The sequence below is a fragment of the Pelodiscus sinensis genome, chromosome 1, assembly GCF_052426305.1.
Source record: "Pelodiscus sinensis isolate ZL-2025 chromosome 1, ASM5242630v1, whole genome shotgun sequence".
Classification (NCBI taxonomy): Eukaryota; Metazoa; Chordata; order Testudines; family Trionychidae; genus Pelodiscus; species Pelodiscus sinensis.
The window spans coordinates 77253503-77325591 of NC_143052.1; the positions used below are offsets into that span (position 1 = coordinate 77253503).

The following is a 72089-nucleotide window of genomic DNA, read 5'->3' on the forward strand; positions in this document are numbered from 1 at the left end:
CCCCAGCATGAGCCAGGCAGCCACTGGCAGCCAGCCCTCCACTGCTCCCCAGGACCAGTCTGCCAGCTCCTCTTAGTGTGAAGATCATGGATGTTGAAAGCATCCCCCCAAATCTGAATTAGGTCCCTGATCTCCACACTGGACCAAGCAGGCGTCCACCTTTTCCGGCCCCTGGGAAAGGCTCCTGGGAGCTGGCAGACTGGTCCTGGGGAGTGGTGGAGGGCTGGCTGGCACTGGCTGCCTGGCTCATGCTGGGGTCACTGGGTCAGGTGCAGCGAGTGCTGGCTCTGGGCTAGCAGGCTTGGGGCTGACACAGGCACTGTAGCCAGAGTCTACCCCTTTAAGGGCTCCGGGGAGGGGAGGAGGGAGACGAGTTTTCTTGGTTGTGCCCAGAGTAGTCACCAGGGAACCCTGGAAAGGGCTGGAGGCCCTACACATAAGCGTCTACACGACACTTATTTCAAAATAGCAATTTCAAAATTGGTGCTATTCATCGTAAAATGAGGTTTACCAATTTCAAAATAAGCCCTTCACTATTTCGATTTAATTTTGAAATAGCGATTTGGCTGTGTAGATGCTGGTAAAGTTATTTCAAAATAACGGCTGTTATTTCAAAATTATTTTGCTGTGTAGACATACCCTTGCTGTACAGGAAACCCTCCTTCTGGCTCAGACAGCCTTTTATCAAAAATCCCAACAATATTTAGGTTATTTCCAGTCCCAAAGGGACAGTTACTTATCCCAGGCTGTTTATGTCCTTGCTCTCCCAAACACAATGCATGTAGCCAATACTGTAATAAGCTAACTAAACTTTTATGAACTCAGAACAAAAAAAAAAAAAAAGAGAAGCATTTACAGGATTAAAGCAGCTCCACAGACACACGCAACAGAGCTACTGTCCCAGATTCCAAAAGACAAGATAAACTTCTATAACAAGCAACCGTCATTTGCCTGATTTAGAACCCTACAGGACATAACAGCTGGGGGTGGGTGTTTTTGCTTATGCTTGGTGTTTCTTACCCTTTAGAGTCCAAGGAGTTTAAAAAAAATCCTAGTTTCTCTTAGTCAAGGATTTTCATCCTCTTCTCCCCAGAGCCCAGACTGATGGGGTAAGTTCATGCACAGGTTATCTGTTCCTGAAGGGAATGAGGAGTCTTTGTTCTTTTGACATTTCACAATGGTTCATATGGTTTCAAAGGCCTTCTGGTTGGGCAGGACCTAATATCTTCTGTAGGAAGCCTCCATTTGCATTAGTGAAGGCTTCTTTTCTGTTTGATGAATTATTCCTAGAGGTTTACAGGAAAACATTTGCTGTTTCTTTGCAACATGGGGTACACATGAGAGACTAATACATGAAGCACCCTACAGGCAATTTGTAAGATCTAGTCACCAATACATTCTTACAACTTTAAAACAAACAACACATGGGCAAGCCAAATTGATTTCCAGCTTTACATTTGCAAGTGTTTAGTGAAACCAGGGGCCTTGGTCATCAGCTGGCACCTGGTCTGCCAATGTCACAGATGGGCTTTTAGATTGGTGGGAGTAGTATGTTGGGAGTATGTCAGGGCTCCATTATGTGCCGTTGCTGTTTTAATAACCTTAACAGAGCTGAGCAAGTTAGAGCTGACCCTTAGCTGTCCTGATACAGAAACAGGGATCTGTGGCCCATGCTTGAATTCAGAGAGAAATTGCTGTCTGCTTATATACAAGGTGAATTCCATTCACATACTTTTCCTCCTCCTGTCTAACTAGGAATGTGTTCAACATATAAAATTCAAAACTCAGACCGTGTACATGCTTGAATCTGGATTCTGCTCATTACAGAATTAAAGGAAAGTTGGATCTAGATCTTGGTTTAGATCCCAAACTCCTTATTGCAGGACCCCAAAGTTTAGCAGCATTAAACTAGGTTTTTAAATCAGACCCATTTCTGTGTTAGCCTCTGTCTTTATAAATCTGGAAAGTCCATTGAAATATTTTTTAACTTGTTACTTAAATTTAGCCTTTACCACAGAGTGCTGGGATATTTTAAGTGTATAAATAAAACAGGGCATGATCTCGCACTGGTCCGAATTCTTCATGCTCTGTAAGCTCAAGCTTTCATTTGTGTGCACATATGAAACGCAGAATTGAAATAGTCAGGCAATGTCACAGGGTATACTCACTACTGGAGCATTTTCTTTTGGCTGGCTTTGAGGATTAGTTCCACTAAGGTCTGACATCAAACCAGAGCTCCTGTGTCTTTCTCTGGAACTCTGGGTGGTCCCTTTTCATTGCTCTGCCTTCTGGCCAACTCACTGTACAGTCCTCCTCTTCCAGGGAGACACAGTCCCACTGGATCTGTCCTAGGCAGTCTTCTCTTCCACTGCCCTGTCTGTGCTATTTTCCAGTGGCTGATAGGAGACCAACGACCTCATGCTGTTCCAGGTTCCAGTACAAGGGCCCCATGTCCAGCAGCTATGGTTTTGACGAAACTCCCACCTCTCAGGGCATGATGGCAGATTACTTAATGTGTATCCCTAAACCCACCTCCATTCTTCAAGGAAGTGATGTCAGACTATTTCCTTTGCAGCACCTTTGAGCTCTCATTTTCCTGGCTTAATACCAGCCCAGACTATTTCTCCTCAACTGAGCTCTATCTTCAATCATCCTTTCAATCCTCAGATGCAGCCTATTTGGTTAACCTCACTTAACCTGCTCTGTTTTGGGGAGGATACCTCATCACAGGTTACACCATGCTGAATGCTCACAGAAATTGCAAAGCATATTGTACCATTTAAAAATGGACTCCTGATAGGTGGATTCTTTGCCCTTAAGCTAACATAACTCTCAGGATACAACATACTGTATGGCTCAGTACTATTTTTAATCAAGGTTAGCTTTGTGGAAAGCTTTTTGTCTTAGTTATATCATGTGGCAGTGAGTTTCACTAGTTAATAATGTGCTATGTAATAAATGTTATCTTTTCAGAGTTTGAAATATGCTGGTTTTAGGTATCGTTGTCTCCCTTTTTTCCCTCTTCTAAGAGGTAAATAGGGACATTTTACCAGTTATTTCACAAACAATGTGTTCTCTAATTAGTCCCTTTGTTAACTCTTCAAATTAACACGACTTTGCTGTATTGCATAGCTAAGTGTACTAATGCTCAATTGTTCTCAGCTGGTACCTGGCTTCTTGTAAAGAAAAGGCATCTTTCCCAAGGGTTATTCTTCCATGAATCATGGTGCTCTTGAAAATTCTCAATGGTCTTGTCTGTCCCCTACATGATGTCATGGGAATATACTGTACATCTGCAAAGCAGCAGGGCCACATGAAGCACTGGGAACAATGTTACACACTCAAATTTTGTGTCATTACAAGTTACTATAAGGAAAGTTTCCAAGTGCTACAATCAGTTGCTCCTGTTCTCTGCCAGAGTTCCCTATAGCTAGTAAATTTCTGATTTCTGAGAAAGAAAGATATTTTATTTTTGGTTTTATTTCAATGAATGAGATATCAGTGAATCCAGCTGGCACAGAAGTGTAGAAGCTCTGGGGATCCCAGTAAAGGCAGTCCACATGGAAAAACTGACCTCCAAACACAGACCTGGGAGCCTAGCCTGGCCTGTCTGCAACTAGGATTCTCAAGACTTCCAGGCTATTGTCTAAAGAGTCATGATCGGAGTCCCAGCTAGATACAGGGCTTCCAGGAATGCCAGTCCTATGTCTGTGGCAGGAAGCCCGGAAACCTTAGAAACCTACCCCAGCAGAGCTGCTCCAGTGCCATGGACCCCGGAAGCTTAGGCTCCTATCAATCTGCCAGATTAACTGGGTTTGACTTCCTATGTATCACCGTCCATAGAATTTAGCATGACTAAAGCATACCTGAGAGAAAGGCATCCGGTCTTGACTGGAAGCGGGGGTCTCAAACTCCCAGCCTGCAGACCCTCCATAGCCAGAGCAATTGAGCAATCTTGCTCAGGACTCTCAGTGGACTGGGGACAGTCTGTCCATTACTAGCCCCTGAACCCCACCCCTTCCGCCATTGCCCTGCCCTTGGCCCCCAAAGCAGCCTGTTCCCAAGGACGCAACTTCAATGATCACTGTGGGGGGCCTGGTGTAGGGCGGCAGCAGTGCTCATGTCCCCCACCCTCCAGAAGGCAGCAGGAGCTGCAGGGGAACCAGAGTGAGTATACTCATCCAGTGGGCTCTGCTTCCTATGCAGAGAGTACGGGGGAAGGACTCAACTGCTGTCATTGTGCAGCACCAGGCTCCCCTTCACCGCCCCAGTGATCCCAAAAGCCGTGTCTTTTGGGATAGGGTGGCATGGGGGAGAGGGTAGGGCAATGGTGGGAAGGGGATAACAGACAGCTTCCTGACCTCCATCCCTGGCCTACTGGAAATCCCAGGCCAGATTGAGCAATCACTTGGGCCTGGGATGGTCTGCTGGACAGGAATTTGAGAGCCCTGATTTGAACACTTCAAGAGTTGGAGAGTCCACCACTTCCCTTGACAGTTTGCTCCAACACGTAATCACCAATATTGTTAAAAAATACACTTTACTTCTAATCTGAAGTTGATTCACTTTAACTTTCAGCCATTGGTTCTTGGTATGCTTTTGTCTTCTAGATTGAAGAATTCTTTAGACCTGGTGTTTTCTCCCCATGAATGTTCTTATAAACCATGATCAAGACACCTCTAGGGCTTTTATGATAAGCACAATAGATTTAGCTCCTGAAGTATCTCATTGTAAGGCATTTTTTCAGCTCTTAAGTCATTTTTGAGGCTCTTTTCCCCACTGTCTCCAATTTTTCAACAACTTTTAAAAAATCTGTTCCCCAGATGTGATTGCAGGAGTTCACTCTCAACAATGTCAATTACAAAGGTAAAGTCATCTGCCAGTTACATCAGAACACTGCAGGGGGTATTCTTGCCAATACGCATTATCTTACACATCTCAATGCTCAATTTCAGCAGTCATCATCCTGCGGCCTATTCATTTAGCTTTGTTAAATCTTTCTGAGTCCTTTTGTCTTGAGTAACCGAAATATTGGTTTTATATGCATATTTTGCCACCTCGCTATTCATCTCCGTCCCCATTTGGTACTTAAATGCAGTAATACTGCATCCTTTATTGTTGTCCTTTTATAATTCATTACCCTGCAGTAGTGTTATTATCAGTGTTAGTATCTGATTTGATATCTTGTTTAAAAAAAGAGACGCAAGATATATAAAGTTTGTTGTATAGATCCATTCCAAAGCTATTTGTGTCTTTCAATTGAATATAATAGGCAATAAATCAGGCCCTATAGTTGTTTCCCTTTCCCTCTTGTAGATGAACACATAAACCTTCAATCCTGCACTGCATCTCATTTAGGCAAACTGCTGTTTCTGTGTGGAAGTCTTTTGCCTTCAAGAGAGCTGGGTGGGGTTTTACTGCTGCTATTTGGTTTCTATATTTGTGTTCCCTAAGGGCAAATTCAGCAATCATTCAGAAATCATTTCCATTCATCTAAATAAGACTATTTGCATCAGTAAGAATACTAATATTTAGTCTCATGTGTAGAAATTTGAAACTCAATGGCCTTTATAAACATTTATAAGTAAAACTTCATAAATGTTCCAACACACTAACATCAAAACTGTTGGATGCATAAAGGTACGAATGTAGACAGTTCCCATAATCAGGGGAAGGAGAAAAGGATTTAAAAAGACAAAAGAAGCATTGTCAAGGATTATTCACTTTATAAAAAAAATCCACTAGTGGCCACGAGGTGGTGCTCTGAATTCAAATATCAAAAATAACAAATAGTCTAGCAGCACTTTAAATACTGACAAAACATGTAGGGTATGTCTACACTACCCCCCTAGTTCGAACTAGGGGGGTAATGTATGCATACCGAACTTGCTAATGAAGCCCGGGATTTGAATTTCCCGGGCTTCCTTAGCATAAAGCCGGCTCTGCCATTTTTAAAAGCCGGCTTGTTCGAACCCCGTGCCGCGCGGCTACACGCGGCACGGGGTTCGAACAAGCCGGCTTTTAAAAATGGCGGAGCCGGCTTTATGCTAATGAAGCCCAGGAAATTCAAATCCCGGGCTTCATTAGCAAGTTCGGTATGCATACATTACCCCCCTAGTTCGAACTAGGGGGGTAGTGTAGACATACCCGTAGATGGCATTATGAGCTTTTGTAGGTACAATCCACTTCTTCAGATGACTGAAGTATTGAAAGTCCAGATCCAAGAATAAGTAAGGGAAGGCAGGGGGAGAGGGGGGCGGGGGAAAAGAGAGAAAAATAGTGAATTGGAATACTACTCTTTCTCTCTCTTCCCCCCTCCCCTCAACCTTCCCTTATTTATTCTTGGATCTGGGCTTTCAGTACTCCAGTCATCTGAAGGAGTAGGTTGAATTTAAATATCCCCGGCTTAATTAAAATAAAAATGGCCGCCGTGCTGTACTGGATCAGCTGATTGTTGGTACAATGCGGCAGTCAAGACACGGATTGGTCAACAGGGGAAGCCTTTGTCAACCGCTCCTGTAAACCTCCAAAGTCTTCCCCTGTCGACTGATCCGCATCTTGACTGCTGCACTGTGCTGATGATCAGCACCATTTTTATTTTAATGAAGCTGGGGATATTTAAATCCCGGCTTCATTGACTATGTCAGGTCTGCTGACAGAGGCATGTAACCTAGTCATACCCATGGACAATGTGCTGGTTTTTGCAGATAAACAAACACTCTGAGCGGAACATAGAAGAGATTGCCTTACATTTCATTAGACTTTTCAACAAAATACGAAACCACAATGTTCCTAAAAAACAGAGCAACCTTCTGAAGGGCTCACCAGGCTTCACATCATATAAAAGATACTGAGACCAGTAGAATGACAAACTTCACACTACAGCAAGTAGTGCTCTCTTACTTGATCTTACTTGAAAAAATATAAACATGAGTATCTAAAATTAATATTCTTGCAGATATGTATCTGTAAAGGGATCGGTGAAGTGAGTGAGCAAAATTAAGAGCCCATCCTATTTAGAATCTTCTTCCATTTGTAAAACAGACGGACTCCAAACCAATTTTTTGCAGTCTTTTGTCCTCCCACCACCATTATGTTTCAATTTCTGATATCATTTGCACTCTTTTTAGTAAGATTGGAAGAGTCAAGATATCAGTAAGGCAGCACTTCTTTCATTTTCAGGCCCATCTGAAGCAGAGAGTATAGAAAATTTAAACAAGCCTGGTCTCTGACCAAATTTAGGAGACTCGTGACATTTAGATAGACTGGCTACGTCTACACTGGCCCCTTCTTCAGAATAGCCATGCTAATTTAGAACTTTGGAATAGGGAAATGCGCGGGGGATTTAAATATCCCCCGCGGGAGTTAAATAAACATGGCCGCCACTTTTTTCTGGCTTGGGGAAAAGCTGGAAAAGAGCGTCCAGACTGGTGCGATCCTCCGGAATAAAGCCCTATTCCGGAGGATCTCTTATTCCTACTTGAAAGTAGGAATAAGAGATCCTCTGGAATAGGGCTTTATTCCAGAGGATCACGCCAGTCTGGACGCTCTTTTCCGGCTTTTCCCCAAGCCGGCAAAAAAGCAGTGGCCATGTTTATTTAAATCCCGCGGGGGATACTTAAATCCCCCGCTCATTTCCCTATTCCAAAGTTCTAAATTAGCATGGCTATTCCGAAGAAGGGGCCAGTTTAGACGTAGCCTTTATGTTTAGCATTTGAACCATACCTACTATCACTTTTCAGGTTCATCTATCACTAAGACTGCAGTCCTATAATGAGATCCATGTGGATCGCTCTCCTGCTCTTCCTATTCTTCTACAGTCTCCAAACCTAGCACTTGATCTGCTTTTGCTCCTCAGCATCTTCCTCTTAGCACCAATCCCTCCCTCCAAAACTCTGAACAGAAACAATCCATATATTTTACAATACTAACCAGACATGTTTTACAATACTTTTTTGTCTGAAGCATTGTTGTGGATTGGTGACAATTATGCCCTTATCTCCAGAAATAATGCAAGTGTGTATGTAAGAGGAAACGATTCTATTAATCTTTATGCTTCATCCCTATTTTCTATGTTCTCTGTGGTGTCTTTGTGAATCTACTTGACACTGATCTATGTCATGGTTCTCTGACCTTTCCCAATCTCTCTCCGACCCACACTGGGGCAGGCTATACTTGAAACATCTCTGCTACATCTTTATATTTTTTTAAATTGATTTACTAACCGTTATATGTTTTGTGTCTAGGTCTCTCTGAAGCTGAAATGTCCGTGGCAACTTTATCCTCTCCAGCCTTCATGCTTTCCTCCAGCCTTACAACAGAGGCCTCTAGCCCCATATGTTTAAAGCCTCAAAAGATTTATTCATCTTAGCAAAGAGTAAAGTGAAGCTCTTTCACCACTGTACACAGTTCAGAGTTCTCCTTCATCCTTTAAAATATACAATGGATATGAAAATCTGTCCTGAAAAAAAAGGAAATATCTCAATCCAAGTGAGTCTCAAAATTTTACCTTTACATTCAGATGAATGCATATAAGGATACTCTATGTTTCTTTTATATCCTTGTAAACAAACTTTATTCTTGCTGTTCATTTCAGGTAAGCCCTTTAAAATCATTCTGTGAAACACCCCTTCCAATCTTCTCTGGTGACACTTGGGCCCTATATGTGTATACATCAGCAGACCAAAACAACAAATAATCTCTATTCCTTTCACTATCTAATGACTGAGATCTGGGTTTCATTAGGTTTACTCTAATATAATACCTTGCTTAAAATTAATTTTATTCTCTTACATTTATATTAAAGACCACAACCTGGTATTAGCAACACAGAGGGCAAAGGAACTATGTTCAAAGAGGACTCAAAAAGACAAGGAAGGTTGCTATAGAAACACCGTCCATGTTCTTAACCTTCTACAGATTGTCCCTGAAATACCTGTCTATATTACCACGGACAAAGACCTCCCACACCCCAAATCACAGCCCCATGATTGATATCAAGTCTGGACCATGTATAGGCTGCACCCTGTTCAATCCATTATATCTGTTATGCTGAATCTTGGTGGGCTTTGAGTGCCTGTGGGAACAGCCATTTACTCTGAAGTTAGTTTGGTATATTTAAATAGGAACCTATGTAAGGCTTTGAAAATCTGTTAATACACTAATAGCAAACCTCATAGAAAGTTATTTTTAGCCCTAATTGTTTTTTTCCCCTCATAGGTCTGAAGGCTTGATCACTATTGCATTTTCTTTTGCCCTTTTCAAAGTTTGTGACTCATTCCGTTAAAAAAAAACCCCTCTTTTTTGACATGTGGAAGAACTCCATATCATTTCTTGTTTAGTGCATGCAAATCTTAATTGATGCTTTTGTAAGAGAGACACTGAAATGCATGTAATGAAATTTCAGCTGCAAAAGCTATGTTCCAGATTCTTGGAGTGGCTGGTAAGAATACAGGAAGTGCTGTGAAGGAAATCAAAAGGGAGTTTTCTGCAGGATCACTTTCAAATGTGTTTTGCTAAACTAAGGAGGCAGAACCTCAGCTGGTGCAAATTGTCAGCGCTCCGCACTGTGACTAATTACAGCAGCTGAGCAGCTGCCTCAGACTACATACAGTATATGAGTACATTTCTCCTCATGGCAATGTGAAGGTACGTGGAGATTTCACTGTCAGTTAAAATGTAAAACATCTAATCCCTATTTAGAAACTTTTCATGGCCATGAGATTAGACCCAGATGTAAAATTACCAAATGCTAGAAAAGCCAACAACAACAAAAAACCCTAATACCCAAATTGGGAAGCAGTAGGATCCCAGGAGTTCTGGGCTCAATACCTGGCTCTACTATAGGCTTACTATGTTATCTTGGATAAGTTACCTTGAGTCTTCATCTCTGTGCCTCAGTTCCTTCCTAATGAGGATCAAACTCTTCTTTCCTTCTTTTCACTGTATATTTGTATAGCTGCTAGCAAAATGGGACCCTAATCTTTCTTGGGGGCTACTAGATATTAGTGCAATACAAATAATAATAGGGCTAGCCTTATATTTAAATTTTCATAAAAGCAAAGGACATGGTTTTTTTAGGTTTAACTGGAATTTTACATTTTTTTTAAACTATGCTAAATTCAGCACATTTCTTTAGAGGGTTGCCTTAAAACATCAGTGACATGTCATGCTTGCAAAGTGTAATTTATTTATTTCATAGATTCTAGCACTACTGCATTGAGTATTTGTGATATTTACCTGGATAGCCTTTAGGATAGTACTGCAGACTTACCTGGTGTTGCCTGGGTCTTTCAGAGCAAGGGTTGGTGGTATTAGGGGTGCAGGAGTCAGGGCAGGGCCTTGGAGATGGGCAGGGACAGTGCATGTGGTAGGGGGATGAATGAATGTGGGTTGGGGGTAGTGGAGGGGCTCAGGGTGAGGCGTCCCATCTGGCACAGGCCTTTTCTCTCTCCCTTGACCTCTCCCCCTGGCCACCAGGGGTGTTTTCTCCCCCTGCCCCCACCAGCTGCCCTAGCTGCCAGGGGTGTTTTATGTTCCCTAGCTGCCAGGGGGCTTTTCTCTCTCCTTCCCCAGCAGTATGGCCAAGCACTGGGGGGGAGGGGGAGGAGGGAAGGGTTTGGGACAGAAGGCTGGCAGGCAAGATACCAGTGTGCTGGCAGGCAAGATGGCAGAGCCCCAGCATTGCTGGCTGTTGCCAGCAAGAGCAAGTCTCAGGTCTGACACTGGGTTCTCAAAGTACAAAGACACACTACACAGGTATCTGTCAAAAACAAGCCCCTTAACTAAAAGAACATCATGATAGGAAAAGCGGCATTCTTACATCCCTTCTGCTAGCTGGGGAACCCCATTTCAGCAGCAGATTAAGTGGGAGACTGTCTCAGCTTCTGAGGCGCTAGTACCCAAAGTCCATCGGTGAGGTCCAAATTGCTGTGGTCTGGTGCAGCTTTAAATATAATGTCTCTGCCTTGTTATGCGGTTTTGAAGTTTCCAGGGGTTACTCATCACTTGTTAGTATGGCTCAGCTGTACTGCTTGTCCTTTGACTTTGTTTACATGATCAGTAAATTTAGGTAAACAAGATTGTTATATTTCCTCCCTTATCTACAATTTGTTCTTGCTACAATGGCATATGTTTCAAGAGGCTTGCTTCTGGCTCATCAGTAGTAGGGAAGGGGGAGAGATGGGAAAGGGGGGGGGGGAAATGCAGGCCTTACCACCCCTATACTTCACAGGTACAGAGTACTTCCACAATTGACCCCTACACTAGCCACTCCCTTGGTGATATGGCTGCCCCAGTGGACACTGCAGGATAGCTCTCCCCTGTGGTCTAATTGCCCCTCTCAGTACTGCAGCTCTCCAAAAAGTCCAGCTGCAGTCCCTTTCCCTTTTCATGTTATAGAAAACAGTCCCATTCCTAGGGCTTTCAGTTGTCCTGGAATGACCAAACCCTGACCTTGCTTTACGTTAGCAGAAGAGGAAGTCTCATATCAAATTGCGGCCTAGCAATTGGTAGTCCTAGCTCTTACCGTTTAGGAGGAGATCTTGAACAAACAGACACACAGACAGACCCAAACCTCTAATTATATATGTATAGATAGATATATAGATAGATAGATAATGCCAGTAAGAGCTATATAGATCCCTTTCTGAGCAAATCTAACTTACATGAGATTTCAGAGAAGAAGTGCCTCTTATCAGAGGTCAAATAATAGAGATTCAATCATTTTGAATAGAATTTCATTTGGAGCACATTCATAATGTAAGTTATATTATTTGCTTGTAATGTTTTGTTTGCATACCTGCTCAACAAAAATCTTACCTGTATCTGAAATCAGGTTTAGGATTAAACAAAACTGGCAAATTAGGGCCTGATCCAAAATCCACTGAAGTGAAAGTCTAGACTCCCAGGCTGCATCTAGACAGTGGTGCTATTTTGGGATACTTCCGATATCCCGAAATAGTGTTTTCTGCATCTCGACAGCAAATCCTTCATTTCAAAATAGCTTTTGAAATAGTGGGCACGCTATTCCAATATCCCTGTAAACCTCATTCTATGAGGATTAAGGGACATTTCAGAATAGCATTCTATTTCAAAATTAACTCAAAATAAGCTATGCAATTTGCTCTTCTGAGAGTATATTTATACTGCACTCCAACCACAGGTTCTGATTCAGGTGTGAACCCAAATCCCTCTTCCAGCCAGTTCCACTTACAAATCAGTTTGACTTAGGTCATCAAGCATTTAGGACCCTGCTAAGAAGGGAGGGAGGGTCACAGCCCAAATCCCGCTGAGACTCTGGTCTCATCCCCATCATTTTGCATTGTGGATGCAGGTAAAATTGCATACCTGAGTCAGAAGGTCTGCATAGCTCAGAATGGGCATGTTAGCATCGCTATGAGACCTAGGTCCAGCAATTATAAATCTAGGTTTACATTGCAATGTGAATGCTTAAGTCTGGGCTTGGAAACACTGTCTGGCCTGTGCCATTTGACTCAGACTTTCAGGGATCTGGCATAGGAGCTATTTAATTGTGGTGTCCATACTCAAGTTTGGTCTGTAACCCAGAGAATCATGGGGCTTGGGCTCCAGCCAAATCCAAGCATCTCCCCAACATATAAATGGCTTCATAGCCTGCAAGCCCAAGTCATTGATATGGCCCAACTATGGGGTTTTAACTTCCATGTAGGCATACCCACTGAGGGCGTGTCTACACTACAGCGCTAATTCGAACTAACTTAGTTAGAATTAGTTAATTTGAACTAAGCTAATTCGAACTAACGCATCCAGACTAAAAAACTAGTTCGAATTAGCATTTTGCTAATTCGAACTAGCATGTCCACATTAAGTGGACCCTGAAGCGGGCTTAAGGATGGCCGGAAGCAGTGCCGGCAGGGCATCAGATGAGGACTTAGAGAGTGGAGCTGCTGCCTCAGGCTAGCCGAGGGCTGTGCTTAAAGGGACCCGACCCCCACCCCGGACAGACAGTTCTCATGGGTGCCCCGCTTGCAAAGCAGTCCTGGCTTGGAGTGCCCGGACTACCCCCACTGGGCACATCACAGCACTCGGCCATAAGACCGGCTGCACTTGCCACAGGCTGCCATCTAGAGAGAGGGGGCAATTGAGGGGCTGCAGGAGAGGTTCCACCCCCAGAAGCCCGCAGAGCCAGCCCAGTCCTCCCCATCGGGGGCTCGTACCCCATTCCTCCCTCACCTCCTTCCATTTACCCCTCCCTAGCCCCCGTTCCTGATGTACAAAATAAAGAAAACGTGTGGTCAAAAATAGAATCTCTCTTTATTGAACAAAACTCGGGGAGACTGGGAAAAGGAGGTGGGAGAGGGGAAGAGAGAGGGTGGGAGAGGGTAGGGCAACTAAAATGATCAGAGGTTTGGAACAGGTCCCATATGAAGAGAGGCTAAAGAGACTGGGACTTTTCAGTTTAGAAAAGAGGAGACTGAGGGGGGACAGGATAGAGGACTCTAAAAGCATGAGTGGGATGGAGAGGGTGCATCAAGAAAAGTTCTTCATTAGTTCCCATAATAGAAGTACTAGAGGACACCAAAGGAAAGGAATAGGTAGCAGGCTTCAAACTAGTAACAGAAAGTTGTTCTTCACAAAGCAAAGAGTCAACCTGTGGAACTCCTTGCTGCAGGAGGCTGTGAAGGCTAGAACTAGAACAGAGTTTAAAGAGAAGTGGGATCTAGTCATGGAGGTTGGGTCCATGGAGTGGTATTAGCCAGGGGGTAGGAGTGGTGTCCCTGCCCAAAGTTTGTGGAAGGCTGGAGAGGGATGGCATGAGACAAATGGCTTGGTCGCTGTCTTCGGTCCATCCCCTCCAGGGTCCCTAGGGTTGGCCGCTGTTGGCAGACAGACTACTGGGCTAGATGGACCTTTGGTCTGACCCAGTACGGCCATTGTAAGCTCAGGGCTCAGATTCGGGGGTCTCAGTGGACCACCTTGATATTCATGCACACCTGCTCCTGGGTGACCAGGCTGGCAGCTCTCCTTCCCTAGACGGCCGTTTTCCTGTGCCTAGGGCGGAGGTCGTGGACGAGGTCCATGATGTCCACACTAGACCAGGCGGGTGCCCGCCTCTTGCGGTCCCGGGCAAGCTCCCGGGAGCCGCCAGCCTGGTCCCGGGAAGAGGGGGAGGGCTGGGGGCATCGGGTGGCTGGCTCGAGCTGTGCCAGGTGCAGGGTCTGCTAGCTGGGTGCTGGCAGGCTTGCACCTGGCGCGGGCACTGTTGCCAGCCCGTGCCCCTTTAAGGGGTCCGGGGCCGGGAGGAGGGCAATAGAGTTTCCCTGGTGTTGGCCAGAGTGGCCACCAGGGAAATCTGGGGAGGGCTAGCCTCCCACTAGTTCGAATTAAGGGGCTACACACCCCTTAATTCGAACTAGTAAGTTCGAACTAGGCTTAGTCCTCGTTCAATGAGGTTTACCTAGTTCGAACTAAGCGCTCCGCTAGTTCGAATTAAGTTCGAACTAGCGGAGCGCTAGTGTAGCGCCTATCAAAGTTAATTCGAACTAACGTCCGTTAGTTCGAATTAACTTTGTAGTGTAGACATACCCTGAGTCGGCAAGCCTAGGTTCCACTGATCTAGGCTTTGTGTGCTGAGTAGACCTAACCTTTGCGTCATTGCCACTGCTTCTCCGAAAGCTGATTTCTCTTAGCAGTGATTGTGTTCTCTTGGGCATAAGAGCTGCTGCCTAATAGTCTCCCCTTGATACAAGGAACCTGAGAAGATGGAGGGAATAGGTGGAACAATTATCATCCCTCTCTTTACTCTGTCTAGATGTGGACAGGGAGGCATATTACATCAAACTAAAGGATGAACAAGGATGTGGAGCAACTGTCCTGCTCACTAAGGAATTGAAAAGAGCAACCCTCGCCCCAGTGGCCTTACTAAGACTATTCAGCTCTGACCCCATTCAACATGGGGCAGTTATTAACTGCCACAAAGTGTTTCTGAACAAGTGTGATAAGCAGTTGATAGGAAAATGAGCATACAAACTGTTTGTTATCAGTAGGTCAAGCTCAGCTCAATAGATTGACTGGAAATACAAGATTTCCCCCCTTGTGGGCCTCCAGCACAGCTAAATAAGAAATAGGAGTACAAAAGATGGTGATTGCTTGTGACACGACAAAGTACTAAAAGGGATTGGAAAAATAAACAAACAAGCAACAAAACTAAAACAAAACGTGGTCTATTAGCACTTAGGAAGTTGCTGCAAATAGCAATCTATGCCAGAACTCTGCTCTGAAATGCCATATGGGAGAACAGAGCTATTTTCCAACAAAAGAGATAAAACGTGTAAAGTTCTCCTGAAAGCTATAAACACTTTTACTAATTGATTATTTGTGTGTCTATGTGTGAGAATACTTTTGACCCAGTTCACTGAAACAACAGACACACACCCAGGAGACAGTAATTTCTTTGTCCTGAGTTTTATACTCAGCTTGCATCACATCACCAAAGGTTTGTCTGCAGCACCATAAAAAACTCCACAGCATCAAGTTTCAGAGTCCAGGTAATGGGCCTTAGGTTGCAGGACTGTACAACTTCCATGTAGATATTTTGGGTTCTTGCTGGAGAGTGGGGTCTGAGACCCTCCCCTCCTTCCAGAGCCCAGTCTGCAGCCAAAGCCCAATTTTATAGCCATATAGACTGGGACCCACAAGCCCAAGTCAACTGAATTTGCCCAGCCACAGCTGTACAGTAGTTCTCTTACTGCAATGTAGATGTACCCTGGGGCAAAAATCACAGGAATAAAGCAAACAAGATTTAATCACATGAAAGGATGTTTTGGAAGCTTATTTATTCTTAGTGCACAAGAATAATGTTCAGAGTGTGTAGCATGGCCTATGAGCCATGGTAAATGTTTAAATTAGGAGCAAAATCCTAGCCCCATTAAAATCAACAGGAATTTTGTCATTGTGAAGTCAAGATTTCACCCTAAAATACGTAGTAATTTTCAGAACACAAAGTAGGATTCAATGCGTATGTGTAGGGGAGGAAGATCATTTGGACCTCAGCTTTCCAAGATTTGCTGTTGTGAATTTTTTTTCGTAAATAGAAGAAGACCTGGTCTCCTGTCTCAATGTGTCTTCAGTATTTTTAGCTAGTACTGAATTAAATCTATCAGGGATGGTCTAGATGGTACTGGGTCCTGGCATGAGGGCAGGGGACTGGACTTGATGACCTTCAATGTCCCTTCCAGTTCTAGTGTTCTATGAATTACACATGTGTTGCTGTTTCCATTATAAGACACTAGCAGGTGAGGCCCGTCGTTTATCGAGCAAAGTCATCTTGCATAGATTACACTTATAGGAAAGTTCAAGAAATTAAATCTATGTAACAGAATTTTTTTTATTAATGGAAAAGTAAAGTGAAAGCATGGTTTTAAATGTGTCGGATTTCAACTTCAAATATTATTCATGTTATTGAATAATTACCATACATAGTAAAATTGAATCAGAAACTCATAAAGCTTCCATTACTCTTTCCATAACTAATCTGAATTATTTTGTGATTTGTAACAGTAACAAATTTTCTTTGCACTGAAATGACAGTTGAATAGGCAAGTCAATTTTCATTTTGTTAGCAAACTTTTTTAAGAACTCTAATAATAATAGTCATGACTTTTTCCCGATGAAAAACAAAATAATTATTTAAACTTTACACCCAGAATATTCTGTTGTAAAAAGTAGTGCAGAACAGAGGGCTTTTTGTAGTGTAGGTATAACTCCTTCTACGAGGAATAACTCCTTTTTGCGCTACAGCTCTTGGGCAAAAAGGTGTGTGTGGACACTCCGCAGAGGTTTCTTGAACAAAAAAAGCCTATCAGAAAACACACAGGTGATCTGATGGCCATTCTGTTAATGGCCATCAGAGTTTTCTTGTGCAAGAGCTTCCATTCAGTGTGGACACTCTCTTGCTTCAATTCATGGCAAGTTGAAAATGGCTCAGCTATAGGAGAGAATTCACTACTGGAAGTGAGCTATCACACCTATTTTCACACCAAAAATATTTTTCTCATTGATAATCCTCCCAAACTTATTCCTCCCATGCCCCTCTATCATTCCAAAAAGCACTGCCCTGAAAGGGGTAATTCTAGAAATAAGGGCAAGAAAGGTGCTTTTGGGGGTAGGAGATAGTGCAGTGGAAAACCAAGAAAAAAGGAAGTAATAGTAAGTCTAGAAGATTTTAAACTGATATAACATGCATGCCAATGAAGCTAGGAGAAGATATAAGCTACAGCAATTTTGGCCCAAACCCCTGATTTCAATTAGACTGTTTAACATTAAACATGTACATAAGTGCATAACCCAGGTCAGGGATTTTTATACATCTAAAAAATGTTTTTTTAGGGCCAGAGTTTTTATACATCTAAAATCAATTGAAATCAGTTGAAGTTAGGTACCTAGATGCTTTTGCAAACCCATAAAGTGATCATCCACATCTTTAGATAAAAGTACTTTTAAAAATCAGACCCTTAGCCTTTCTCTAGATTCATTAAGATTTGACAGAACTTAACCTTATCCTCTCCAGAAAGATGTTTTCCTTTGGAGTTTGATATTATCTAACATGCAGACCACAGACAGAAAATGTCTTCCAAAGAAAGATGGGCTGGATCCTAAGTACACTGAAAGCAGTACCTTACTCCACCAGTAGCTCTATTATGGTGGGACTTCTGATGGTGTGAGGTACTATTTGTAGCAAGTAAAATATCACAGTCCTAAAATAAAATAGGAGAAAGACAGGGAAAGTTAATAGGAAGAGTCAGGGACGGCTCTAGGTTTTTTGCTGCCCCAAGCAAAACATTTTTTGGCTGCCCCCCCCCCCCTTTTTTGTTGGCTTTTACACATTTGCACTTCACAATTTTTTTTGTTTTGTTTTGGTGACAGAGACAAGATTTTCAGCTCACACAAAGCTCTTTTTCAAGAGTGGGAAATGTACCTTAAATCTCTACTTTATTGTTCTTATAGAAATAGGCTACTTTTTAACTGTGGTTTGAATGCTTGAAAAACTATTAAAACAAATAGTTTATAATTCCTTAACTAAGTACCAAAAATAGAAGGGAGAACTTGTGCCATATCTAAAACTTGAGTAGTTTAAGGCTATACTTAATCTTCAAACCAATTACAATCAGCTAACAATACCACTCTGTTTAAACATACTTGTCAATCAATTATGATAACTATAGCACATAAGACATCTAAAATACTTCAATAAATAGTTGTATTTTTAAACTAGATTTGTTTTGGAATGCAGTGGCTCCTTATGTGGCTCTAACATCTATGTTATCAGATAAACTGAGATCAGTGGGTGGCATGTGCACTTTATTTTTGTGTGTCCATCATTTTAGTAGCCATTATATATTCAAGTTTATGAGGTGTTAGAGGGAATGGAGAGTTGTATGTGCCCAATACAACTATATATGGAATGAAGCTTGCCTTAGAGACATGAAACACAAAAGTTTACCCAGATCAATGAAGTTTAATTCTTTAAAGAAATATCTATGAAACAGCATGTGTGGTTCTTTGAAGAGTATAGAACAGTTAATATTCTCTGTGTGTGTATGTATGTGTGCTGGATCCTTGTTTGGTTCTACTTCTACTACAAACAAGAACAGGAGAAATATACTAGGAACAGACTTCAAAGGGTTTGTGGGGCTGAGGCTGACGAGGCCTGGGAGGCAGAGACCGGGGACTGAGCCAGCGGGCTGAGTGTTTGTAGGTTTGACAGGTGTCCAGTATTTTTAGATTTTTTAACTGGACAGGAAGCGAAAATACTGGACACATGGCAACCCTAGGCAGAAAGGGGGCATCTTACCTGGGATTTCCATATGATGTAGGCGGAGGGGTGGCTGATGGCTTGGAGTGGAGAGGCTCGCGGAGGAGGTAGCGACTGCCAGGGAGGAGCAGGACTCAGAACTAGGAGACCGGGGAAGCCAGCAGGCTCAGGGGCCAGGCGCACATGGTGCCAATGATGCCTGCACAGCTGTGGCATTTCCCATGGCCCTTTAAATCGGCAGGGTGGGGCGTTGCCTGGGGCGGGGAGGAGTAGGGGAGGAGACGGGGGCAGCCAGCAGGCTCTGGGGTGCATTGGGCCACGGCCCTTTAAATCAGCGGGGCGGGGCGGAGCAGGACTAGGCATTGACGGGGGAGGAGAGGAGCAGGAGAGAAGACAGGGGCAGCCAGCAGGCTCTAGGGCACATTGGTGCTGCCAGCTGGCTGCGTGCAGCCATGGCATTTCCCGGTGTTTCCCAGACACGGCCCTTTAAATAGGCGGGACGGGGCTAGGTGTTGCCAGAGCAGCACCGGCTGCTTACTTGAATTGCCGCCCCTGGCAAATTGCCTCCCCAAGCACTTGCCTGATTTGCTGGTACCTAGAGCCGGCCCTGGGAAGAGTTAGTTCTATTGACTCTGACAGACTTTGGATCAAACTCAGAGAGAGGAGAAGGAAACAAGAAATACTCCATTGATGGGAATCATCACTGGGAATATGGCTTAGTAGGCTTGCTGTATTGCAACAATCAATGGAGTATATTTTCCATTGCTACTTTTATCAGGGAAATAACTAAGGGCTAGACTCTGATACCTTTACTCATATTGAGCAGTACCTTACTCCACAAGTAGTTCCATTATGGTGGGACTTCTCATGGTGTGAGGTATTGGTGGTAGTGTGGGTATCATAGTCCTAAAATAAAATAGGAGAAAAATAGGGAAAGGAGAGCTTCATCCAAACTTGTTTTTTTCTTAAATAATTTTGACTATATTGTGACATCTGTGAGATTTTAATTCAACTGTGGCTTTAGGATCCTGGTAAGGAATCTTTCAAAATCTTGCAAATTATCATATAATTTTGTGAAAATTCAAAAACACATTACCAGAACAATCTGCATGCCAGTTCATTGTGTACAAACACAGCCCCCACTTCCTTCTTTAATTCATTGATGATGATAATGGATCAGGTCTTCAGCAGTTGTAAATTGAGGTAACTTTATTCAAATAAACAGAATTGTACTGATTTATACTTTCTCGGGATTGGTCCAATATAGCTGAGTAGAAGGAAGCATGTAATACAAGGAGACTTAGTTTCTCAAAGCAAAGTTGTAGGGATGTGTGGTTATGCTAAAGGCAAAAACTAATGCAAGTACCAGGGAGGAAGACATTTTTTTTCCCACCAATTTAGCTTTACTTTGCAGAAATATTTACATCGTCCTGGAGCAAGGATGATATAACTCTTTTTAGCAACATGAAAAGTTTAAATATAGATATTCTGGATTAACATCTGTCCTGTCAACATCATATTTGGGAGAATCTATCTTGAAATAAGACTTGAACTGGGTCTTCTAAACTATATGCTTGTGCTAAAGCTATTATATGGCATTAAATTAATCCCTCAGTACAAATATTTAGAAAGTTTTGCAAGTATAGCATGTCAAGAAAAAGTTAACTCTTATTTACAGGTAAGCTATATATACTAATTATAATGCAACTGATATTCAGAAGAAGGGCTCTCTGTTTACAAAAGACATGCAACATGTTGGCAAGAGGCATTACCCAGGAGGCTATGTTCTCTGGAATGTGACTAAATGTCAAAAGAAAGAGCTATTCACTGTGGAAAAACCAATGCACAAATTATTTTTGATGCTTTGGTTTGATTAAAAAAGGGTCTCTTTCTTTAACCAAAGTGTCTGGAACTCAGAGTCTTTGAAAAAGGAGGAATCAGTAGCTTTGGGGATTCTTTTAAATCTATTTACTTCTTCCAGTGCTTTTTCTCCCTCAAACACTCTCAGGAATTTTAGACTTTTGAGGCATTCAAGCAAACATCTTATCTCCTTTGGGGAATATATTTTGAGTTCTACTTCAAATCCTCCTTAAAAAAATAAATCTTTAGAGGAAGAAATATGCTGGTGTGAACTTTGTCAGCTGCTCACAAAGTTGAAGACTCTATAGGAAAATAAAAGCTGCCTGATTCCAGAAGAAAATAATAGCTTGTGTATGGGGCAGTAGGGTGAGATAATACCTCATGGAGGCTCTCAGATATAGGATTTTTTGAATGAAAAATCCCCAAGAAGTTTTCATTGCTGGAAAGATGCTGGAAAGATGCATTTTTGATAGTAGTTACATAAACCACAATGTGTGGTATATACAGTTAAAAGAACACTGCATAAACACTACCTTCAAGATGAAAGATGTTAGCACAAAAAAGGTCTTTTCATATCATTTCATTTATTTTAAAATACATTACAAGTACTATAGCAATTTCCTCATGTCTGCCACAACTCTACCCATACTATACGTAGAGAAGATTATTCTACTGCTGAACCACACTGACCTGAGTATATTGCTAATATTATCCTTTCTGGGCCACATCGCTGAGCATGCCTAGGTCAATCTTTTTTAAAGATGAACAAATTATTTTCATTGAAGCAGTGAGAGCAGAACAGGGCTGAGGTCATGTCAATGTCTTTCTGTAAAAGGATTAATACCATACACAGATAGGAAAGAGTATTCTAGTCCTCTGCCCTCAAACAAGTTTAAAGGCTTAAGTGGAATTTTACAAAAGAAATATACTTGTTTGATCCAGTTGCCCAGCAACACATGGTTTCTTCTTCAGACTAAGTATATTTAGTTCTTTTATTCAGTTTTTTTTCTTGTTACCATGGCATTGTGTGTAAATGTCATCTCTTCAAACTGCTCACAAGAGAAACCACAAAGAAAGTTTGGATCCTAGTTTTACAAATGAAACACCAACACGTTTAAAAATATATCTGTTTATACTTAGAAAATAAACTCAATTGAGAAAAAATAATAATAAAAAAAATCCCAAAACAAAATCAAAAGCATATAATTATTCAGGAAATGTGTCCTAATAACAGTCTGTGTGTTGGGGAACAGACAACAAAACTGAACTTGATGCTGTGAAGCTTGTTTGCCAAGGATAGTAAGAAACTGGATCATTTCATTCAGAGATAGGTGAAATACAGCAATTCAGAGACAACCAGAATTCAGAGTGCTAGCTTAAGAACACTGCTGTTCCAGGAGTCCTGATTTTCTAAAGTGCTAGGAAGAAAAAAGAAAATATGGCTGAATAAAGGGAAATTGGAAGGACAGAAGACACAGCTATATCTAACAAGGTGAACAGAGGAAATAAATGTTGCTTTGATATTCAGACACATTAATTGAAGGTGAAATTAATGCACACACACTTGCATGTAGAGCAGCACAAGACTTTATTAACCATTTCAATCCCAGGGTATGTCTACACTACAAAGTTAATTCGAACTAACAGATGTTAGTTCGAATTAACTTTCATAGGCGCTACACTAGCGCTCTGCTAGTTCGAACTAGGTAAACCTCATTTTACGAGGACTAAGCCTAGTTCGAACTTACTAGTTCGAATTCAGGGGTGTGTAGTCCCTTAATTCGAACTAGTGGGAGGCTAGCCCTCCCCAGATTTCCCTGGTGGCCACTCTGGCCAACACCAGGGAAACTCTACTGCCCCCCTCCCGGCCCCGGACCCCTTAAAGGGGCACGGCCTGGCTATGGTGCCCGTGCCAGGTGCAAGCCTGCCAGCACCCAGCTAGCAGACCCTGCACCTGGCACAGCTCGAGCCAGCCACCCGATGCCCCCAGCCCTCCCCCTCTTCCCGGGACCAGGCTGGCGGCTCCCGGGAGCTTGCCCGGGACCGCAAGAGGCGGGCACCCGCCTGGTCTAGTGTGGACATCATGGACCTCGTCCACGACCTCCGCCCTAGGCACAGGAAAACGGCCGTCTAGGGAAGAAGAGCTGCCAGCCTGGTCACCCAGGAGCAGGTGTGCATGAATATCAAGGTGGTCCACTGAGACCCCCGAATCTGAGCCCTGAGCTTACAATGGCCGTACTGGGTCAGACCAAAGGTCCATCTAGCCCAGTAGTCTGTCTGCCAACAGCGGCCAACCCTAGGGACCCTGGAGGGGATGGACCGAAGACAGCGACCAAGCCATTTGTCTCATGCCATCCCTCTCCAGCCTTCCACAAACTTTGGGCAGGGACACCACTCCTACCCCCTGGCTAATACCACTCCATGGACCCAACCTCCATGACTAGATCCCACTTCTCTTTAAACTCTGTTCTAGTTCTAGCCTTCACAGCCTCCTGCAGCAAGGAGTTCCACAGGTTGACTCTTTGCTTTGTGAAGAACAACTTTCTGTTACTAGTTTGAAGCCTGCTACCCATTCCTTTCCTTTGGTGTCCTCTAGTACTTCTATTATGGGAACTAATGAAGAACTTTTCTTGATGCACCCTCTCCATCCCACTAATGCTTTTAGAGACCTCTATCCTATCCCCCCTCAGTCTCCTCTTTTTAAACTGAAAAGTCCCAGTCTCTTTAGCCTCTCTTCATATGGGACCTCTTCCAAACCTCTGATCATTGTAGTTGACCTTCCCTCTCCCACTCTCTCTCTTCCCCTCTCCCACCTCCTTTTACCAGTCTCCCCGAGTTTTGTTCAATAAAGAGAGGTTCTATTTTTGACCACACGTTTTCTTTATTTTGTACATCAGGAAGGGGGGCTAGGGAAGGGTAAGTGGAAGGAGGTGAGGGAGGAATGGGGTACGAGCCCCCGATGGGGAGGACTGGGCTGGCTCTGCGGGCTTCTGGGGGTGAAAGCTCTCCTGCAGCCCCCCAATTGCTCCCTCTCCCCAGATGGCAGCCTGCGGCAAGTGCAGCTAGTCTGATGGCCGAATGCTGTGATGTGCCCAGTGTGGGCACTCAGGGCACTCCAAGCCAGGACTGCTTTGCAAGCGGGGCACCCCCGAGAACTGTCTGTCTGGGGTGGGGGTTGGGTCCCTTTAAACACAGCCCTCGGCTAGCCTGAGACAGTAGCTCCACGCTCTAAGTCCTCATCTGATGCCCTGCCGGCACTGATTCCGGCCATCCTTAACCCCGGTTCAGGGTCCACTTAATGTGGACATGCTAGTTCGAATTAGCAAAATGCTAATTAGAACTAGTTTTTTAGTCTGGATCCGTTAGTTTGAATTAGCTTAGTTCGAATTAACTAATTCGAACTAAGGGTATATCGACACTATCCCCCTAGTTCGAACTATGGGGGGGGGGGGTAATGTAGTCATACGGAGTTGCAAATGAAACCCGGGATTTGAATTTCCCGGGCTTCATTTGCATAAATCCGGCCGGCGCGATTTTTAAATGCCGGCTAGGTCGGATCCCGTGCTGCGCGGCTACACGTGGCATGGACTAGCTAGTTCGGATTTGGCTTCCTAATCCAAACTAGCTGTACACCTCGTTCCATAAAAATGGCGCTGGCCGGCTTTATGCAAATGAAGCCCAGGAAATTCAAATCCCGGGCTTCATTTGCAACTCCGTAGACATACCCTAAGTTAGTTCGAATTAGCTCTGTAGTGTAGACATACCCCCACTTACTTATTTTCTAGGCTTACCTAGAATATAAATGATTCATAGTCATTTTGCTGCCACTGTGTAAATGGATGAATTTCACCCTGGCCCTTTGTAGGCAGTTTGACAATCAGCAAATATCTAATAATAAATAAAAACTGTTTTGAGTTTCTTTAAGTTTTATAGTAGTGATCCACAAGCATGATGAGTACTTTCTCATCTCAACCTTCATTTTTGGCAGTACCAATCCTTTCTCTATCCACAGCATTGTTTTCAGAAGTACTACCCCCAACTGGCACTTGAGAAATAGTAGTATAGATCAAGATACACTGGAATTGATTCACTGTTTAAAACTCCTAGAAGAATCAGCCACTGGAGGCAAGCATGCTGGGAATGATGTTGCACTGCAGTACAGCTATGGAAAAATAAGGACCATAGATTTATTATTATTATTTTTTAGTTCTGCATAAATAGTTTCTTTATGGACCTTTAAAGCACACCTCCAAATGTGACTATTTCATAGGCTGAATACTAATCCCATAGAGGTCAAAGGAAAACTTGTAATTCACTTCAGTGAGATGAAGCTCAAACTCTTTATTTTACTGTACATTAGAAAGCTGACACAGTGGTTTTGATGGAAGGTATTTAATTTGTTTTTTGGAATCGGACAGAAAAAGGAATCATAGACTTAAAGAATTATAGAACTGGAAGGCACCAGTGAGAGGTAATCTAATTCAGTTCCATGCACTTATGGCAAAAATAAATATTATCTACACTATCCCTAGTAGGTGTTTGTCTAACCTGCTCTTAAAAGTGTTAGTTTTGGAGATTTCATAATCTCCATGGGGAATTTATTCCAGTGTTTATCCACCCTCACAGTAAGTTTTTCCTAATGTCCAACCTAAACCGCCATTGCTACAATTTAAGATCATTGTTTCTTGTCCTGTCCCCAGAGGTTAAAGACAATTTTTTTTCTCCCTCCTCCTTGTAACAATCTGTTATCTACTTGAAAAATCTTAAGTCCCCTCTCAGTCTTCTCTTATTTGGACTAAACAAACCCAATATTTTCAGTCTTACCTCATAGGTCATGTTTTCTAGATCTTTGATTGTTTTTGTTATTTTTCTCTGGACTTTTTCCCAATTTTCCACATTTTTTTAAAATGTGGCACCCAGAATTAGACACAACCAGTGGCAGCCCATCAATACAGGTGAACTAGGTGGTCACCTGGGGCACCAAGATAAACGGCCATTGAGAGCTTTGTAGGCAGGGGTGCCAATCGCGCATTTCACCTAGGGTGCCAATTGCTGGCAGCTCATCTAGGGCTGCTTCTGGACACAACACTCTACTTCAGGCCTAATCATCACAGAGTAGAGTGGAAGAAATACTTATGTCTTGCTGATAACATTCCTGCTAGTACATTCCCGGTTGTTGTTTGTTTTGTTTTGAGGTTTTGTGTGTGTGTGTACAAATGTGTTATTCTGTTGACTCATAATTAGCTTGTGGTCCAATAATGACCCTCAGATGCCTTTCTGACTATCTTCCTAGGTAGTCATTTCCTATTTAGTAGGTGTGCAACTGATTGTACCTTCCTAAGTGGAGTATTTTGCATTTGTCCTTATTTAATTTCATCCTATTTACATCCCATTCTTCCAGTTTGTCCAAATCATTTGATATTTTAATCCTATCTTCCAAAGCATTTGTAACCTCTCCCAGCTGAATATCATCCACAAATATTTTAAAGGTACTCTCTATGCCATTATCATAATTACTTTCAGTGGAATCCCCTCGTATATCCCAACTGGTTGTTGTGAAGTACTGCTGTGGTCCCATATGAAAAAGTGCCATTTTACATCACCTCATTTTACATAGCACGGGTCACTGCTCTTAACTTCTAACTCATTCAAACATGCAGAACTCACAAACATAAATGTCAGTTGCAATCAGTCAGTGATGGCAATTCCACCAGGACTGGTAAAACATTTCAAAATGAAGGCCGGTTGTATCTGCAGATAAAAAGATATCTGTGTTCCTTTTCAGAGTTTTCCAAGGTGAAGGACTTTAATTTTGATTTCCTTTTTAATCCAGCTAAGAACAGGATCTTCATTTGCTTTCTTAAAAAAACAAAACAAAACAAAACATTATCTGTGCCTAACACAACAGAAAACTGGCTAAACTCTAAAACAGATCATATGAGATCAGACTGACATAAAAACAATACATTCTTATAGCACCTTAGTAAAGTCTCATAATTAAAGTATATACAGTACAAGGAATAAAGAATGACATGGTATAACCAGCCAACCTCTTGGGTTTGTAGAATAAACTTCAGTAAATTAAGGTTAGTTTTTTTCCTCCCTTACTCACATTAACTACTGCTTTCCTCCTCAACCAGTCACCAAAGGGATTGTCCACCTTGAATAAGGATGGAAACATAACTCTTATTAAAGAAAAAAACCCCACGGGCTTTACATTCTAAGAAGTATTTTCCTCTTTGACACACATTTGCAACTCCAGGTAATGCCAGTGGATTATACATATATGCTCAGTGGAAAATAACTCTATTAATAAGCGAAGTACAGTATCATATTTTAAATGGTTCTACATTTCCATTTCATTACAAGCAAACTGGACATTTGATCCACAAATTCGCATAAGAAACACACAATAATAAAAACATAGGTACATCTGTACTCACCAGTGAATAGAGCTATGTGAAAATACCAATTATTTGCTTCATCAGAAGTCGCTGGTGAAAACAAGAAAATCCAGTATTTTGGGGAATGCTGGTGAGAATTCACCAATTTCAGTCAATATTATCCTTTTTGCTAAGAAACAGCTTTTCACAGCATGGATGGCAAAATTCTAAACTTGGCAAAACTTGTACATTTTTTCCAGAGGGAAAAGTCATCATATTCATAGCAGAAATATATTCTTTCACGTGTAAAATTTGTCAGTCATGTTCACAAACATGAAGTTCATCCTGATGCAAAGGAATAAAATTAGTCCCACATAAGCAGTGAAAATAGGGTTTGAAGTGGGATTTAAGTGATGGGAGGGCATTTGTGCTATTCTTCTATACCAGGATATATTTCAACCGCCCAAAATTGTTGCCATAACTGTGAAATAGTTTGTTTTTCAATAAACACAGCAACATGTGCTTTCCCCCAGCTTTTTTAATGGCAAGATTCATGGTGAGCACAGCTCTATACGTGGTTTTAAAAATATTTACTATTTATGCTTTAAAATACTAAATAAATTATTTCACATTTGTGCAGAGAACATTTAACTATTCTAAAAGATTCAAATTGAATGGGCATCTTAAACCTTGGGATTGTATGTATTATCTGTCCTAATTCAGTATGTATTTGTTTTGGAAACAGCATGTTTATATATATAACCAGGAAGCTAGTTTCTCCATCAGCTTTGAGGTATTCAGTGCTCCTTATTGAAATTTGTCACTAATGGTAAATTACCAATGAAGCAAAAGAAGAAATTATTGTATATTTAAAGGGGTATTAGGGTTGACCATAAAATTAGCTGGTTACCATGGGAAAAAATTAAAATATAAGTCTTTCATGTATATTTAGATAAGTATTGGCTTAAGCTTAGTGGGTATTTTTAATTGAGCTAAACTGCAGTGGTGTCTGACATTGAACAGCCACACTATTTAAAATGTCTTATTTTCACAGAGATTAGGCTTCTAGATAGGTATTAAGAAACAAGAAAAACAAAGACTCTTCTCTTTGGGAAGGGGACACTTTTGTGAGCTTCGTAAAAGTATTTAAGAAGACCATCCACTTTAAAGTACATTGCTGTTATAAGTAGGGATTTGCCAAACCTGTATCTGAATTTAGCAGGATTTATGAATCAGGAAAAGCAATTAGATTGCTGCTTCTTGTAGACCTGTGAATAATCTGGCCTTTTGAAATAGCCCTGCCAGGTTTGCTGGTAGGCAGAGTACAATATTTAGTTCACTTCTACTTGGAGTTTTTGGTCAGTACAGGCATTCTTGAAATTTAATCTTTACCTCCCAGATTCAGCTGAAACCAGGACATGTGATTTATTGATTACCGCAATATTCATGAGACTAGTAATACAGTGTTCATCTGTGTGGCTACTGATATACTCCTGTAACTTCCAGTACTTTTAAAAAAAGTTTCTGGAATGCCTTAAGAATGACAAGATTTCCTATTTTATTTGATAATCCAGATGTGCTTATATAGCATGTATTGTGTACATATGGGGTCTGAGTTTGTGAAGTGTTAAAGCTCACAACACCCACTGAAGTCAGTAGGAATGGAGTTCCTGTGAATAGGTGCTCAGTACCTCAAAGGAACAGGCCTAGATAGTATATACATATACAGGTTATACATCCCTTAACTGGGACTCCCTGGTCCGGCAACATCTGTGATCCATACCAGACCACAGATATTTCTGAACCATAGAGCCCAGGAAAAGGGAGGTCTGGCAGTGGGGCAGGAATATGTTAGGGGCACCAGCAACCCAGTGTGTGTGTGTGTGTGGTGGGAGGAAGGAATGGGAGGCAAAGTAGGGAGTGCTGTCCCCAACAGTGGCCAGGGGGCCCTGTCCCCACCCATAGAGCTCTGGCCTCGGCCCTCTGCCCCAGCCCTGGCTGCACAACTCCAGGCCTGGTCGTGGAGTCAGGTGGCTGCGAAGCTCCTCTGCCCCAGATGTGAAGCCCTGGGCTATGTCTAGACTGCAGGCTTCTTTCGAAAGAGGCTCTTTCGAAAGTATCTTCGAAAGAGCCTCTTTCGAAAGAGAGCGTCTAGACTGCACGCGGAACTTTCGAAAAAGCGGCTTGCTTTTTTGAAAGAAAGCACCCAGTGAGTCTGGATGCTCTCTTTCGAAGAAGCCCTATTTACATTCAAGAACGCCTTCTTTCGAAAGAGGAACTTTCGAAAGAAGGCGTTCTTCCTCGTGCAATGAGGTTTACCGCCGTCGAAAGAAAAGCCGCGTTCTTTCGATTTAATTTCGAAAGAACGCGGCTGCAGTCTAGACGCAGGTGAAGTTTTTTCGAAAAAAGGCTACTTTTTTCGAAAAAACCCCTGAGTCTGGACACAGCCCTGGTTGCAGAGCTCCAGCCATGGTGCTCCGTCCCAGCAGCAGCAGAGTCAGCAGCATTTAGATAGTCCTGGGGGGCTGTGGAAGCAGCGGAGGCAAGCTGGAACCCTAACCCAGTGGCAGCACAGACTAGTAGGGGAAGGACCCTCAGCAAATCCCCTCATTCGGGAGCAGTCAGGTCCCGAGGGTGCCGGATCAGAGAGGTCCAACCTGTAGTACCAACACATCATCTGTGAAAAGATGACTCCTAAGCAAATTTATTCTGCACTGAAAAATCTGAAAAAATTCAAAACTAACTTGACAAATTATTTACTTCCCACATATTCAGCAAAATCAGTATTCTTGTTTTTGCAAATGGCATGAAATGTTTCTCACAGCTCTATTGCATAGACATCAAGCAGGGAGGATCATTTATCACCTTAAGCCTCTACTGCAGAACCTTAGAGATCTTTAATTTGCATCAGACAAGAGATGGACATCTAAACACTGAGTACAAATTTTTTCTCCCAGACTGTACAGTAGCGTTCAGCTTTGTGCAGGTCCCCCCACTGACATCACTGGGAATGCTGAATGTACTGGAAGAAAAGAATATTAAAGATAAAAACTACAATCAGACAAATCCAAGAGGATAATTTTATCCTTAAAGCTCAGGGGCTGATCCTGCAGTTGTTATTCAACCAAAACTCCCTTTGACTGTGTAAGTGCTTGAACTAGGATTGCAGAGTTGTGTCCCAACTGACAGAAAATACAACTAGTGACCCACTTCAATGCCAGGACTCTGGGAGAAGAACAAAGCATATTTTCTGAGACAGGATAGTGGATGCAGTTATCTATTTTTACAGTATTATTATGTCAGATTTATAATTGTACATGTATTTTCATTTAAAATAAGTCGCAATGTTTAACCACACTGTTTTCTTACAGTGCTCAAATGAAATTGCAAGCTCCATTAACAAACTTTCATTATCACAAGTGTCTTTCAAACAAATACAGCACCAACTATTGTACAAACATGTACTACCATCTGATTATTAATTTATATGTGGATACGATAGAGTCAAATTTCATTTGACAACATACTAGTCAAAGCCTACGAAACTTCTGAATAATGGAAAAAGCATTGGCTTTGTTTAGTACAGCACTTCTTCCCAAAGGAGAAATGAAAATAAAAGAATAAGGTATCTGAATCTTAAGAGATGGATGAGAACTTGTTTACATTTCCTATAAAATTCAAACATTCCAACAAACTAGTGTTTGTATATTGCCTGGTGGACGAGTAAAAAATAAATTGCTTTTGCTTGTTTTTTATAATAGTCCCAGATTTCCAGTGTCAGTAGTAAGTAATTGGAAGTCAGCCAGTCAGTCTGTTTAGGGAATGACACCAGTTAGGACCCAACCGATGGCATTCACTCTACTATGAAAGAAGGAGGACATCAGTAATTTTGTCTCATTGATTTGATTGCTGAGATGTCCAAATGCTAATGCTCCTAATGATCAGCCATTCCTTTTGACTTTTGGTAACAAGTATTCTCATGCAGTTAATATCAAAGAGAACTTTGTGCTCCACATCTGTCATTTCAAAATTTCCATTTTTGAACTCCCCTAGTCTCAAATAAGTAGTACACTGCCTCCCTTTTTTGCTCCCTACAATTTTTTCCCCTACTTCCAGGGCTCCGTGATGTAGGATGTCATTCTGTCGGTCTTCTGTTCCAGTGATAACTTTAATTTTAGTGATTTTAATAGGCTTTTCAAATACAATCACATAGAGATCTCCAGTAGAAGGAGCTTTGCCCCAGAAGTACTCATCAATGCTGCTGTAAGCCTTGCTTGCTTCATAGCTTTCAAATACATTCATGTTTGTATGAAGATTTGCAGGTGGGTTGTCAGGGATATCAAATGAATCCTCTTCAAAGTCATCATCTTTTAGCTTGTTCTCAGCTCCTTTGTAGGATGAATAGTATCCCATGTGCTGGAACAGGGATGGTTTAAAACGGATTACATCCTTCTGAGCTAACAACCCACGGAAATGGATCAGCAGCCAATCACAAGGCATTTCCTGGTAAAACATGAGCAAAAAATGAGCCAGGCGTGGAAGGTCATGGGAATGGTACAGCTTTCCAATATAGCCCAGTTTGGAAAACTCTAGAGTCACCCAATAGGAACCTTCTCGCGAGGTAATTACTTTCTTAACGGCAGACAAGAAGTTTTTAGAACATCGAACATCATCTTCTAGCATGACATAATAATCAGAAAGATTAGCACAAAAGTTAAGCAAAAAAGCATAATCTACATTTTGTTTGGATCGGAACTTCACGCGGTCTTCTGGGTCATTATAATTTCTCTTAAGGCCATCTAGTACTGGATAGTATTCCTCAGGGGCATGGATAACCATTAACCTGCCAGCAATGATGTGATGGGCAAATTTCTGTGAAATATCCTTGACCATCCCTTCACACCAGGATGAGTCAAAATCTGCTAGGTGAACCACCACCGTAATTTCCTTCAGTTCCTCATAACTTGACTGCTCAAATATGGACTTGATCGTCTCGAGCAAATAATTCCCCTTTTTCCGTTTGACTGAGGCTAGTCCAATTGTAAGATACCCTGTGTAAAAGAAAATTCAGACACAAAGATTAACTGAAAGTGAATCAGACTTGGAAAATCATATTGCAAGAAAGTTAACCTCCAGACCTCCAGTATATTAAATAAACCTTCTGAATTATGAAGTCTGAGATGTTTGATATATAAATGTATTAAGCTGTACGAAAAAAAAGAAGATTGTTCTCTGCTTTTTCACGAAAGAAGGATTGTGTGGCAAGCAATTTGACATATGGAGACTATTGAATTAAACATTAGTTTGTTAACTGCAAGAAGTGTTGTGAAATGGAATAAAGCCAAAGTGATGTATGCATATATCCCTATTAGAAAAAAAGAAATACATATAGACAATGTCAATTCTATAAAGAAATGGGACTGAAAAGCTATGGCTCACAAATTGTTCTTTAGCTCAAGCCACTATGAAAATAGCACAAAAGTAGGAGTTAAAGATTAATTGCCTTGCTTTTACTTTTTAATGGTAACAAGCTTAATTACATTTATACATAGTTTTACGGACTTCTAAACTCTTCATGGATGATTTCTTCTAGTTTTTTCAGTTTTAAAATGTTTCCCAATTCTCTCATTTTTCCTATTTACAAAATTCCTTTATTTTCTTGAGAAATAGAAGTACTAGATTTGAGACAAGTAAGTCAGATTCTGCTTAAAATATAATAGAATTTACCATTGAAAATTTGTGGTTCTATAAATAATTTTTAGTCCATTTAAAATCTTTGGGGTGAGATTTGACTTTCAAGTGTATGACCTTCTACGGTATTTGGAAATAGCACTTCCCGTGCATACAGCATGGGCCTAATTCTTTCTAATATTCGTGAAAAAGTATTCCGAATCTATTATTAGAATCTAGATGGTTGGATGGAATGCAATCTCTGTTGGACTTGTGAGCCACTTTTAAAAAATTCAGTTTGTCCTTCCCTGTTTTATGTAAAAATGAGACCATGTTAAAGCTAAAGTGCTTCATTTCCACTCTAGCTGACCAAAACTCTTTGTCAATATTTTGACTTGCAAAATGCTGCAAAAAATGTGAACATGGGCGAAATATTGTAATCATGTTCCAACGTGGTGGTCTGTGGCTTTCTGCTAGGCTGTCTACTCCAAATGGAGTTGTAGTACAAACACCCCCATTGTCAGCACTGCCTTTCTAACCCCTAACTTCTCAAACTTTATTTAAATTAAAATTTACATTGCAACCCAGACCCAGGACATGAGGTGGGTGAGGCAATATTTTTCATTGGATCATTTGCATAAAGCAAGAATAATCAGACTAATTGAAACAGTCCTACCTGAGTGCAGGAAAATCAACCACCTTTGTAGGCTATAGTGCTGGGGTTGCATCCCTCTATGTCCCAGCTTATGGAATGACCTGCATGCCCTATTCATGTTTGTTCTCAGCAACAGGATCCACACAAGTGAGGGCCCAAAGGTTCTAAGCATTTCAATCCATGGAGACCCAAGTGTGTACTTTCATTGTTACCCTATATCATCCCAGTGCAAAAGTACCATGGGAATTCTATGGAACAGGCAGCATTGTGAATTTCACCATGGGTTAATAGACTTTTCAGAAAAGTTCTAAAATGAAATAACTCATGATTTCAAATGATTTCAGCCATTTCTGAAGAAAACATCTGAGGTAACATTTTACTTCATTTAATTAAATGAAGATTCTGGTTACTTACTTTTCCTTTGCAAAGGTGTGCCAGCTAAGTAGCGATAGGAAACATTTATAGATCCTGAGAAATTTGACAAGTCTTTAAAAGTGTGAACGTAGCGTTCTGAATTAAGCTGGTGTGTGGCTGTTTCTCTGATTAATTGCTTGTCCCCTTCCTAGTAAGATGAAAGGAGAAAGAAAGGAAGAGCGAGCATAGGAGCAAGAATACATGGAGAGAAATAAATTCATGAATGCCAGCCAAAGAGACAAGAGGGTCAGACACATTTCAAAGAATAATCTTTGTCATAGTTTTCTGGAAAAAAAAACATTTAAATCTCACCTTATTTTTAAAATCCATTATCTGAATATTATATGTTGTTGGTTACAAGAAATGTGTCCTATAGTTTCAGATTGAGAGTAATGGGGAAAGAGAGGAAAAAAACATTGAAGATCTATCTGTCTAGAAGAATTGAGAGTACTATAGTATCATCAGAAAAATGCTGCTATATTCAAAGTAAGACTTACTCCCCCTAGACAGTACAGTGGGGAAATTTTTAACACATTTTTGAGAGATTAAAAAACTGCTGCAGGTGAAACATGAAATAATATTCTCAGAGCTAAAGCAAGACTCACTTTGGCACTTTCCTGAATATGGCCCACTCCTCCTCTGATCCTTGATGTGCAGGGGAAGCACACATGCTGTACTATGGTGAAGGATGCTGGTGCTTTCATCCACTGTGTTTCTCTGCGTCAGTCTGCTTTTTTGGCAGGGTAAGGTAAGATTATGGCCGTACCTTCTTCCCATCCCTCCCGTTTCTCTTTGAGCGGAGGCTCTCCATACCACCATGGCATACACTGTGCCCCACACGCACCAACTGTCTCTTCTTAATGTTTAAGCAAAGAAGAAAATTTTCCATTAAAGCTGTGGTGCCATGGAGATGATGTTACAGTTAGGAATCTTAGTTCGATCACATTCAGTGATGTAAAGTATCAGAGGGGAAACCGTGTTAGTCTGAATCTGCAAAAGTGACAAGGCGTCCTGTGGTACCAAGTGGGTCTTTTCCCATGAAAGCTTATCTCCAATAAATCTGTTAGCCTATAAGGTGCCACAGGACTCCTTGTCACTTATTCAGTGATGTAGGACCTGAGAGGAGTAAGAAAATTACTTGGCAGTTTCACATGTGTGCTGTGATACATTCCATTAATGCATCACAAGTGATCTGAGCTTTGACTAAAAGAGAGCACTATGCAATACACAATAATACTGCTATCAAGAGTGGAAAGGACAAAAAGAAACATGTATTTTGATGTTATAAAGGTTCAAAATTGGGGATGTATAAAGTCTTTTCTTTTATAACAGTAAGAAACACTTCCAGAAACCTATTTTAGGTTCATGTTAAGTTCTCTATTTTTCTTTTATAGAAGAAATAAATAATCCATTTATTAGTTGATTCAAGTTCTATTGGCTAAAATCCAGATGCAGCTACCTGAACTGCTATGCTCTCTTGTTCTGCAAGGTCTCCCGGGGTAATTTCTTTCTAATGCTGCTTGGCTACCTTGCATTTACTGATAAGTTATGAAACAAAGCTTTATGCTTATCATTTTTCCAGTTGAGAATGTAAGTCAATGGACTCATGGATACTCATACAGCTGATCCACTAGCCCCTCTGGTTACTCAGTTTCCTGATTTTCTGAGATGGCTCTTGTATTTTGTCATTAAGTATTTACCCAGAGAAGAAAGTAAGTGTAGGGGGAAGAAGCAGGCAATCAGGCAGGCAGGAACATACACATTTTGTGCTACATTTGTTTGACCTTGTGAGATTCCCGTACCATTTCTGGAAACTGAGGGGGTTAATTACCTCTCAAGAGACACTTTGCTCCTCAGAGGATCCATCCCCATATGCAATATTGCTGTTACTTTCATAGTGCCCCAAAGGGTACTCACATTTACTATAGAAATCGAAAGATACAGTCCCTTCTCCCTAGCACTTGCAACCTATAGTAAATGCTTAAAGTCAGCACTGAGCCATGCACATTCTGAAATCCAGCTAAGGTGAATTCAGTGTTCATGGAAGTTTCTGGGACCCATTGATCAGCATCAGGGCACATGGAGCAATTTCAGCATCCCCACATTCCCCTGCCAATGTGCATCAGCACTGCACATCACATACGCGAACTGCCATCGTACCACTCAGGCTGCTTTTAGCAAAGTTGTCTTTGCTGCACTATTCCCCAGTGGGCTCCCGTGATGAAATGGAGATTTCAGTGCCCACTCCAACAATCACAGGACAGTCAACACTTTTGTGCAGCGGTAGTGAGTGGATGCTACTGAAGACATACAAGAGATTCCAAACCAAATTGGTAAAGCTCCAATATCCATATTTTTCACACTTAAAAAAAACTGTCTAGGTAAGTCACTGGTTTGTCTTTAGCCTACGGGGACACAATGCCATTCCAAGCTTCTCTTCTTAAGCATGGCTTTGTTTTGCAAACACTAACACAGACCCAGCTTTTCCATTGGCTCACAAACTCCAAGGTGATATTCCCCTTTGCCTCTTTCAGTCCTTCCTGCAGGGTTCTTTCTTGCTTTATTTAGTTGAATACCGCTCCTCCCCTCCAGGCTTTCTCCCCAGCAGTTTCCCACTATTTCCCATCCCAGGGGACTCCCTACTCCTCCTGCTCCTCCTTTCTTATTAACTGTCTAGCACTTTATAGCCCCAGGTACTGTCCTACACTCTTAACTACAATTAAACACCCCTGTCTGTGTCTAAACTGCAATTAAACATCCCTGCCTGTATTACCTGACTGGGCTCCGGGTGCAGAACACTACAACTGCAATATAGATGTTCGGGCTCAGGCTGGAGCGCCAGTTCTGGGATCCTTGCCCCTCATGGGTCTCCTGAACATCTATGCTGCAATCTTTTTACAATCCTTCAGCCAGAGTCCTGTGAATGTGGGTCCAGTGACATAGACCAGACATGTATGTTTAATTGCAGAGTAGACACACCCATTGGGACTAACTGTTCTGGCACTTAAATGTGTAAGCCATCTTTTCACAATCCAAGTAAAGGAAAAATGCTAAGAACTTCACACTGGATGTGGGGAGGAGGAAGGGGAATTACAGCTTTATTCCTATACTGGACTGGATATCTGAGAAAGGTGAGTGGGGAATGATTGATGGGACTTTCCAGAGGCAATGGCTAGCAGAAAAGCTTCAGTAAGTGCTACTCCACACATATGGACTCGGGATGAGCCTTGCTGTGAGTTTCCAGTTCCCTACATGTCTTTTTTTCCCTTGCAAATAGGCTCTTCGAGATATTATTTCTAATCTTCTCACATTTATACTGCTGATCTTCTTCCTTAGCTTTGAAAACATTAGTTGGACTAGAGGAGCTGTCAAACTTGATCAGAGATCAAGAAAAGAAAAGAAAAGAAAAGAAAAGAAAAGAAAAGAAAAGAAAAGAAAAGAAAAGAAAAGAAAAGAAAAGAAAAGAAAAGAAAAGAAAAGAAAAGAAAAGAGCCAACAGCCTTACACATTTGAAAAATGTTTGATGGACCATAAAGGTATCAGGAGATATGGAAAAACTGTCAGCAGAATGTAAAAGACTTGGCTGGGAGCTACATGAGCTGAGACATGTCAGATTTGTGATGTGAGAAACAATGAAAGAAAGTAAATGTTTCTTTAAAAAAAAGACAAATTAAGAATAAGACATCAAGAGAGTCAGCGAACTAGACAGAAAAGGATTTAAAAAACAAACCAAAAAAGAAGCAGGTTCAGCAACAATACAAAAGCACTTTCAGAAGCATCTGGGGGGAATCTGAAGCAATTAGCAGAAGCATGAGAGGCATCAAGGAGAGTGCCAGTGGGAGAAAATATGCTAGAAGCCAGGTCAAATTTTATCACAACCAGGAGATGATGAATAAATCAGATACTGAACAAAACCTCAGTGCAAACAATGTCACTAGAGGAAGTGATATATCAGAAGTGAAGTGGTAAAGCAGAAAACATGGATTCTCTTTTGGATTACTTGAAAAAGGCTTGGCTAGCCCTGATAATATAACAATACTACCTGTTAACTTTTTTTAAAATCATTATTTCAATTTAGCGTACATTTGACATTGTATGGCTCATTATCACTAGTTTAGTGATTGAAGCAGCTAACTCAGGTGCTTTAAAAAATCCACCCATAAATCATATGTTTACAATAGGTACCATGAAAATTTTGAGCTTCCAATCATACCTTTTCACGTGCCAAAGCCCAAACATAGGACACATGGCAAGACAGACACTTAGAATTAGACAGAAAAATAAATATTCATGAAAGAAAATTAAGATGATGTGGGATTAATTCCTGTTGAGTCTTCTGTCATATTAATTGTAATGCCACGTGCCTGGGTGTGTCATTGTCAGCAAGGACTGAGCCTGGGGTTTTTAGCTCACATGATTATCTCAGAAGTAAACAATTTTCAGTAATCAAAATGAGGGGAATCAAATTACATGCAAAATGGGGATAATTGTGTAACTAAAATGGAGAATATTCAAGAAGTATGGCTCCACAGTGTGCTAGATACCTTACTTGATAACTTACTAAATACCTGACTTTAACAGGGCTCAAAGAAGAACTAGATAAATTCATTGAGGTTAGGTCCATCGATGGCTATTAGCCAGAATGGGTAGGAATGGTATCCCTAGTCTCTGTTTGTCAGAGTCTGGAAATAGATGACAGGAGAGGGATCACATGATGATTACCTGTTCTGTTTGCTACCTCTGGGGCATCAGGCATTCACAACTGTCGGAAGACAGGATACTGGGTTAGATGGACCTTTGGTCTGACCCAGTATGGCTGTTCTTATGTTATAATATCTGCAGTGTTCCTTAAGCCTATATTGGGACATACTGTGATATGTTACTTCTATAGGAAGAAAACCTCAAGATTTTAATGCACCTTCTCATATGTATATAATATGAAACATTTTGAGGAGACTCTACTATGAACAGCTCACTAAACCAAGAGAGTTGCAGCTGTCATTTTGACTTCCAGCAGTTTCTAACTTGCCTAAGTACTTGTGGTACCATGTACTCTACGCTTGTTCCATGACCCCTTCCCCTCCACCTAAGGAACTTACCAAGACATAACCATCTTCAATGTATAAGTTCATGAACAGCAGGCAAATGACAAGCACTCCTAAGAATGATACTGCTGATCGTTTCCTCAAGCATCTCATTTTATCCAAATATTTCAAATTGAGCCTCATGTGAAGAAAAATATACAGTGTCTCCTAGGAGAGAAAAAAACCACAATGTTACCACATTTTTTGAATATGCATAGAACACAATCACTTAGGGCTTGTCTACGTCACAGAGAAGATAAAAGCTACCACAGTCGATCTTCCAGAGTGTGAATTAGCAGGTCTAGTGAAGACACTCTAATTCAAACTAAGAGGGAACTCCCGTCAGCAACGGTCGTCCTGGTCCGATGAGGAGTAAAGGAAGTCAAAGGGAGAGTTTGCTCCCATTGTCATACTGCTGTGTGGATGGTGCCAAAATGTGATTTAAGCTAATTAATGTAGCTGGAATTGCGTATCTTAATTCAAACTTATCCCATAGTGTAGATCTAGCTTTAGAGACTGAATCACAGCTGTTAGTATGTGCAATACTTAATGTATTTGAATTAGAGATGGTCACGAACTGGAAAACAAACTTCTAATCGAAATAGCCCTAAATTTTGAGGGATTCTGAACCTGAAAACAGATTATTTTTTGTGGCTCATATTCATGTCAAGATTAAATCAGAAAGACCATTTTTCTTTAAGATACTGTCCATTACATTTTGTTAATTATTTTATCAAGTGTCACTCACTGACCTGATAATGAATGTACTGCATGGGACTATATTTTCATAAATTGAGCTATAGAATGGTTTATGAAATTATTAAACTACACATATAAAATAAATATTGACATGCCAATAAACATCCAAGATGACAGAAAACTGATCTAAACATATGTGGATATTTTTCAAAGATTTTGCACAATCATTTTGAGAACTTTCAGGATAAATAACATTAAAATCCCCTGGAAGTGAAAATTGCAATCCATATTTGCTCTGATAAATTGATTAAACATATCAAACATTTTGAAGAATTACTCCACCAGATTCTAAATAACAGTGAAGCATACTCACCATATTAATAATAGCAAATGGCTCACTAGATACAGATCAAAGATAAGATGTGGAATAAGGAAGTTATGTGTATACTTTTTAACTCTTATTAGAATATAAACAACATGATAATATAAAACAAATAAGGAAATAAAAATGAGTGAATGGTAATTACATTTACAGTTACAATTAATAAGCCACATTCACCACTCAAATCCTAAGTATGTGGGAAATCAGATTAACCAAGTATGGAAGGAATAGGGGATATGGTAGAGAAACACAGAGAATGGCTAGGCTGATCCTATACTTTGTTGATCCTGAGCAGCTCAAATGGCCTAATGAGACTATATTTAGAGCATCACATTGTCCACCTCCCCCCCCCCCCCCCGCTTCCAAGCCTAATTATGTATGAAAACAAATATCAGGACTCTTATCACATTTTTTCCCTAGAAAGTTACATGAAAACAGCCATATTTGTAATACCAATAATTTGTTTTCCAGTGAAATATACTGGAAAAGAAATGGATCTTTGATAATCATGGAGTATATCTTACTTTTCCCTTTAGCAAGGAAAATGTTGCATTCTAACCTGGCTTTCTGATGACTTTAATTATTGATTTTGTATTAAAAGCTGATAATATTCTGCAGGATTGTTTGTTCATTGCGGAGCAGGCCAATATTTTGAAGATAAAAAAATCTACAAACTATTTTGTTACAAATTTGAAATTTAGTTAAGAAAATGATGTTGCAAGTATATCTTTATAGTGTATTGCATGTTAATATCCTACCACCTGCTGAAAATATATCTTTCTGTATTATAAATAGTTTCATTTCTATGGCTTGGTAGATTGCTTACTTTTATTCTGTAAGAAATTACAAAGAAATAAGTTACAAAAGGAATAATTCTCATATCACTGACCAAGGACGGAAAAAAAAGTGTGGTATGTGTGTTGGAGAAATGATGCAAAGTGATAAAGCAATAAAAAAGGTCTTTTTTTATTTCTGCTTTTTCTTTTATAAGAAATGCTAGCGCTATAAACGGAACACAAGTAGTAAGAAAATCCTACCTGAATATGAAGTGATACTAAATTGTTAATTAAATTATTGTATTGCCCTGCATACAATTGGCAACTAGAATGTGTGCTATGATATGGGTTGTGGGTTGTTTCAGTTACATGAGGATCCCCTAGCAATTTGGATGGTAATGACTGAAGCTCCACCACGATTTTGCTCCTTTTACTAATAGTATGTAATGATGTCACAATAATACACGTAAGAAGTTAAAAAACACTTATAGATATTAAAGGGGGTACACTGACCCTTTCTCTAAAGTGGTTGTTGTCAAAGGATGGGATGGGAATTAGAAGGCAGGTTGTGTTCAATCTCAGGCAAGGGCTAGCCTGATTTACAAAAGATCAAGTATGTTTGCATACTTGGATGTTAGCAACATTGGCAACTTTGGGGTTAACATTCCAGATGGGGCAATGAACTTTCAAGAAGAAAAGAGATGTTTTCCTCTGAAAATTTACTGTAACCATGGCACCTTCTTACACCCTAGATTACTCTGTATGTGTACGCAGAGTCATATTTGCTGATCTGAGTTACAGTTTTAAATCTGAAGCTTCAGGGTGTAGCCGAGTTAGTCTGTACAGGAAAAAACAACAAATGGCCTGGTAGCACTTTATAGACTAACAAAACATGTAGATGGTATCATGAGCTTTCGTGTGCATAGCCCACTTCTTAAGATGACCTGAGTTTTGAGTGTAGGATGTGCACATCCTACATTCAAAACTCCGGTCAGCTGAAAAAGTGCACTGTGCTCACAAAAGCTCTTGATACCATCTACATGTTTTGTTAGTCTATAAAGAGCTACTGGTATTAAATATAGAATCATAGAATCATAGGACTGGAAGGGACCTCGAGAGGTCATCGAGTCCAGCCCCCCGCCCTCAAGGCAGGACCAAGCTCCGTCTACACCATCCCTGACAGATGTCTATCTAACCTGTTCTTAAATATCTCCAGAGAGGGAGATTCCACCACCTCCCTTGGCAATTTATTCCAATATTTGACCACCCTGACAGTTAGGAATTTTTTCCTAATGTCCAATCTAAACCTCCCTTGCTACACTTTAAGCCCATTACTCCTTGTCCTGTCCTCAGAAACCAAGAGGAACAAATTTTCTCCTTCCTCCTTGTGACACCCTTTTAGATATTTGAAAACCGCTATCATGTCCCCCCTTAATCTTCTTTTTTCCAAACTAAACAAGCCCAGTTCATGAAGCCTGGCTTCATAGGTCATGTTCTCTAGACCTTTAATCATTCTTGTCGCTCTTCTCTGTACCCTTTCCAATTTCTCCACATGTTTCTTGAAATGTGGCGCCCAGAACTGGACATAGTATTCCAGCTGAGGCCTAACTAGTGCAGAGTAGAGTGGCAGAATGACTTCACGAGTTTTGCTTACAACACACCTCTTGATACAACCTAGAATCATATTTGCTTTTTTTGCAACAGCATCACACTGTTGACTCATATTCAACTTGTGGTCCACTATGACCCCTAGATCCCTTTCCGCCATGCTCCTTCCTAGACAGTCGCTTCCCATCTTGTATGTATGGAACTGATTGTTCCTTCCTAAGTGGAGCACTTTGCATTTCTCTTTATTAAACTTCAACCTGTTTACCTCTGACCATTTCTCTAACTTGCTAAGGTCATTTTGAATTATGTCCCTATCCTCCAAAGAAGTTGCAACCCCACCCAGTTTGGTATCATCTGCAAACTTAATAAGCGTACTCTCTATCCCAATATTTATATCATTGATGAAGATATTGAACAGTATGGGTCCCAAAACAGACCCTTGCGGAACTCCACTTGTTATCCCTTTCCAGCAGGATTTAGCACCGTTAACAACAACTCTCTGACTACGGTTATCCAGCCAATTATGCACCCACCTTATCGGGGCCCTATCTAAGTTATATTTGCCTAGTTTATCAATAAGAATATCATACGAGACCGTATCAAATGCCTTACTAAAGTCTAGGTATATGACATCCACCGCTTCTCCCTTATCCACAAGGCTCGTTATCCTATCAAAGAAAGCTATCAGATTAGTTTGGCATGACTTGTTCTTCACAAACCCATTCTGGCTATTCCCTGTCACTTTATTACCTTCCAAGTATTTGCATATGATTTCCTTAATTACCTGCTCCATTATCTTCCCTGGGACAGACATTAAACTGACTGGTCTGTAGTTTCCTGGGTTGTTCTTATTCCCCTTTTTATAGATGAGCACAATATTTGCCCTTTTCCAGTCTTCTGGAATCTCCCCTGTCTTCCATGATTTTTCAAAGATCATAGCTAAAGGCTCAGATACCTCCTCTATGAGCTCCTTGAGTATCCTGGGATGCATTTCATCAGGACCTGGTGACTTGCTGACATCTAACTTTCCTAAGTGATTTTTAACTTGTTCTTTGTGTATCCTATCTTCTAAACTTACCCTCTCTCTGCTTGTATTCACTATGTTAGGCACACCTCCAGACTTCTCGGTGAAGACCGAAACAAAGAAGTCATTGAGCATCTCCGCCATTTCCAAGTTTCCTGTTACTGCTTCTCCCTCCTCACTAAGCAGTGGGCCTACCCTGTCCTTGGTCTTCCTCTTGCTTTTAATGTATTTATAAAAGGTCTTCTTGTTTCCCTTTATGCCTGTAGCTAGTTTGATCTCATTTTGTGCCTTTGCCTTTCTAATCTTGCCCCTGCATTCCCGTGTTGCTTGCCTATATTCATCCTTTGTTATTTGTCCTAGTTTCCATTTTTTATATGACTCCCTTTTTATTTTGAGATCATGCAAGATCTCCTTGTTAAGCCAAGCTGGTCTTTTGCCATATTTTCTATCTTTCCTACACAGCGGAATGGTTTGCTTTTGGGCCCTTAACAACGTCCCTTTGAAATACTTCCAACTCTCCTCAGTTGTTTTTCCCTTCAGGTTGCTTCCCATGGGACCTTACCTACAAGTTCTCTGAGCTTATCAAAATCTGCCTTCCTGAAATCCATTACCTCAATTGTGCTGGTCTCCCTTCTACCTTTCATTAAGATCATGAACTCTATTATTTCATGATCACTGTCCCCCATACTTTCTTCCACTTTCAAGTTCTCAACTAGTTCCTCCCTATTTGTTAAAATCAAATCCAGAACAGCTTCTCCTCAGGTAGCTTTTTCAACCTTCTGAAACAGAAAGTTGTCTCCAATGCAGTCCAGAAACTTATTGGATAGCCTGTGCCCCGCTGTGTTAGTTTCCCAATATATGTCTGGATAGTTGAAGTCCCCCATCACCACCAAATCTTGGGCTTTGGATAGTTTTGTTAATTGTTTAAAAAAGGCCTCATCCCCCTCTTCCACCTGGCTAGGTGGCCTGTAGTAGACTCCTAGCATGACATCACCCTCATTTTTTACCCCTTTTAGCTTAACCCATAGACTCTCTACACAGCTATCTCCTACGTTCATCTCCACTTCAGTCCAAGTGTGTACATTTTTAATATACAAGGCAACCCCTCCTCCCTTTTTTCCCTGTCTGTCCTTCCTGAGCAAGCCGTATCCTTCCATACCAACATTCCAATCATGCGTCCCATCCCACCAGGTTTCTGTAATAGCAATGATATCATAGTTGTATTTATTTGTTAGCAATTCTATTTCTTCCTGCTTATTACCCATACTTCTCACATTTGTATATAGGCAGCTAAGATACTGATTTGATCTTGCCTCCCTGTTGTGCCCTGACCCTCCTTTCTCCTTGCCATTATAGGCCGTAGTCCCCCCCATTTCCAACCCATCTCCCAGTCCCGCACATTCAGCACTTACCTGTGGGCTTTGCTCACCTGTCCCCGTCGAACCTAGTTTAAAGCCCTCCTCACAAGGTTAGCCAGTCTGTATCCAAACAAGGCCTTCCCGCTCTTGGAAAGGTGAACTCCATCTCTGCCAAGCAGTCCTTCCTGGAAGAGCACCCCGTGGTCAAGCACCCCGTGGTCAACATGTATGTCTTTAATCTGTATTACTTTATATTGTGCATCATAGACATGGTTATGTCAAGGCAGACAATGTACTGGCACTGGCTCTTACAAACACTAGATGGCACAGTGTACACACATTTTCTATCATATCAGCGTGCTCTGTAATAGGTATTTCTTCCAATCAGCTTATTATTAATGCATTGCTTTTCTTTAGCATACTTACAGTATGTGCTTTTAGGAAACATTCCTTGCATTTTCCCAGAACTGCTGCTTTGTTATAGTTCAATTTTCAGCTTCTAACATTGAATAATGAAAGTGAAATTTGTCAGAAGAAAACTTAATATTTATTCCCTGAATCTGCAAATTCAGTCAGCCTCTTTCGAGAAAAAAAAATTCCTTGGCTTTTTTCATAGTGGTGTGACATCATTCTTTATGATATTTTAACATAAATATTTACAAATGCTAAAATCATAAAAGCTAACACTCTGATTTAAAAGAGGGCCTGAACTCAGCATCCAATGTCACACCCTCTATTTTGCATGTATATATTATATTACCTTTGTGTTTCATTCTCTCATTTTTATATGGAATTAAATAGACATCTAAGCAATATAAATATAGCTGCTTTTCAAAACCTGCCCTGAATGATTTCATATTAATTAATGAAATGAATTTGAGAATTTTCTTTGCTATTCTAAAGAGGACTTGTACTTTCCTGATTATTTTTTTTCTAGCGCCTGCTAATGTTTATATCTGAAATTTTTCTTGACTTTAGAGGTTCAGGCAGCATGAACAGGTTTCTTTTGATAATTTTGGTTCATTCTCTTTTTAGCTCTTTTGAGATACACAATCTCATGAAGTTACAATAATGAAAAACTGTTCTTTATTGGATCTGTAACTCTGGGAAACTTGTGCAATAATACAGAGGTCAAGATCGATTTTCACATTCCATCACTGCACTTTCTCTTGCAGATAAATAATCTCTTCTTTATGAGCCAAGTCCCACTCCCACTGATGTCTCTAAAAATCTCAAACATTTGGAGACCACTCTACAACCTGCTCCGAAAGTCTAAATTAGGTCTTTGCTTAAGGCCTCAAGCATTGTTCTCCCTAATTTTTCCATCCATGTGCAGAATAAATTTTGTTATGTGCATCAATGCATATGCAAATGTGCACCACCAGTAGGAACCCATGCAGGTGGCTGTGGGTGCTCTGCTAGTAAGCTGGGTGGTACCTGAATCTCTCCTGGGTGCTGCCCAAGCACTCATTTTATAGGGAACACTGGCCCCAACTATGGATTTCTGCATCAACGTTGCAACCCAGGGAAAGCCTGGAGAAGAAACCCAATCAGAGTAAGAATAACTTCCCTGCCTTTCTCTTGTATAACAAGTTCCAATGGATGCACACTGAAGCTAAACAAAATCAAACTAGAAATAAAATGTACATTTTTAACAGTTAGTGTAATGTATCGGTGACACTCTGTAACTCAGGTGAGGGCCCTGTAATCCCAATATTCCTCATTTATACAGAATTGTGATATTGCTTATGAAGAATGCCATGTGAGGTATCAAAAGAAAGGTTATGATCTGTTGAAAGTCACTGTTCCATTTAAATATGTATCTCCTTAGTGTGTATGAAGTTATGAGATTGTATTGTATAGTCGACACTAAAGCGTGCTGTAACTTGGGGAACTGACCATATATTAGTTCTGCAGAGATAACAGCAAGGATAGTAACCAATGCATGGGCAGGTGTCAACTATCAACAGCCATTGTCTGTAAAGAGAGTTATAATTCAATGACGCACCTGCATAAGGCCACATCAGGGAAATTGCTTAACCTTGCCTCAGGACTCAGCAATGCCCACCAAACATGCCTGGCCTTGTGGTCTCCAAGCACATGGACCTAAGGTTATAAGACAGTGGCCCCAAGCTCAGTCTTCTCCTTCCTCCACTCATGCCGCAAGGAAATCAAGACAAAGTTTTTTTCTAAAATATATGTGCTAGTTCAAACAGTGATTTATTCAAGGAAGTCCCAGGGCCTGTATCAGACAGAAGGTTAGCTAGATGATCACAGAAGGCCTTCCTGGTTTTAGAATCTGTGAATTATTTCAGAAGACATTTATTTTTACTAGCTCTTTACCAGCTGCACATTACTCCTTTTACATATACATTCACACATCCACTAGTGGACAAAACCAAGGGGGATGGAGTGAAGCCTCTACCCACTCTTCACCCGATCTAACCACCCTTTTCAGCACATATGCAAGGAGGACAGGACAGGAATGAAGAGATTTTAAACTTAACCCCTATCATCCCTTTGTACGGTCACATTACAGCCAGCTATGATCTAGCCTCTGCTAATCAATTCAGCAAACATTTTACCCACAGATGGCCGGGACAATGAGGTAGCAGGGTTCCATGTTTTGGCACCTGTAATACAGCCACGCCAAGCCCATGGGCAAGGGGGTGGTGGTGGATCCGTGCTCCTGAAAGGAACGGGGCCTCAGGTGGTAGGGGTGGGGCTGGGCTCCCCAGTGCTACATGAAGTATGCCTCATGGCACTTCTGCCTCTCCAGGCACCCCTAACAACCTTCCAGTGAGTGCCATGCCCTTTAAATCATTGGGCCCAAGGGCTTTCCACCCCCAGCAATGGTGGGCCTGGAACACTTCTTGTGTACTTGAGTGCTAAATCTCACCAACTTTTCATAAGAAAAGTTGCTTATTGGCAGAGGAACTGATAATCGTCAGAAATGTCAATTGAATCATTTTTATATAGTAATAACATTTCCAAGTGAGCCATTGAGCTTTGTTTATAACCACAAAGTCTCCATTTTTAGAAGTACAGTTTAACCTATCCATTGCCATATTTACAATAATTGCAAAACACACAAAAAAGCATGTTTGAATTTTTAAATCCCTCGTGAACTTTATTACAATCCCTGATTTGACTAAGACTCTCTGAAGCAGGATCCTTATATGCCAGCCTTCTGACATACTGTTCTGCCATTTGTGTTGCTGCTTTGCTTTGCTTGTATTTCTTAGTGCTTGTCCAATTTGGTTTTCTGCTTTTCTTTTTGGAAGGCTGCAATTGAAGCCCCAAGGACTGTGTTCAGTCCTCTTTGTGAAGTGAGCGATCTGCATGGAACAAAACGATTCCCGACGGAAAAATCTAGCCAAATATGTAAAGAATTTTTTACACGGTTAATATTAAACTGTACATGAGGGTCTGCAATACTTGTGTTAGTGTGTGTCATGTTTTTTTCCACACAAGATGTAAAAAAAGAGCACCAAAGTAATTGTATACAATTGAAGATATGATTGGTAGTGAACTGGAAAGCTTGTAATGGATAGACTATTCCATAGGGCTCAGATACACTTCCAACAAGATTCACTGTCTTTCTTACTGATAGCTTGGAAGCACATCTAAAATGTTTGAAGCTGACAGGCAGGAGGTTTGCTGGCAGCAAAAACGTAAAATTGATGTTAGAGAAGGGAAGATAGAGTGTGTTAATTCAGATGAGAGTAGCAAATCTAACTGGGGTGGGGGCTGTTACATAGGATTGCACAATCTCTTTGCACTGGGTGTTACTTCTATAGCACCACATGGGAGGAAACATGTAGTTTAAAGCACTTCACATTAAGGGAACTTACAATCTAGATACTGCATTGTACTGAAAATTAAAGAAAGAGACATGTATGTGGGCAGAGACAGAATCATAATTCGTGGCGAAGGAAAGCTAGGTAAAGTAGGCTTGAAGAAGAGCTTAGAATGTGGAGAGGGCTGCTTGGGAAGATGGAGATGGTTTCAAAGTTAGATGCTGCTTGAAAAAAAAAAGAATTGGAGAAGGGAACAGAATTCACTAGGAAAAAAAAGACAGACTGAAGTATTTAAGTATTCATCCCTAGCAATTCATTGCGGCCTGGGACTCCTGGCTGTGACCGCAGCAGTGAAAGGAGCCCCAGTCCCTTTAAATTGCAACCAGAGTGCCATGCTGTGAGCTCCAGGCATCTCAGAAGGCCGGGAGAGGGAGGAGAATTGAGGGTGTCCCACATTCCAGGATGCCTGCCCCTTCCAACCGCGGCCCTACTTCTTCTGGAAGCATTGAGCCAGCCCCACACCTTGTCCAGGGATCCGCATAGGCTGTTGGCTCTCCTGCCTGAAAGCCAGTGGAGCCGCAGTAACTTCAGTGGGGCTCTTCATGTGTCTTTGCTAGCAAATCTAGCATCCACCGAGATAAAGAAGGCAGTTGTTTGATGTGGCTAGTATTTACTGTATTACTTCTGGTAAATATATTTTAGTTTTAAAAGCCCATAGCAATATATTTTGAGTGTATGACAGTATACTGAGTTTAATGCATGAAGTATTAAGAAACTAAGCAAGTATTATGAAACTAAGAATCAGCACTTTCTAAAGATTTTTTTTCTTTTCATTTTATAGTTGTGTATTCATCAAAACTGCCTGCCAACTGGTTTTCTTACAAGAATAAACTAATTTTTAAAACTATGTATAGTAATTTAGCACAAACTGCCAGTTCCCTGTACATTGCTTTCTAAGGCTTTTTTTGGAATGAATTCTTTTATTGATCAGGAAGGCAGTGTCGGAGAGCTCAATGGGAAGTCTTAATGAAAAACTCATTTTAGAAAAAGATTAATAATAGGGCCAGTGAAAACCAATTTTCTCACGTTTAATCTCCTAATCTATTTTACATTATTTCCCAGGGGGACCCTGGACTTCACAGATACAAGGCCCTGTGCAAATAATCAATTTGAAAGAATCCCATGAATCTAGTAGTTGTTTTATGTCAATCTGCCAGGTTTCTAAATAGATTTTTTTCCCTACTCTAAAACATTTATACATACTTTAACCAGTGGTTAGAAACCTAGAAATGCTGTTTGTAAAATTAAACAGAAGTTTTGGGAATTTACCACATAGAAAGTTATTATCCTAACAGCCTGCTACACATAAACTCTAACTAACAAATTATATTAAACTGAAGTAAGGACTTGATAAATTGAGAAAGGAGCGTTTAAACTACAGCCCAAACTATATGCTCAAGTCACTTCCCCATGTGTAGGCATTAGAAATAAGACACAGTTTGCAATCTCTAACAATGGACATCATCTACTTCATGACAAATACCCAGAAATCAACTACTTCAAGAGAGGCCCAACAAGGAAAATAATGGAACACCACTGGTCATCACCTCCAGCCCCCAGCTTAAACCCCTACAGTGCATCATTGACAATCAACAACCTATCCTGGAAAATGATCCCTCACTCTCGCAGGCCTTGGGAGACAGGCTGATCCTTGCCCATAGACAACCCTCGCACCAGAAGCAAATCCTTTCCAGCAGCCACACATCACACCTCAGATACACCCATCCAGGAATCTACCCCTGCAATAAACCACATTGCCAACTCTGTCCACACATCTATATTAGCGATAGAGATGTAGCCGTGTTAGTCTGGTGTAGCTGAAACAAAATACAGGAATATGTAGCACTTTAAAGACTTTAAAGTGTCTTTAAAGTGCTATATAGTCCTGTATTTTGTTTCATCTATATTAGCGACACCATCCTAGGACCTAACCACATAAGCCACAACATCAGGAACTCATACAACTGCAAATCCTCTAATATGATAAATGCCATCAAGCGCCAGCAATGTCCCCTGCCATGTACATTATCCAGACTGGACAGTCTCTGTGACAAAGGATAAATAGACACAAATCAGACAGAAGAAACGGTAATATACCCGTAAGGGAACATTTCAATCTGCCTGGCTACTCAATCATGGATTTAAAGGTAGCTATTCTTCTACAAAGGAATTCACTAACCCATTACAGAGTTTGCAGAACTGGAATTTATCTACAAATTTGACACCGTTACCCTGCCCATGAAAGCTCATGATTCTATATATTTTGGTTAATCTTTGAGGTGCCACAGGGCAACTCATTATCACCTACTTTAGTGATTATACTGGCAAGACTAAACCTTAAAAGTGAATTCTGATTTTGTGTTAAAGTCAATTTATTTTTTCACTTAAGATGATGTAAATTATTTATTTGAAATTAGTCATTCATTCTTTGCACTTCAGTCTCTTTTCCATAATAATTCAGCTCAGAACAAGATCACTGTGGTGTTGTTACCAAGTCTGTTGAATGTAAGCAAAATTGCTATTTCAGTTTTAGTGAATGTGCCAGTGACAGCAAGCCAAAGTGCCATCTATAAGTGTAATACATAGAAAGGAAGTTTAACCATGGTCATGTGGACAAGAACCATAAAACACAAACTCTGAATAGAAGCTAATTTTTATCACCCAACGTTGTAGCACTTACACTACAATTAGCATGGTATTTGGGGGAAAAAGAAATCCTATAGCAAGGTAAAGGTCCCAGACCATGGAAAGGGGAAAATAGGGTAGCCACAAAAACAGCAAAGTAAAGGAACTATCCACTGAAAAGAATCAAATTTCACTGAAACTTCACATTTTGTTTCCATAGGCTAGACTTTACTAAGTTAAGGCATTAGTTGGACTTGTGTACTGAGGTACAGATAGTGAAGAAATGTATGACATTTTCCATAGCCAGAGAACAACAGATGTTTATTTTAGATTAAGAAAAAAAAATAAACAAAGCCTGCCTAAGAGAGAATACAGAGACTGCCTATTACCCTCTAAACGCTATCATTTTGATTCCTCTCATAGTCCTATCCTGGGAATAATTCCTGAGAGAGATAATCGTATAGCTAATAGATTTCTTACATTTTCACATGCACTACATACACACAAAGATTCACAGCTACATATACCATATGTGTTGTATTGATGGTGGATTGAGTGTATCATGAGCTCAGAAGTAAGCGCAGTAGTACTAAGTCTCTAACATCCACATATTCCTGATTAAACCTTAAGCATTTGGCTTATATTCTAGCAAAAGGGAAAGGTGAAAATGGTTAGGTCAAATGGATTTTTAGTCAGTTTTAATGCAAGATAGGCACCATAATCTCTAATGTCTCATAAGCATCGGTACAATAGATAGATAGAAGGGTAACCTTGCTCTGTAGGGCAGAGAGGCATAATATCTAGGATGCCCCTTCTAGACCATCTCTCTGTATGGAACTATATGTCCTACTGACCCAAGTTCAGTCCCATTTGCATGGGGGTCCATCTGCATTGCCCTGTAGGGATTGCCTCGCATATGCTTCCCCATGGGTGACAATTAGACTGCAAGCCCCATTCCCCAATTCCCCTATATGAATGACCTTTCTAAGCACAACAGATTGTGCCACCATCAGCTAAGAGAGCTACCCATTTTCTGGGGAAGACTGACCTTTCTGGTTATGATTTCTTGAACTTGAACTCTCTCTCTTGATAGAAACAATAGAAATCTTAGTACAATCTATCCAAAGACAGTACCTCAGAAAACCCCAGGAGCAATAATCTCCGCTTCAGCAGAAGTAATTTGATCTGTCATAGACTTTTTATTTTGATAGATTTTATGTATTTCTTTTATTTTCTTCAATCTCTCAGCATTTGGTAAAACCCCTTTTCAAAATGTATTAAAACATATTTTCAGGTTATCCATCTCCTATCTTAGAGCTAGGGGACTCTTGGTTTCACTGACCATCATCCATAGCTGTCAGAATAAATTGTGGATATAATGCAGCTCAAAACAATCTCTTCAGATATGGGATTATTGTCATATCTTATTTCCTTTGGGACACTAGAGAGATCATATACATACTAAGGAGGAAAGAAGACATCTACATCAAGGTTCTGAGTTAACTGCAGGTTGATCCCTTTGTGACTTTCTCGCTGGTTTCTAGATGTTACCTCTCTCAGGATAAGAACCAACATATCTTTCCCCCTAGGCTGGGGATTTAGGCTGTAATTTCTCTACAGTTCACTGTGTTTATCCCAGCATGTGTGCATGTGCACTTGTAGCCATCTGAGGTGTCACCATGTGGGATACTGTTAGGTCTGTACATACCAACTTTTAGCGTATATAACCCGCAGGTTATGCAAGGTTTTACAATCCCCGCCCTCCCTCCTGCAGCGTGCTATACTCGTCCGCGTGTTATACAAGATTTTTTTTACTGAAATTACAGGAAGACAAGACAGGGGTCTCTCGTTGTGGGACTGGGAGCCGGGAGCCAGCTCCTTCCATTCATAGCTACGTGAGGAGATGAGCCTGAAAAGCTGGTGGGGCTGCTTCCGGCTGGGGTGTGTGTGTGCCAGCCTGGCCAGGGACTGGGCGCGTTGTCACAGTGGGATGTTCCCAGCCCATTGAGAGCCCAGCGCATCTGTTGCCCCACTCCAGTTCCCTCTGGCAGCCCCAGCCTGAGACTCCTCGTCCCCCCCAGCTGGGTCTGACACAGCCTTGTGCCAGCTCTCCTCTCAGCCTCTGGTGGCCAGGGCTCTTACCGTATCGTACAGCTGGGTACACACACGGCAGCTTCACGGTGGAACAGAACTTGAACCCCCAGCACAGCATGACTCCTGACTCATTCATTACAGGTGCTGTTCACTAACAGTACCCGAGGTTCATCTCCCACAGGCTATACATGTGCTCAGGTTATCTAAGACTTTTTTTACACAATCAGGAAAAACCGCAGGTTATGCATGGGTGTAGGTAATGCACATGCACAGGTTACATATGCTAATTTACGGTAAATCTGTCAGGTCTTTATTCTGGAGTGTGTTTTTGCAGAAAGCTCAGGCTGAGTCCTTTTATAGTTCTCTGTTCTTTGTCCCTCCCTCCCCTTGAACCTAACCAAAACTAGTACATGCAGTACGGAAATGCTACTTCTGCAGACTTGTTTACCTACCTTAATCCCTCCTCCCTTTCATGATTCCAGGTTCCACAAGAAACCCACCCAGTGAACCTATAGTACCTATAGTACTTGTTCATATCATAGTCCCTGAATAGCCTGTGTACAAACGTCTCTTTACTATAGTATGTTGAAGTTTGCAGAGTTCCAAGCCTTTATGTCTAATACATTATAAACAAAACCCACAAGGCCATTGACACTAGTTGCTGCTGTCACACTTATAGTAACAATAGATGTTTTCACACCAAATCTAGGTCTTTACTTCCACAAAGTTTGGACTATGGAGGTGTGACTAGTCGTGCCTACTAAAGTGCCATCTAGATGGTGGGGGCACAAACTAAAAGCTGACTTCTCACATTAATGTAATCCTGCTTGAAGTGGATTACACAAATGCTTACTAGGAACGTTTTAGTCTGTGCCTACTGCAACGACATGGGGGAGTTATGGAGTGGCACTTTGTTACATTCTGCAGTTCACACCCATGTAATCTGAATTTGGGCACTGTAGACAAGATTTTAGTAAGAATATAGATACATTAGCACTGAATGCCTTCAACATCTTTCATCTCTTCAGGTCACTTTGCAGCTTTATTTTAGATCACAGCTGAATTAACACCAAAGAAACAACCAAAAAAACACATGAAGCAGTCACATATTGTGCAGAGTGTTTTCTTTGTTCATTTTGAATTTTAGTTGCTCAAAAAGACTTCAGAAAAATGTGAAAGTGGCCCAGACTAGCCTACAACTAGCAGAAAGTCACTTATTTGAACTTGGGAGATGCTTCACAAATCTGAGAGAAGCAGAAGTGTTCCACAGTCTACTGGTCTAAACAGTAAATCATAATTTGACAACTACTGTGATTAATAGTGTGATTTACACAAGTAACCATGTAACCAATGGCTATACTAGGTGTGCTGAAAAAGGAGATATTAAAATTATGCTAGGGCCTTCAGGAGGAACAACAGTCTTAAAGTATGTCTACACTTAAAACACTAAAGCAGCACTACCGTGGCCCTACAATGAAGATGGCAGCTATGCCTATAGGAGGGCTTCTGTCAGCACTGGTACTCTGCTTTTCCAAGATACAGTAGCTAAATGGACCTAGTGCTGTTTACACTGAGGATTGGGTTGCTTTCATTGTATCACTCCGGAATGGATTTTTCAAACCCCGGAGCAATATAGTGAAAGTGACCTAAGGCCTGGTGTATATTAGGAGATCAGGAAACCTAAAGGAGATTTTACTTGGAAAAATGCAGACAGGCATTCTAAGTCTCCAATGCCTTTCTGAAATAATTTACAAGTGTTCCAAGTGGGTATAAGTGCAAATAACGGTAGTGTTTTAAACTCACATTGCACAGGACTGCGCAGGTTGGTAGGCAATGGAGAATCAGACTCAAAATGTAGAAAATAAACGCAGAAGAATCTGCATGTTTTGCAAAGATGGATCTCTCTAAATCAAGAAGGGTTCTAATAGAGCATTATCTTGTGTCAACATCAGCTGAAGGTTATAAATATGCCTGGGCCTTGTACAAAACAGAGTCTTCTGCTTGGTCTCATGGTTTTACAATCAGGGGCGGCCCGGGCCTATAGGTAAACTCAGAAGCAACCTAGGGCGCCAAGTTAAATGGGGCAACAAATTCCCTGCCACTTCCCCTTCCCGTAATGCCTGGTGTTGGCCCCGGAGGAGGAGCGCGGTGGCTTTCCTGTGCCGCGGGAGGGGTGAGTCATCCCCGGAGGAGGAGCGCGGGGAGTTGGCCCCGGGGAAGTCACACACTGGCTTCCCCTGTGCCACAGGAGGGGGGATTGGCTCCAGGAGAGGCTGCGGGAGAGGGGAGGTCAGCCCCGGGGAAGGCGGCACTTGGGGGTTCCCCATGCCGTGGGAGTGAAGGGGGGGGTCAGCTTCCCCTGTGCCACAGGAGGGGAAGGGCTCGGTCCTGGGAGAGACGCGTGCAAGGGTTCCCCCGCATCGCGGGAGAGAGGAGTCGGCCCCGGGGGAGGTGGCATGCAGGGGTTTCCCCATGCTGCAGGAGGGGGGGTCAGCCCCTGGGGAGGTGGCATGCGGGGGTTTCCCCACGCCGCAAGGGGGGTGGTGTCGGTCCTGGGAAAGGCATGTGCTGGCCCCGGGGGAGGCACGTACTGGCTTCCCCTGAGCCACGGGAGGGGGAGAGGTACACGCGAGGGTTCCCTGTGCCACAGAAGGGGGGGGGGATTTGGCCCTGGGAGAGGCGCATGCTGGCTTCCCTCTGGGGAGGGGAGAATCATGGGAGGAGGCAGGTGCAGGGGACTCTCTCCCCCCACTGTCGCCCTGTTCTGTCTCCCCTCTCCCCACTCTACTGTCCCCAGCCACAGAACTCCATCCCCAGCCCCGCTCTCCTCAGCGATGTGGCGGTAATGGCAGTTAAAGCAGGATAGGGTAATGGACTATTTTGGATTTGTAATAATAAAAATTATAATTAACATTTGTAATGCATTTTTATTTGAAATCATACTGAAATATCATCTAGCTGTCGTGTACAAATCTATTCTGAAAATTTCGTGTCTCTATTTTAATCTGATCTCAGAAACATTGATTGGACGGACAAACCGAATAATTATGCCTGTTTAAATAAATATGCTTAAAAAACATGAAATGGAAAATAGGGGCAAAATGTTTCCCAGTTTACCAAAAACCTCAGCCTATATCTGCCCTTGGAGCTTGGGGGGAGGGGGAGCCCTGATTGCATGGTTTGCCTAGGGCGCCAGTTGCTGGCAGCTAGTCTTGGGCTGCTCCTGGAGAAACAGATCCACCATCAATAAGGATGGGCTGTAGAAACCAAGGCAGATTCACTATTGAGATCCAGCCCTTTCAAGCCACACAGGAAGTGCAGGGGTCTGGGAAATGGCAGCAAATAGCCAGCAGAGAATTGCTGGTCAGAGAAGAATTCACTGCTCATGCAAATCTGTCCAGGCCATGAGGCAGCTGCTCTTCCTTTGAGGCATAGGGAATGATACGTTGTATGCAGGGAGTCATGGGACATGGGTATGGTGCAATGATGGGAGTGAATTTGAACTAGAGATTGTGGATGGCACTTCCACTGGCCTATAGGGCCTATACTAGACTTATGTCAATAACACAATGTCCAGCTGTCCAGCAGCAACTCCAAGTCACACTGGGGCAGGTAGGACCTTCAGAACCAGGGACTTGGAACCAGATCCTTGTTTCCCCACATTCCCATTTTCCAGCCTGTGCCAAGCCCATCATGCTAATTTAACAAAATGAATATATGCCAAGTACTGGTATTTAGTATTTAATGCAGTCCTTAAATACATCTGCACAGATGCTGCTGAGTCTATATTATTATAGTTCATGCTCAGTGCTTATGCAAAATCATCTGCTGAGATGTGCTTGTGTGTCCAATGAGAGGAGTGAGCCGACAGGGAATTCTGAATGCATTAGAAGAATAATACTTTTTGTGCATAACCAACTCAAGCTCTAAGAAGATTAATTACACATAAAGATAAATTCTCTCACATGTAAATGAGAAATTCCACTTTCACTTAACATTATTTTATGATCCAAATGTGAGACACTAGACATTTTTCATGCATAGCAATCCTCATATAGACTCGGCCCATTTTGTAAGCAGATTTTTCAGGGACAAACTGAAACTATGTAAAAAATAATCTACATACAATAGGCACATTGTGATTGTGATCTGTTACAATAGCCAGTAATTGGCATAATAATGTAACCCAATATGATTTGTGGATGAAGATAAGTCTTTTATATGAGTACTATCTGATTTGGAGGCCATTTTAAAAACTTTTTGATGGTAAACTTTTTGTAACAAATTTCAGTAAAAGTTGATAAGTCTTACAAGAATATTGTAAGGATTTGGGAAGATACAACCTACTGCAGTAGCTACCCAATTTTGAAAACCAATTTAACTTGTATATGTGTCATTTCCTCTACCATACTCTGATGAATTATAGTAGCTTGTCTTAAAAGAAAATGGTACAGTACCTCACAGTTTGAAAACTCTTCACATGAAAGAACAGATGTAATGGAAGAGATTTTTTGTTCCTTTTTTTGGCTCTTGTTTAAAATCTTACATCTTAGACTTCATATAAAAACCATAGTCAGATCATTTAGTGGGGATTAGTAAGATGTCTACACCTGTTTCAAACAGATAACATTTGTGAACTAAACAGACTCCAACATCAAATTACAGAATATCACCTTACCAAAGCAGCAGTTTCCAGAATAAATACATTTTCCAGAGATACTGTACTATTATTTTTCAAGCTTGGTTGTGCATTCTGGGTCTGATCTAACCCCACTGTGTTTATGTCCTTGTGTGGTAGATCAGGTCCTCTGTTTATTAACAGTTGGCATTTATTTACTGTGCAGAGATGAAACAGGTTATTTCTACTTTATCAGGATCTTTTAAACAACTCAGCTAGAAACTATTGTACAGTAGAACTGCCAGTTTCTATTTTAACTAATCCCAAGTATTAGGGCTATGTAGAATTTGTAAAGGCTTATTTCTTAATCAAATAAAGCTTTGCTGATGTGTTTGACGGTATATCTATTTATTTTGCTCAAGTTTCATTTGCAACTTTTTACACAAACTTATGAAAATCAAGCCTCACATCCAAACAACGCTGCACATCACATTTTGATTGCTGCTGACTGTCTATGTAGTAAATGTTGGAAAGATTCCCACCCTCTTCCCTGCAGAGGATGAATGTGGTGAGGTACTGATAATGGGTGCAGTAGTGAGAACAAGTCTGGAAGTTATCAAGCTATAAACGGTGTTCTATACACATCACCCAACAACAGAGTGGAGCTCCAAAGCTAGCCTTGTCCATTGCTAAATTTCCAAATAACTGACCAAAGGCCAAGACCAGTTCACTGGTACATATCTGCAGCTCCCTCCAAAGACCCAATGGACACCAAATGTTACAGTCTGTTTCTACAATATGGAGGTAGGGTATGTTCTGGTTAGAATTCATCGTGGGTGAATGGTTCCATGGCAGTATATCTGCAGTAAGGAAGACAGAAGTCCTATAAGATTTACAGCATACAATAGGGATTTGATTCAGGTAGGCCCACTCTCCCTCCACAAGCAGCTTCAGCCAATGCTGTGGTACAATGACAGATGGAAAAAATCTTTGATACCTGTCCATACCCTTCATCTCCATGTGGTTTGTGACAAACTGCCCATTGTTTCTATATGGAGGCGTTTCCGATGTGCTCCCAAAGAAACGTTCTTCCATAAAGAGTTTATTATTTTTCCAATAATCTATAATAATTCTACAACCTATGACTAAAACATAGACATCAAATTTAGAAGTTTCAAAAACTCTAAAAAAAAAAAAGTAAAAAATACAGATTGTGTTGTGCGTGTGAATGGACTTAAACAAAAAGCATGAATCTTTTTAGTCTTGTCTCAAAAGCCCATCACTTGTTTTCTCCTGACTGCAATAAGCCAGTCCCATTGCCATCTTCAAGCAAACTGATCAAAACCTGAAAACTCATAGGCAAATCCAGGAGGTTAATGAAAAATTGCAGTTTCACATTGAGTTTTGCCTGCAATACTTTGAGGTTGAATAAGCACAAAACTCAAGGGATTGCAAAAACCTCACATGTCCATTCACTGGAACTCGTGTGAACCAAACCCAGCAGACCTGAAATGTGATCAACATTTCATTCCACAAAATAAACAGACATTTGAAAATGGAATAACAATGGTTGATTGTACAGACTTTTCTGTTTTCATGGTCTGAATGTCATATTTTTATATGCTCTCTCCAAACAACTCTGAATGAATTACCATACTCCCAGTATCTCATAGGAATCTATGTTAGAATGGGAGAGGTGGCAGTGGTGGTGTCTTGAATTAATGTGCCTATAGAGACCAAGAGGAAGCATAATGCCTCAAGGACACAACAAAAAGCATATTTAGCAGCAGCCATACTTCACTGTCACAGGAGAAGTATAGCAGTTATTGCTCCCATCATAGCCCATAAGCCCATGGCCATGACTTCACCAAATCCCAACACATCTCTTTGGTGCTGTATGGATTGACAGCAGTGTGCGTGGGCACTGTTTGCACACAAGAAGTGCTAGCAATCAAATCATAAATGATTTTAGTGCCATAATGCTAGTACTGAGAAGCTGGGAATAAGAGATAGACCATAAGAAGTCCCACTACTGCAGCTACAATGAGGCAACCACAATTTGGCTCCCACAGTCTATATAAAATACATACCGGCCATACTGGAGATCGGGCATATAATTGAAAAAAGGTAGGGAAGGATGAAAAAGCAAATTACCAATAAAGGCTCTACTATTTTTTCCTTCATGCTTCCTTAATTTAATGAGTTTTCCTGTTGTAGACAGTGACTAGTGTGACAGATATAACACCCTCCTCCATAATTTATTTCCAGTTTTCAGTGTTTGAATGAAACCAGTGCAGTCACTGTTGGTATGTTCATTTGGGAAGGAATAAAAATTCTATTTTCAATCTTTGCCTGTGGGGTTTTTGTTTGTTTTCTTATTGGGGCACATCTACATTGGGAAACTATTTCAAAATAACTAAATTTGACTTAACTCCCAATTTTACAAAATCAAAATAGCTTGTTCCCACTACAGGGAAGCCTCAAAATTAGTCTCTTAATGTGGACACGCTACCTCAATTTAGAGCCTCAGGAAGCAGTAGGGAGTAATTAGTTCAAATTACCCTGGGAGTAGTTATTTCAAAATAGTGGCATTGGAGCATCCACACTAATGCCTTTTCGAAATAACTATTTTGAAATTAGTGTTATTCCCTGAGAAAAGCATGACTACAGATTTCAAAATAAGCAGCCAAATAACAGATTTGGTAGTGTGGACACTCCACTTATAAATTCGACCTAAGGGGGGTTATTTCGAAATAAAGTCCTAGTGTAGAACAGAGCTTGCTTTGCAGTGAGAACTTGGAGATGGGCCCTCCTTACATGACTAAGAAATGGTCTACGGAAAAAAAGCTTGCTCTGCCCGTGAGGCTTCCTGCTCTAGTGTTCAGATCAATGTCTCTACACTGGTTTCTCGTGAAGAACTAAATTAAAGTAAAAGTCACTATTGTGCTTTTGTGGGCACAATAACTTCCAAAGTGACAGAGTGGGATTATCGATTGCTGGGGATAAATGTAAGCCTTTGTTTCCTGGAACATACCTCTGCTTGGGAGGGGAGGATGCCATTCCTTTTCATTCCACTGACTGGATAGGTTTTTACTGTCCATTCCTAAGACTATGACATATAAATATATACCATCACATGGGAAACTGTGGGCATGTCTATACTACAATGTTATTTTGAAATAACTCTCATTATTTTGAAATAACAAGGTGAGCATCCACGCAGCAAGCCCGTTATTTTGAAATATTTTGAAATAATGGGCTTCTTATTTCAAAATAATAAACCCTCATTTCATAAGAAATAATGCTTATTTTGAAATTGCTATTTTGAAATAGTGGTAGTGTGGATGCTGCACGGCTGCTATTTCAAAATAACTCTTCCCGAGGGCCATTCAAAGTAATTACTCCCCAGTGTTTCCTGGGGCTCCAAATCAAGGTAGCACATCCACATTAGGGGAGCCTGCCTCAGACTAATTGCAAGACTTCCCTGTAATTTGGACATGCTATTTTGAAATAATTATTTCAGGAGTTAGTAATCCAAAATAACTTATTTCAAAATACCCTTGTAGTGTTGACATACTGTGATAGGGCATACTTTCCCCTCATTGAACAAGGGGGGTTAACTCCATCTTAAGAGCAGAGGAGGCCACATCCCCTTTACCCTACTGGGCATGCTCAGACTGCACTGCTATAAAAGAGAGCAGCTCTGCTCAGTTAGGTCTGGCAGCTGAAGGGAGAGGACATGCCTGGCCAGCTCCCTGCAAACCCCAGCAATGGTCCAAATGCCAAGATGCTACCATGCAAGTTGGAGACCCAATGCTAGAGACCACACAGGATTCAGAAGCAGGTGGGCGTAACCAGATCCCAGATGAAAGAGGGGAGACAGAGATCCACCATTGCACAGAGACATTGGAAGCAGCCCAGGGACAGCAATGGGTGAATGAGCCGCCATCGGAGAGTCAGCATGTTGTGGCAGGAATTTCCCCACTGACTCAGTGGTTAGAGCCAGCCACTGACAGGGCTCTGGGGTGGGGTCCAGTGGAGAGGTAGGCCTAGACCCCCCTGCCAGGGGATATAAAGCTTTCCCCTATTTATTACCCCTTAGCACAGATTGGACTATTGGGTTGTATTAGAACTATGGACTTACACTGCTTTGCTAATAGTGGCAAATTGCATACCTTGGACATTGGGTCCTATTGAGACTATTGAACTGGTTGCCTTGCTGATTGGGGCAATTTACAGATTTTGACCATTGGGTGGTATTAGATCTATGGACTTGTGCTGTCATGCTATTGGGGCAAAGTATAGACTTTGACCATTGGGTCGTATTGCCAATAAGAGTGAGATATAGATTGGGACCCAGGGGTTGAAGGACAGGAGTAATCCGACTTGAGCGTGTGAGATTGGAGGCACTGGCTGGGGGAGAAAAGGGGCAAATGCAGGCATAACAGGGGCAAGGCAGACACCCACAGCACACTCAGGATGAGGTCCTCACCTCAGCCATGTAACACATACCCTCTGAAATTATCAGCATAGAGGTCTTCTGTATTATCATTGTCTATTGTGTGTGATTTTCATTAACACTAATGTGACCTATCCACCTGCATCAATGGGAGAAGAGAGCTTCTTGTGGTTAATTTTATGCATTTTGATAGAGTATTTTGAAGTGTTCCTTGAGAGAATACGTAATTTGTTCCCTAAAGGCATTAGAGTACATTCTCAAAAGTTTACGGTGTAATAAGCAGGTTATTTTTCATTGCCATGTCAAAAGAAAAGACAGCTGCTTAAAAATTAGTGACAAGATTGTTCACAATCTGTACTTTTGTATTCACCATGAATACTTCAAATGATTTGATCTTGTTACCTGTGTTTGATTATTTGAGGGATATCATGTATTGTCCCGTAATGTGCAGAGATATAAGGTGATTGTGACCGCAACCCTCTCAGCTAATACACTGGCATTGAATCCAGGGATATCCAGAGCTAAAAACATAAGCTGCTATAGTTTGAGCTAAAGAGCTAGGGGCTATAACAAATCACATCTTCTGTAGACTGACATAGCTGGAAATCTATAACACACACACACACATGGATTATACAATTATTTGTGAAGAAAACCTAAGAAATACTAAATATTTTAAGAGTTATAGTCTTCTACTTCATAGAGATCTGTAACTTTATGCATCCAAAACTTTTTTTTTTGGGGGGGGGGTGTAGGAAATAGGCAAGGGTGAGAGAAGAAGGGTGTTAGAGAAGCCAGTTTAATAAGATAAAGAAATAGTAAAATTGCCAGCAATATTATTGACTTCAATACTATAAACTATTCTGATGCATGCTGCTATTGTGAATTTTGGTTGCCTGATTAAGATGACAGACAAAACAACAATTGGTTATAGATAAAATTATACTGGAGACGGGTAGTAGGGCAAAAAGAAAAGTGTTGTTCATCGGATTCTGAAAGATATCAACATGTTTACTAGTTTCTCATATTTAAGGTATAAGAATAAAGTGCACCTTACAGTACCTATAAAGGGATTGGAGATATATTCAAAATGTTTCCCCCCTCCCCCAAATTGTGAAAAAATCATCTCTCCAATAACACTAATTTCATCTCTTCAAAAAGGAATCACTTTCTCTTAGGAAGGGAACTTATCTTGGAATATAATGGGATTGCTAGTAACAGAAGGTTACATGACCAACTGAGATGTAAAAATTTAGAATGAATGACAAGGAATTAGCACAGTAAAGGTATTATATTGATAACATGTTCTTAAATGCATCTATAAAGGTGCAGTTAAAATAATATTTTTTCTCAAAAATAGGAAATGAAATACAAGATCTGTGGGACACATCCTCTGTTGGTTCCATATTAATCTGTTCTAAAATCATGACAATTGTCAATGTGTTTATTTCTGAGACAAGAGAGTGGCACTCAACAATCCTCTGTTGGTGTCAGTATACACCCACTGAGTTCGTTAGAATACCACTTTATGCCAGTGGGGAATCTTGATCTACAATTGTACAACTTGCCACTTTAAAGGAAAAATGAAGAAGTTACAATTGAACATAATCTCCACCCATTGTGTGCATCCATTGTGGTAACTGATAATTATATCACCACATTTAACAAACAGTAGTAGTTTGTCTTAGACACATGCACACATAAATATAACAGCATGCATTAGTAAAGACTATATGCTAATACATTTGAGTAGATAGACAAAATTTAGATATTCTGTTCAGTCTTAAGAACTTTCACTGATACAGAGCTGGCTTTAGTATTGATGTTCAGTTCATAGAATCATAGGACTGGAAGGGACCTCGAGAGGTCATCGAGTCCAGCCCCCCGCCCTCAAGGCAGGACCAAGCTCCATCTACACCATCCCTGACAGATGTCTATCTAACCTGTTCTTAAATATCTCAGAGTTCTGCAAAACATCCCCCCAATTCCCCTGCCCCCAAATGAAACTGATCCTTGTGGACTCCATCATGACCAGGGGTGGCTCAAGTAATTTCTGGGAAGGACAGCAACATGATTCATTGCAATAGAATCTGTGTCACTAAACAGCCAATTGGCAGAATTACAGTGATAGTCAGCTGAAACAGGCTCATCATACAGGTAGTTAGGTCCCAGTACAGGCAGTCCCCGGGTTACGTACAAGATAGGGACTGTAGGTTTGTTCTTAAGTTGAATCTGTATGTAAGTCGGAACTGGCATCCAGATTCAGCCGCTGCAGACCAGGGGGACGGGGAGCAAAGCGGCGGAACACGCAGGCAGCGGGACAGCCCAGACACGCCGTGGCTATCCTGCTGCCCTCGGGCTCCGCGGCTTTGCTCTGCTCTGCTCCCCGTTCCCCTGGTCTGCAGACCAGGGGGGGGGGGGAGCAGAGCAGAGCAGAGCAAAGCCGCGGCGCATGCGGCCAGCTGACAGCCCAGATGCGTCTGGGCTGTCAGCTGGCCGCGTGTTCCGCCGCTTTGCTCTGCTCTTCTCTGCTCCCCCTCCCCCTGGTCTGCAGACCAGGGGGACGGGGAGCAGAGCAGAGAAAAGCCGTGGAGCACGCGGCCAGCTGACAGCCCAGACGCGTCTGGGCTGTCCGCTGCCCGCGTGTTCCACCGCTTTGCTTCCTCTCCCTGATCTGCTGGAGACCAGGGAGAGGAAGGGCCCCGTTCGTAACTGCGGCTCCGACATAAGTCGGATCCGCGTAACTCGGGGACTGCCTGTAGTTTCCCGTGGAAGAAGAACCCAACATCTTGTCCCCGGCATTGATTTATGCCAATTTGTTTTTCAAGACTATGGTGCTGATACAGATATAAAAGAGAGGTGTAAAACTGTATTCAGTTAGTTACAATCAGGCATGGCTTTCCTAATTGTCCTGCATCACGACTAGAAGAGTGTGAATGTTTATCCAGCAATGTAGCTTATTTTTCTTCTTGTTTCAATACTGGGGAATGAATTACCAAAAATAAGCAAAATTATTTGAAATAATTCAGGAATAAATTGTAAATGACCTTTTCCACACTAATCTTTTTACATTTATATGGTTTAATCACATTCCATCAGAATCATAAGGAAACATCACCAAGGATGGTAAGCAACCAACTCACTCTGATAATAGTTTGCATTATCGGAAAGCTTTCATGCTGACATTTTTCCTGCAGCTGTATCATCCTCTGTTATAAGTTGAAACTCTCTAGTCCAGAACTCTCTGGTGTTCTGGAACCATCCATTTTCCAGCATGATTTTAGTTAGCTGGATGACCATTTTCATGGCTGTGGCAAGTTTCCCATGGTCCCATAAAGTTTGATTGCAGCCACCAGTTCTAGCTCTCAGTGTTCTGTGCTGTTATTTAGCTCTAATTTATTCCTAAATGTTTTCTAACAGCCCAGTAACCAGTGGAAGTGTTGGTAATGCTGCTAGACAATATTGATCTTCCGTTATCAGGAACATTCTCTGGTTTGGTACTGGTCAGGTCCTGAGGGTGCCAGACTAGAGAGGTTCAACCTGTTGTCTTACAAATTTCTTTAGTGCCGTACTTTTACCTTTATGATGCCAGCCACTGGTTGCTCTAAGTAACTTCGCAATTATTTATGTAAAATTGTTAGGGCAAGTGAATGAATACAGATGTTTGGGAGCTCCCAACATTGTTGCTGTATACTTGTCTCTCAGCTTTTAGCTGTTTTTTATTCACACCAAACCGAAACCACATTTTCTGTTGCTGAAAAACAAGCCAGCAAACAGATGTCTCACTGTGACGCTTATGGTGTGCTATGACAGAGACAGCACGCTGCATCAGTTTCTTTACTGTGAGTCTCTCATTAAGTCTGACATCGCCTTTTTAACCAAAATGTCTCAATAACATAAAAGTACACCTGCAAAATCATAAAGGTAAATCTACCCATTAGAGAATTGTCAGGAGGAGGATTTCTGACCTTCACGCTGTCCCTTTAACTGTGAGAGTGAAAGAGGGTACTTAGAGAAGAGGCAAAATAAAGATTCCATGAACTGTAATAACAAATGGAAGCTAGTTTCCCAGGAAAATTATGGGATTGAAGTCGGTTGCATATTGAATTAAGGAGCAATAATAGCGCTACGTAATATTCAGGACCTGAACAAATCCTGCTGGCTTTCCTTGCACTTTTTTCTAGTCATATATATAGTAGCCCAATGTCTGTGACTCTAACACTGTAGCGTTACAGTCTTGCCTCTGGGGGGCACTGTTGCCTCCCATCACGGTGCTCGGCTGAGTTCTGTGCCACTCAGCTGGGCTGCCGTGGGGGAGCAAGTGGCGCAAGCGGCCGTTTGGGGTCCACGCTCCCCATGCAGCACCTCTGCATGGGGAGCGCAGACTCCAGACGGCCACTTACACCACTTGCTCCCCCGCAGCGGCCCAGCTGAGTGGCGCAGAACTCAGCCGAGCGCCACGGCGGGAGGGAAAGGGGGGCGGGGAAGTGATGTACATGGCCAGGGGGCAGGGCCTGGCAGTGTACGTCACCACCTCGCCCCCCTTCACCTCCCACCATGGCGCTCGGCTGAGTTCTGCACCGCTCAGCCGGGCTGCCGTGGGGAAGCAAGTGGAGCAAGCGACCGTTTAGGCTCCACAGTCCCCGTGCTGCATGGGGAGCATGGAGCCCAAACAGCCATTTGCACTGCTTGCCCCCGCATGGGGAGCACGGAGCCCAATGGCTGTTTGGGCTCCGCGGTCTCCCGAGTGAGAGTCAGGAGGGGGAGGAGAAGAGAAAGAGAGAGTGAGGGGCAGGAAGGGGAGAAGAGAGTGAGAGGCAGGAAGGGGAGAAGAGAAAGAGACAGAGAGAGAGGCAGGAGGCAGAGGAGAGCTGAGGAGGGGGGAGGCAGGAGGAGGAGGAGGAGAGAGAGAGAGACAGACATGGAGGAGAGACCCGAAAAATCCCGTTTTATGATGGGCTATTGGCTAGTTCTACAATAATGGATTAAATATTTGGCAGCCATTGTTTAGAATTTGATCAAGACACGTTATTTATTTTATCCCTTAGGATTAGAGGGGAGAGAAAACCTTCTCTTATGTCTATAATGCTGATGTTCCCCACTCCAGAAAAAAAGGGTGCCAAAATATCTACCTTGCCCACCACTAATCAGATATTCAAATCATGTTCTTTAAACTCAGCTCTGTACACAGAATATCTGCTGGAGGTGGGAGATTTTATCAAGACACAGAAAAAAGGAAACAAATTCTGTTCTATTACATTTTCACTAGGCTTTTTCTTTTCTACTTTAAGAAAGTATTATAAACCTACAGATCTTTCCATATGTGTTAGCCTGTGAGTACTCAACTTACAGCTGAAAAATTACTACACATTTTGCCCTGTACAATAACTATGACTGCCTAAGACAAATACTGAAAGAAATGGCAGTTTACAATTATCACCCATTTTCTCACGGGAGACATGACAGAATAATGTTTGCAGATAACATGTTAGCTTATTTTCATTCAGATCAAGTTCTTTTGTATATGTATGGAGTAATTGTGCCCCATTTTATGAAGAAATAATGAATAACCTTTAAGGTTGAATGACAAACAGTATCTTTATAAGCATGCGGAATTTTACCCAGGAATAATGGATCACCTGACTTACTTTCCGCATCTTACTAAAAGTAATGTTCCAATTTAGAAAAATGGGAAATAAAATAAGCTTCCTTCTGCCTGCTATGCTTGCTGCACTATACTGCAGAATGGAGCATTGTATAACCATGGACTAGCTACATGATTACAAGGAAAAGCTCTGAATTTGTCATTTCAAAAGCAAGACCAAGTACACAAACCAAAATAGAAGAAATAAGGTAGGAGGGAACAGGAGGGCACAAGAAGCTGCTGAGACAGTGTATATTTTTATTAATTTGAAGGTAATTTCCAGTTATAGGGGGAAATGCAAGAAGAGTTATTGAGCAGGGCACAGTGGGAATAGGTATAAAGGAAAGATTTAAAGGAGATGTGACCAGATCTCAAGCTGCGTAAAATGCATACACAAGGCAGTGTATCCAGCAATTCAGTTTAGATTTTGTGAAACTGGTAATTTGGTGTTTCAGTTTTTTAAATGAAAGAAAACTTTGTTTCTGGCCTGTCAAGAATGTAGCTGAAGAATGCACTGCCAAGTAGCTTTTGAATGCTCTGGGGTCCCCTACTCTGAGCCACTCCTCACACACTGGTATGAGACATGCATGGTGATCCCTAGCAGTCAAATCTAATTTAGAGCAGCCCTGAGGCTGCTGTAAGGATAGCTGGTTAGAGCTCAGAATTTCCATTCTGTAGGCAAGTCTATGATGTTTGTTAAAAAGGCTTTCTTCTGATTTGCAACAAACATAGAAAATTAGAAATGCCCTGCACACAAAAGGAACTTCTGAAAAAAATCATATTGGAACATTGAACTTTCCCCATTTGATTTTTTTCTAAACAGAAAACAGAGCAGCCAACTGCCTTAGCTTCTGTTGACTCCCCAGTGTCACATAAAAACCAATATGTGGGGCCTGCATCTTAGCAGGCTGAAATGGAAATATCCATCCTTGGAGTACATAGCCTGGGACCCTGCAAGCGCAAACAGCAGCTGGCCCTTATCAGCTTTAACCCATGCACTTGACCTGGGAAACTACTAAGCAATAAACAAGTTTGACCTTGGTCTCAGCTCATAAGAGTGATAAGAATGGCGTTGAATCAGTATGTGCACACCTGGTAAACAACTATAGTATAACTAGTGTATGGAATCCCGTGCCCAGTGAGTCTCACCAGGGACCTAGACATTGGAGGATGCTCGGGATTCCCCCAGCTGGAGCCACATCCACTGAGGCCCTGGGGCAAGGTGACAGGAATGGGACTCCCCACAGACGGAAGGGGTGTAAGTATTTCTAAATGCCTGTTACTCTTTTATGCACTGTTCTGCCTGTGCTTATTGATGTGTCACTTTGCAGTAGTTGTGTAACCATTTGGCAGTATTAACCCTGTAATAGTAGAGATGTAGTGAGATTAATAAAAGCAACTATCCCTAATTGACTTTGTGTTGAAGAGAATCCATAATCCTGTTTGGGAGTAACCTGACACCAAGATTACTCCCAACTCAGGCATATGTAAGAGGAGTGGGAGGAAGCACAATAAGTTCCCACACTAGCAGAAAGGGGATCCCAGAAGCCCAGAGCCCAACACTGAAGCCAAACTTTTCACAGATTGCCATGAGTTGTTTTCCTCAGACATAAGGGACTGTAAAAGTCCCAAACACTTCCAGCTGCAACTGAAGTCAATGGACTTTTAACGTATAAATTATATATAATACTATATGTGCTGAAAAATCAGGTCCTAGCTGTCTCAAATTAGACAACCAAACTTAGTGGAAAATTTTATCAAAATCTCTGAGATTCAGTTCCTCATATGTACAATAGGAATGATGGCCCTCTTTTCCCTTCTTATAGGGGTGTTAGAAAGATAAATTCTTTGTTTATGAAGTACTCAGATGCTATAAAGATGAATGGCACTGAAAAGCCCATGAGGAAATTAATAATTTTGTTATCAGAACAGCTTTTGAAATGTGTTCAGCAAATAAGGCCTGGGGCCAACACATTGAACAATGACAAGGAACAAAATCCTGAATAGCTGCTCATTAAGTGAGCACTGTCTCTTCTGTTTACTGAATCAGGAGGGGTCCTACAGAAAACCTAATATGTAATCTAGCAATTAAAGTTTGTACCACAAGGTGTATGCAGAAGTGGCCAAATTAAGGTTACAAACGCAATCTCAATTCTGACATTTCTTAACTTTTGAGTGCTTGATTTTGAAACCTTAATGATGTTCTCTAACAATTTATACACTCACATTTTTTGTCTTTTACATGCAGAGATTACGGGGATAGAGAGCAATCAGGGAAGTTTCTATGTTCTTTAGAATGCCTTTTTTTCCACATAAAGCAATCAGACCTGAAGGAATCTTTTTGTTAGTAAAATTTTTGCATGGGGATTAAAATATCTCTCTTGTATTTGCTTATTTGGTTACAGAATCTATTCACTAGCTAGCTTTGATTACCAATACTTCTTTACAACTTACATACCGAAGTTGTGTTAGTGCCACTTTGTAGTTTATGAAGGTTTTATTTCATGTAATAAAATGTTCCCCCATAAATGTTGTAAACAAATTGATATAAATTCTTTTATAGTTCTGTACAAAAGAAGAGGGAAATTTCAAACTTGGAATCAATCAATATATCCACTAAAACAATATTAATAATTCTGTGATGGGGGTTCTGACCCAGCCACGGCGGCAAGCTGCCCGGGTGCAGCTGCAGCCGGCACGCCGAGCAGCGGGCTGACTGCACAGATGCGACAGCGCCCAGGCCCAAATCCGCAGGCCTTTGGACCCCAGGGTGTCCGGCTGGGACGTGCCGGGATGCCGCGCGGGGAATAAAAGAGGGAAGGGCGGAGGGCAGGAAGGGGGCGAGAGCAGGAGCTGGCTGTGCTCTCAACCCCCATAGGTAGAGAGGAGCTCACCCCAGCCAATGGAGAACAGCACACCGCGGCAGGCGGACCAGAGGTAACCCCTGGAGTGAAGGGGCCAGCGGGAGACCGGGAGTGTCCCAGATGGACGAGCAACCCGGGAGCGATACAAATGCCGGAGGATTGGAGGAGCAAAGAGCCTTCCCAGGGGAAGGCAGCGAGTGACTGAAAAGGGAGACTGCGAGGAGGACAGAAGTGGGGAGGGCATAGGGGGCGAGAGGAGTGCCGACACCAGCTCTGCTACTATTCTTTATAAAGCATTTACTAAGAGCATGAAAGAATTGTTTACAATAAGTTTAATAATATCTGAGTAATATGAAAGAACCCAAGATGTATAACATGCATGAAATCTGCCAATGTAACCTGGAAAATACAGCTGGAATATAAAAAAAAAGGAAAAATCTTCAGAAAGCTATAAAGTTTAAATATTGAATTACTTGTCTCTTATTATATACTAAGATTATTTTCCTCTCATAACAATTATGTATATCTTTTGACCAATATTTAAACTATGTTTACTTTTTTCCACATATGTTCACAAACCAGTCAGTTTCTAATTGTTTTCATGATTTCAATATTAGGAAATGACTGTGCAGTTCAGAATGAAATGAAATCAAATACAGTATTGTATTGGTTCCACACTGCCATTGTTCTATTTTAATGTAAATTGAAGATTGTTGAGTGCCACTCTCAGGTCTCAGAAATAAACACATTGACAATTGCCATAATTTTAGAACAAATTAATATAGAACCTGTGAATTCAGACTGATTATCTGATTTCCCAGCCACCCAGTTGCTCTGTGTCACCATCTGCAAAATCATGACATGAAGTCGGATTTTTGGCCCACTACGCCAACTCATCTCAGGTACCTTGCCAAGGAAGCTCCAACACTGATTTGCACATTGTTGTTGTCTATTCATACTGCTGTTTTGGTCTCTGCACCAGACTACAAGACACTGGTGGGACAAAATAATATTCACATCTAGCAGGTGCAACAAAGGAAGTGAAAAATACATTGTTGGCTGATAGAGGAACAATATTTTCTTAATTCCAAATACAGGATAAATCCAACCTGGCAGAAGTCATGAAAGCCCTAACTCTGGGGGAGGAAGTGAAGAAGAACTGAAAGGGATGGCACATATCATATTCCAATCCCCAAACAATAAGTTGGCACAATCAGAA

The 72089-nt window shown here is 41.4% G+C and overlaps 1 protein-coding gene across 1 annotated transcript; it reads right to left on the reverse strand.

Annotated features, from left to right (window-relative positions):
• Positions 1-29490: 29490 nt before the first annotated feature.
• Positions 29491-39023, reverse strand: MGAT4C (MGAT4 family member C). Its single transcript, XM_006114008.5, has 3 exons — positions 38875-39023; positions 33776-33923; positions 29491-32087 (listed from the first exon to the last, which is right to left on the reverse strand). Exons 1-3 carry the CDS (start codon positions 39001-39003, stop codon positions 30931-30933), a joined length of 1434 nt encoding a protein of 477 aa, XP_006114070.1. The 5' UTR covers positions 39004-39023; the 3' UTR covers positions 29491-30930.
• Between the last annotated feature and the right edge of the window lie 33066 nt (positions 39024-72089).

Excerpts from the sequence above, each read along its gene's own strand:
- MGAT4C (XM_006114008.5), bottom strand. The coding sequence starts at position 39,003 with ATGAGGCTCAATTTGAAATATTTGGATAAAATGAGATGCTTGAGGAAA. Across the intron at positions 33,924-38,874 it reads TTGAAGATGGTTATGTCTTG|GAAGGGGACAAGCAATTAAT; the intron begins GTAAGTTCCTTA and ends TCATCTTACTAG. Across the intron at positions 32,088-33,775 it reads CACACCTTTGCAAAGGAAAA|GGTATCTTACAATTGGACTA; the intron begins GTAAGTAACCAG and ends TCTTTTACACAG.